This window comes from Capsicum annuum, chromosome 4 (genome assembly GCF_002878395.1).
Source record: "Capsicum annuum cultivar UCD-10X-F1 chromosome 4, UCD10Xv1.1, whole genome shotgun sequence".
NCBI classification, from domain to species: Eukaryota; Viridiplantae; Streptophyta; class Magnoliopsida; order Solanales; family Solanaceae; genus Capsicum; species Capsicum annuum.
In genome coordinates, this window is record NC_061114.1 from 92,160,916 (window position 1) to 92,233,004 (window position 72,089).

General features: G+C 36.1%; 1 protein-coding gene across 4 annotated transcripts; it reads left to right on the forward strand.

Moving 5' to 3' along the window:
- The first annotated feature begins 4,672 nt into the window (after positions 1-4,672).
- On the forward strand, positions 4,673-51,655 carry LOC107867827 (protein PSK SIMULATOR 1). 4 transcript variants are annotated; one of them, XM_016714271.2, is made up of 13 exons: positions 4,673-4,752; positions 8,573-8,991; positions 14,077-14,402; positions 14,498-14,590; positions 14,690-14,780; positions 22,363-22,456; positions 29,688-29,785; positions 29,970-30,039; positions 35,406-35,500; positions 49,394-49,510; positions 49,637-49,713; positions 50,499-50,543; positions 50,630-51,655. In XM_016714271.2, exons 2-13 carry the CDS (start codon positions 8,665-8,667, stop codon positions 51,138-51,140), a joined length of 1,944 nt encoding a protein of 647 aa, XP_016569757.1. In that variant the 5' UTR covers positions 4,673-4,752; positions 8,573-8,664; the 3' UTR covers positions 51,141-51,655. The 4 variants fall into 4 exon arrangements, with proteins under 4 accessions (XP_016569757.1, XP_016569756.1, XP_047267839.1 ...); XM_016714270.2 differs by lacking the exon at positions 4,673-4,752 and adding an exon at positions 4,757-4,775; XM_047411883.1 differs by lacking the exon at positions 4,673-4,752 and adding an exon at positions 7,881-8,204 and having other exon boundaries at positions 8,563-8,991.
- Positions 51,656-72,089: the final 20,434 nt, after the last annotated feature.

The window sequence follows — 72,089 nt, forward strand, 5'->3', positions numbered from 1 at the left end:
TTTGTACAGGTTGAGTTGTCGTTAGGAACTTTTATATATGTAGATGGAGCTTTGTTCATAGTTATCTACTTTAATTGGTCGACCTATGATGCCTACTTAGTACAAGTGGACCTTACTCACTCCTACTTTCTATATTCTTTTGGTGCAAATCCTAGTTCAAGTACGACCCACCAATTGTGAGTTCGTGCGGCTTAAGCATTTCAAAGTAAACATGAGCTCCCCATTTTGGAGTTTGTTTTCAGCTTCATCTAGTACCCTATGTCTTTATTTTTATTTTAGATACAAATATTATGTACTCATATTCTATTTCAAATTTAGAGTGTTCTTTACTCATGATACTAGATCTTTGAAGTGTTAAGTTATATTTATTTTAGATATTGAGTTTTATTTTAGATTTTTACCTTTGTTATCATATTTTGCTTATTATTTACCTTCTTTCAATAATTATTCTATTTTGATTTTAGGCTTACCTACAAAGATTTGGTCGAGGTAGGTGTCATCATGACCTTGAATTCTAAGTCATGACAAGAACTCATAATGTTCTTTATTTTACAATTACCACAATGATGACACTATTTTTCTATCTTTTTATGTTCATATTTATACTTTCAATCACTTGTCTTTTTTCAACTGTATTATGCACTACTATCACATTTACATGAGAGGATGAAGACAAATCAGTTGGAGGGGCTTCGCAACTTTTATCAAGAGCATATGAATTTTCTTAGTTATCACTATATCATCAATATATAACATTTGAACTTGAACTCAACTTTTTACGTATAAAGGCCTATTAAACAATAATTCAGTGAGACTTGAGCTCAACCCAATATTTTACCCACAAAAAAGCATGTTAACCCGTAATTCAGTCGGACTTCAACCCAACATCTTATCAACATGATGCATCGAGATTCTAACCACATATCTTACTTTTATAATACTAGATAGATTTGATGTACATAATATGGGCCCAACATTTTAAATTTGGTTGCAATTTAATGTTGTGTCTAATATTTAGGCATCTTACATATAAACGCCTTAAAACAGTTACAATAATTTACAAATACAAAAGCACAATTTCATCCTTTATAAAAGTGACAAACATAGAAAATTGTCTATAAATTAGAGCATATATATAAAACAGTTAATGTTTGGCATATGCTACAATACAACATATAAAGTGATAATTCCTTCTGTATAGTTGCTCAATAAAAGTTGCATCAATTGATGCCAAAACAATTCTAGATATATTAGCCCTCTTTTTTTTTTTGCTTCTTATCATTTGCAAGGTTGTCTCTTTGCTAGTATTGTTGAGCAGAAAATATAAATTCATGAATCATAAAAAATTTATAGAAACTAAATAAAAAATAAAATCTCTAATTAGTTTCATATATTAACAAATATGCACACACAAATGTATAAAAGCAGTTAATAGGAAAAGAATGCACCAAAAAATAAAATTTATAGTAGCTACTCTATTACTAGAGTGAAAGTGAGAAAAAAATAAAGTGTAGCAACAATTTATTCATAAAACAGTTAAGAGATAGCCTCAAATATTAACATTAGTCCTCCAATACTAACTTAGCAGGCAAATATATATAATTTGTAATCAAGAATGAACAAATCTAGATATTAAAAATTTCTTAAATGAAATGGATCCTATAAAGGAATCCTTGTCAATTGTCAAAATAAGTGCCTAAAATAGCGTGCTCTCTTCACTTCAGGCTTCAATAGTTCTATATATCAAAAACTTAGCTAAATCAATAAAAATACTTGATTAAAGAAGAGTGGATCGAGGCAATGACAAAGAGTTGTTAACTTCAAGACGTAACCTAAAATTTTTAGACTAAGTCTCATGAGATAATTATGTTAAATAAGAACAATTCATAACTATATTTTATATTAGCTTGATAACTCCACTATACACTAATAACTAGACTTCAACCCCAAGAAATTGGGGTAGGCTACATGAATCACTGATTATTTTACTCCAAATTAAACTCATCTTTATAACTTCAGTACTATTCATCATAGAAGTATCAGAAAATGGGTATACAATTTAAGCATATCACCATTGAATATATAATAGACATTAAAATTACTGTCTTCACTCTTTATTAAAAATTATAATCATAGTCATGCCATACGCTTAGAATAAAACATGAGATAAATAATAACACGCGAACAAGAAGAAGGAAAGAAGAATTTCATCTAATAGATAACACTACTATAGACATTGAGTCAAGAACTTGAATATAATTTTTTCTAAAACAATTGTAGGAATTCAAACTTTAAGACCTAAATCTTATATATGTTCAAAGCAATTTCAAGGTAGTTCTGTTCTATAGTAGGATTCTCCAAGTAAATTTATTCACAAGACAAAGTTACACAGAACTTCTTCAGCTTTATAGAAAAATAAACAATGAATTGTTCATGATCATATAAGTGGTCCAGCTTATGTATAAGATATGCTAAGATTACATAAAATCTGATTTTAATAGCCACAGTTGATAATACATAGATCATCTTGTTATCTACAGAAGAAGAAAAGTTAGCATCAGAATTAGAATGTTGAGCGTGTAATGAGTAATCAAAAGTTAAGAAATCCTACAAATTAAATAATTTTAGCAATTACCTTTTGTATGTTTGAGTGCAATTAGCTCCAGCAAATCTTGGATACATGCATCACTCCATGATAGTATTGAATTACAATTCATGATGTGTGAAAAGAAATGTGAACACCTTCTAAAGAAAACTACAATATCCTATAAAAAAAAACAAGTTGTGTTAGGTCCTTTGATCTATTCTAGAAATTGAAGCGCTTTTATTACCTGAAAAGAAAAGTTGAAGAGGTCCATTACAAAAAAAAATACGACTAAGAGAGCATTTGGATTGATTTTTAAGGGTGTGTTTGGTATGAAGGAAAAGTTTTCTTGGAAAACAAGTTGATTCTTACTTGTTTTCTTATGTTTGGTTGGTGGATGGAAAATATTTTATAGTATTTGGTTAGTGAATAAAATTTATTTTTTTCAAAAAATTCATTTTAGTGTTTAGCTAAAGCGCAAAAATAGATTTTAGAATCTTTTTTTAAAAAATAAATTAAAAAAAATTAAAGCTTTTTTGGGGAAGGGGTTGGTAGGCGGATGGGTGGGAGTGTCAGAATAGGTAGAAGGGGTGGGGTAAGAAAAAGTTTTGAATTTTTTTTGTTAAAAAAAAAAATTAAATTGAGGGATGGAGGGAGTTAGTAGGAGTTAGGGGGGAGGGTAGGGGAGTGAGGGGAAAGGGGGAAGGGGGAAGAAAAAAATTGAAAATCTTTTAAAATAAATTTAATTTTTTTTGAGGTTGTTGAAAGGGGGGGTGGGAGAGAGGGTTGGTAAGGGGGAGGGAGGGGAGGGGTGTGGAGTAAGAGAAAAGTTTGAATTTTTTAATAAAATGTAGATATTATTTTTGGAAGGGGGGTTGGTAGGGGTAGGGGATGGACTAAGAAAAAAATTTGAAATACTTTTTAAAATAATTGAATTTTGGGGATGGGGGTGAGGATAGGGGTAGGGATAGGGCGTGGGGTAGGGGTAGGGGGTGAGGTGGGGGTAGGGGATGGACTAAAAAAATTAAAGTATTTTTTAAAACAATTAAATTTTTGGGGTGAGGGTAGGGGTGGGGGTAGGGGGTAAGGGTAAGGGTGGGGTAGGAGTAGGGGTGGTGTTGGGGTGATAAGGTATTGGGGGCGGGACAAGGTAGATAATTTTGAGAGTTGCACGAATATTTTAACTTCAAAATGAGGTTGAAAGATATTTTTGAAAAATATTTTCCTTACTTTTTGAAGAGAAGTCATTTTTGTTAGATTTAAAGAAAATAACTTGATTTGGAAAATATTTTCCAAAACATATAAGCCAACCAAACATAAGAAAACTGAAAAACATTTTCTGGAAAATATTTTCCTTCATACCAAACATATCCTAAAAGGTGGATTATAAGATAAAATTAGAGTGCCAAAATTTTAAAAATGCTTTAAAGTTAATTAATCATAATTAGAAGTTTTTTAGCTTTCGATTATGAGAAAATAAAGTGCCAAATATGTTTCAAGTTATAATAAATATCTAATTATTTGAAATAGTTTTTCCATAGGAAAACACATAAATTTATAAGAAATATATTAATACTAAAGCATTTAAGGTAGAAGATTTATGCAGGTGAAGACGATAAAGTTAACATATCAAGGACAATATCAAACTTTTGTATTCAATTAGTAAAAGAGTATATTTGAACCTCTTTTATAACGTTAGAGATATTTATGAACACATAGTATAATAAAGAATAATATTAAATCTTTTTTAGTAATAAAGTGGTAAATATGACTCTTTTCTCATTAAATTATTGTGCAATGGTCAAACTATTCTAACTATATTTGTTTAATCATTATTTAGAGAATTTATTACAAATAAATCAAAATTAAAAAAGAAAAAAGATAAAATACAGTGGCGTATGAGACCTGTAATGAATTTTTTTCGTTTTGATTTTGAAGTTTGTTTGAGGTGGCATGAGAAAAAGTCGATCATATTTCTATTTTTAGGAAAAAACCAACGCTTTCCCACTTGTCACAAAGTGTGAGAAACAACGAAACTATCTTTACACTTGTTTCTCAACTTCAGTCTTTCCATTTGCTTTCCCACCGCTTCATTAAAATGCCTATTTAACCAAAACCCCTTTTTCTTCTTTTTCCTGTTGTAGCATAATCTCAAGCTTTCTTTTTTGGTACGTTACTTTTCTCTTGCTATGTAAGTCTTTTCTTTTTCCTGCATTGAATTGTTGTTTATGTTCTATGAATTGGATGTTTTGCTCTTTGATTGTTTGTGCTTTTACTACTTGATAACTTAAATTGAGATTTGCATATTTTCTTTAAATGTTCTTTATTGATTTTCTTTCGTTCTTACTGTAATTATGATTGTTGTTTATATTGGGGTATGACAGTAATTTCAAGTCGTTTGTTTTTACTTTTGTTATCATTATGACATTATCCATGTGTTTTACTTTCAATTTTATTTTGATTATTGCTTTTATGAATCCCTTACATTGCTTCTTTAATGAAGAATTAATTTAAAGTCGTTTACTCAATTGATTAAACTAAAATAGCCAGAAAATATATAATATGATCATAATCCATTATACATTATGTGTATGATCGTATATAATGAGTATATAATCTATATATATGGATTAAAAAATAAATTATTAATCAAACAATTCATACAAAGATTGTTCTTTAAATAAAAGGAAGAACAATAATAATCTTTTTGAAATAGGAGGGGGGGCAAGAATGATTCTTCTAAATACATTTTTTAAATTAACCAGCAAAATAGATTTAGTGCCCGTTTGGCCATGAATTTTTTTTTTCTGAAAAAATTTTTCGGAGTTAGAAATTGTGGTGTTTGGCCATGAAAATTTGAAAAATAATTTCGAAATTTTTTTCTGAAAAGGGAAAACAAGTTTTTGGTGTTTTCACAATTTTTCAACTCCAATTTTAACTTTTATTATTATTACATATAACCCCAATCTTTTAAATTTTTACATAAAACTTTCCTTATAGCATTACTTTTTCAATATTACGTATATAACAGTTTTAAAGAATAAGATAATTATAATTTCAAACTTAATGCTATCCTAATTAATATATATCTCTTCTACTCTCTCATCATTATTTTTCTCCGTTATTTTAATTTTTCCCTTATTTAAAACATTATTTTACTGTTAATTTATATTTATACCCATAAATATATAAAGTATTATATTTATAACAGAAATATACAAAGTATGTTATATATAAAGTTTATACCATGTATATACCATATATACACATATATAAATATACAAAGTATTAAGAAACATACTAAGTATATTTATAACATATATATACAAAGTATGTTATATATGAAGTTTATACCATGTATATATCATATACACACATATATAAATATACAAAGTATAAAGAAACATACTAAGCATATTTATTTATTTATTATGGTATATGATATAATCTATATCTATAATATATAATATATTAAAAGTATGAAGACCCTTAAAAAAGTGATTTGAACTTTTTACCCTTCATTAAAAATCTCTCGAATAGATAAAATAGTCTTTTTACCTATTTTCTTAAATTATTAAATAATTATCTTTAATATTTATAATTAAGGAAACCTAAAGTATATGTTAAAAGAAAAATACATAGAAAGAAAGCTATAACCAAGGAGTCCTAAAATACAAAAATATATATGGTTTTAATCCTAAAAATAAATTATTTCACGTGAATTTTTTTTTACTTTTCACAAGTTTGTCTCCTATTAGGTTTGTGTGACCAATTTCCCGTAATAATTATGGCTAAAGTACGACAATTACATACAAATATGAAAACTATTAATTAGATATTGCAAAATGTAACAATAACAAATAATTTAATACGAAAAAATTAATAGCGCCAATTATTTTATTATTAGTTATATGGTTAAAGTGCAAGAATAATTAACTAATATGGAAAATTAATAATTACATGTCTATTTTTAATATTAGAGGAATAATTAATTTTCTTTTGATTTCAGAATTCAAGATAGAATTCATTAGATCTAGGATTTGTTATAAAATTTATTTGTTGTGTATTCTTTCGAAGGAGGACATGCATGCCCTAATTTATCATTTTCGGCTTAGAGCAGGTTTAGTTTTTCTCTTTACTTTATTTGTAAAGAAATTTAATATCAAAATTTAATTTCGCATAATAATTTTTAGTTTTGAATGATATAAATAACTCACTGGCCCATTAAATATGTATTGGTGTTTGTGAGAAGGTAAAAGCTTAAATTGTTTTTTTTTTTTGGCTGAATTTAAGCTAATTGACCAGCAAATCAACTACTCAGGAAACAAAAAGTCTTAAACTGGTTCAGTAATAATATGATTGATTAATATTTAAGTGGAGCAGCTTAACGGCAGGATAGCTACATGACAATGATTAGTAATTACCGTTTTTACTTGCGTGAATCTTGATAAAAAGAACTAATTTATTTATTTATTTGGTAAAAAAACTAATTTTTTATTTTAAAGAAACAATAAATTGAAACACAACATGCAATAACGTATTTGGGATATGATAATTTTCTTCTATTGTTTAATTACATACAATATTTATTTTAATATAAATTGCTATAATTTAATAACTTTTTTTTTTATAAAACTTACTTAATCAAGGAAAAACACACGTGCAAAATACGTATACCAAGCAAGTATACCATAAATATGCAAAGTATGTTTTACATAGAAATAATTTATTCGCACATAGTAAAATCTTTCATGTATAAGAAAATTAAAGAAATAAATTAGCGGCGCCCTAAAATTTAATAACAACTCATCATTTCCTATTTTTTTGAAACGGGAAATAAATTAAATAAATTCCTAAAAAAATAAATTTATTTGAAAGATAATATTTGTTACCTAAAAAATAGAAAACAGTGATCTGTTAATATAACATCCATATTTAAAATTTTCAAATATGAGAAAACGACTATTAATGTAAATATTATATATGTCATAATTGAAATTCATTAAATTTGGCCATGTATATGTAATTTTTTTTAATAAAAGTGACTAATTGTGTTCTTTTTCCGTTAGTAAGTAAATTTTAGTTAGATGATTTTAATAGTTTGTAAAAGTTGGGGCATAAAATCATATTTTAAAAAAAAAAAAATTAAAAGTAAAAAGAAATTCAAAAAATACATGACCAAATACAACTCCAACTTCAACGGAGCTCCGAAAAATTTTAGTTTTAATGGTCAAACAGCTACTTAAAGAATTTTTTGCAAATATAAATAAAAATAATGTTTAAAAAAAAAAAAGATTAAACACGGTGGCGTGTGGGAACTGCAACGATTTTTTGTTTTGGTTTGAAATTTTTTGAGGTGGGAGAAGAATAAGTCGTCATATTTCTAATTTTAGCATAACGCCACCACAGTCCCACCTGTCACAAAGTGTGAGAGAAAGAAGAGACTAATGTTAACCACTTGCGTCACTGACCTCGGTCTTTCCGTTTACTTTCCCACCGCTTCATACGCACTCCCTCCTAAAATGCCCATTTAACTAAAATCCCTCTTTCTTCTTCTTCTTCTTCCTGTTGCAGCACAATCCCAAAGGCTTTCTCTTCTTCTTTTTTTTTTTTTTGCTGGGTAAGTTCTTTCTTGCATTCAATTTTAGTCCTGTGAACTGAATGTTTTTCCTATGTGATTGTTTGTGTTTTAATTGATAACTCACATTATTATATATATGGTGGTGTTTAAAGGGGAGCCTTATAGCAACAGGACAGCTGTCTCTGTGTAGCCTAAAGGTCACGGGTTTGAGTTGTGGAATCAGTCAAAAGTTGTTTTACTGTGGCCTGTAGGTCATGGGTTTGAGCCGTGGAATCAGCCACGGACTCCTTAGGGGTGCAGCCGTTCCATGGAACCTGCCTGAATGCGGGATGCTTAGTGCATTGGGCTTTTTTTTTTTGTTTGTTTATATGCTTAGTGTGTGCTAAATCTATTTTAGTATTCTGCAGTGGCAGGTTGCTGAGACAGCTTCACACTGTTTTGGTTCAGCTCTTGAGGGGAAGCTTGAGATTGAAATAGGTGGAAGGCCGTTATTCAGAAAATGGGTGGTCTTTGCTCTAGAAGAGCTACTGCTGAGCACACAACAGCTGGTGCCATTCCACATGTGAATGGTCTTCGTGAGTATGGTGCTGGAATAGTTTATCAGTCGCCTAGATTGCCCACACAGCTAAACAGTGATCCTATGCAATCCCCTGCTGTGGAAAGCACTGATAAGCAACTAACTGAACCAGCATTATCTTTTCTGGAGGTGAATGTGATTCCTCATGGGGTTCCTATGGATGATGTTGATGATGGAGTTCCAAGATTGTCCAGGGCTTTATCCAACACATCCAGATCAACAAAGTCAAAGCACGTTGCAATTGCGACGGTGAGTCTTCAGTCACATATGCTATGACCTTGTGCATTTATCTTTTTCCTTAATTGTTGCTAGTAATTATTTGAAAACTTTCAATATAGGAGTTTATAAAGATAAATGGACCCCATTGTGATAAGAAAATGTGAGGGGTGGATCCACTTATGCTTTGTAATTAGTCGAGGTGCGGGCAAGCTTGTCCGGACACCACGATCATCAAAATAAATAAATTTCAGCAACGTAATAAACCAAAGGTAACAACAAAAAGTGAAGGTGTGCTTTGGGGAATAACACTTGGCCGTGAAAAAGCATTTCAGTTTTGCCTTTCTTTTGTCTTGTTTCTTTTTCTTTTTTCTTCTGTCAGTTTTTTCCTTTCCTTCTAAAGCAAATTAAAATAAGATGTGCTAACTAATTAAAACTATTTTTTTTCAATTTCTCAAAAAATGTAATTAATTGAAAATGAGTTGAAAATTTAATATCAATGCTATATCTAAAAGAAATATTTACACGTTATATAATAGAACTATAATAGAAAATGTAAAATGGAGGATCAAAATTTTACTTTGCATACACATTTAAGTTGGAGCAAAAATTATTGTATTAAGCCTTTTTACAATGTATGTGATCAGATTGAAAGATTATGAACAAGAAATACAAAAGAAAATGACGACGTGCTGAATGGAAAAAAAAAAGCATTCAAAGCTACAGATTATGAGAAAAAAGAAAAATGCTACTTCATTTATTTGCTCTGTGTCAAAACTTTTAATCTTGATGTTTAAATGCTCTATTGTAATAATGAGTCCCACATCTTACATTCTGAACTTCATAATTGAAATATAAAACCATGATTCCTAATCTTTCCTTAACTGGTTCAAACTCTCTATTAAGCTGCCTTTACTCCAGAAATACAAATTTTGTAAACATCTTTCCTTAATTCTAGAAATGTGTGTTCTCTGCCCTTCAAAGCAGCTTCGTTCCTCTTTAGCCAAATTGTCCATAAGATACACAATGGAATAGTTCTCCATTTCTGCTTTATCTCTTTCCAACAAACCTTTCACTTTCTGAGGCATCACCCAATTAATACCAGTATATGACGAAGATTTATGAATAACTCCCATCATGCTCTAGAAATATTTAAAGTGGAGAGAAAGGTGCTCCACGTTTCCCTGATCTTGTGTCAGACACAAGAAGCATCTACTACATAGGTTGAAGCCTCTTTTCTTCGAATTATTTTGAGTTAAGCATGCTTCCGAAGTAGTAACCCATCCAAAACATGCAACTTTAATAGTCAATGAAAGATGCGTGAGTCATTAGCCTTAATGATCTAGAGAGCAATAGTCAGTCCTCCTTTACCATTGCCGATTGATCTAGAAAGCAATCGTGGGCAATATGGGTTTGGTAGGGATTGGGATTGTAAGACCCATTATTTATCCCTCAAGTATCCGTCTTTAATGGGTAATATGAATATTACCTATATTTCATCAGTTAAAAAAAATCAATTATCTGACCCATTTTTACTTGGGTGGGTTGGATGGATACTTGCTTTTTATCCATTTTGCAACAGTAAAACAAATTAAAGTGAGTTAAAAATTGGCATGTTCTTTGACCTAGTTTATTCTGTTTTAAATTTGAAAAACCAACAATATGGTTTGTTTCAATATTGTAAAAGGTTGAACTAAAATAAATTCTCTCTCGATATACATATGTGTGTCAGTGTGTATATATATATATTTATCAGTTTATAACTTCCTATGAACATGACTATTTATTCTGATAGAGAATTTTTTCAAATGTGATTTCTACATATTTTTACCCATAAAAAAGATGTATGGACATTTTCATGTTACTAGCTTTGAGTTTTGTATTCTTCTATATTGAACTTATCTAGGAGGAGTGATTTGCTTTGGTTTTAACCATTAAGGTACAGTAAGTATGAAAGCATATTTACTTTTACTTATATATATATATATATATATATACTAATAATAAAGGGGAATAAGCAGGCAGCTCTTCGACATGCCTGCTTCAATCGTAATTTTACTATATCATCCCTAATTAATTATTATAAGTCATTTAAGTATTAAAAATTAATAATATTTAATAAAAAGGCAAAATAAACATAAAATAATAAATTAACTCTTGATGTTTTGTTCCGCCTTCTTTAGTTGTTTCAATCGTAATATTACTATATCACCCCTAATTAATTATTATAAGTCATCTAAGTATTACAAAATTAATAATATTTAATAAAAAAAGATAAGTTAGACATAAAATGATAAATTAACTCTTGATATTTTAAATTAACTTGATGTCTTATATAAGACCCATTTTAATTTTTTCCACAAGTATATTTTGTAGTAATTTTGTTATATCTCTTCTAATTAATTGTTATAAGTCATTTAAGACATGTTTACTTCGATGTTTCAATCGTTATTTTATTATATCACCCCTAATTAATTTTTATGGTCATCTAAACATTAAAAAATTGATAATATTTCATTAAAAAAAAAGTAAAATAGACACAAAATGACATGTCAACATAAAACATTTAATTGCTTATCAAAATTATATTAGTGTCATATAAATTACGATAGTACAAAGGAAGAGATAAAGTAACATATATTATTTAAAAAATGAGAAGACATATAAATTGGAACGGAGAGAGTATTAATATTTTATTGAAAAATTATGCTAAGAGTATTATAAATCACATAATTAACAACTTGAAAATATAAAAGATATAAAATATTCGACTGACTCTCGATATTATACCAGCAAACAACAACAAACCCAGTGTATTCCCACATAGTGGGGTTTGGGGAGAGTAAGATGTACGCAGTCCATACCACTACCTCCGGAGAAGTAGCAAGGCTGTTTTCGATAGACCCCCGACTCAAGACAAAGAATATTAATCAAATCCGCAAAAAAGTACGTAACAAGAGGACAAGACATAAATACACCACCCACAAGGAATAGCAACCAAAGAATAGTACACCATCGCAATACAACATGCAACAAGGTAGCATACCAAGAATAATACACCCACCAAGCTACGCCCTACCCTACTGACCCAAACTGACACTAGCCTTCTATCCTAATACGCGACCTCCATAACTTCCTATCTAGGATAATGTCCTCAGTGAGCTGAGCTGTAACTGCTCCATGTCTCGCCTAATCACCTTTCTCCAGTATTTCTTTGGCTTTCTTTGGCCTATCCCTGCCCCGTCTGAAGCCATCCAAAGCTAGCAGCTCACACCTATGAACCGGTGCATCCGTGCCCCTTCTCATCACGTGTTCGAACCATCTCAATCGGACTTCCCGCATCTTATCCTCCACTGAAGCCACTCCAACCTTCTCCCGGATAGTCTCATTCTGAACTCTATCACCCCTAGTAAGCCCACACATCCAGCGCAACATCCGCATTTCTGCCACTTTCAAATTTTGAATGTGAGAATTCTTGACTGGCCAACAGTCCGCTCCATACAACATGGCCGGGCGGACTGCCACCTTGTTGAATTTGCCTTTAAGCTTGGGTGGCACCTTCTTATCACACAACACCCAGAGGCGAGCTTCCACTTCATCCATCCCACCCCAATATGGTGAGAGACATCCTCGTTGATCTCACCATCCCCTGAATCATGAACCCGAGATACTTGAAACTGTCTCTCTTACACACCACCTGGGAATCCTTCCTAACTACCACTTCGTCCTCCTGCCTCAAGCCATTAAACTTACATTCCAAATACTCGGTCTTGCTCCTACTCAATCTGAACCCTTTAGACTCAAGGGTTTGTCTTCACACCTCCCCGTGTCTCATCAATCAAAACAACATCATTTGCAAAAAGCATACACCAAGGCACCTCTCCTTGAATATGCCGCGTTAACACATCCCTGATGCAACCTTGACAGGGAAATGCTCTGAATTGCCTCCCGCCATCCTCACCTAGCTCTTAGCTCCATCGTACGTATCCTTGATTGCTCTGATATACGCTACCAGGGCCCCACTAACCTCCGAGCATCTCCAAAGAACCTCCCTAGGGACTTTGTCGTATGCCTTCTCCAAGTTGATAAACACCATGTGCAGGTCCTTCTTCCTTTCCCTATACTGTTCCACTAGTCTCCGCACCGGGTGAATTGCCTTCGTTGTCGAGCGTCCGGGCATAAATCCTAATTGGTTCTCCGAAATAGACACTATCCTCCTCAACCTCAACTCGACCACTCTCTCTCAAATCTTCATAGTGTGATTCAATAACTTAATACTCCTATAATTGTTGCAACTTTGAATGTCACCTTTATTCTTATATAGAGGGATCATAATACTCCATCTCCAAGCCTCGGGCATTTTCGCTGACTTGAAAATGCCGTTAAACAAATCAGTCAACCACCTTAAACCCGCCTCGCCAGAAAACTTTCAAAAATCCACGGGAATCTTATCAGGCCCCGTCGCCCTACCCCTTTGCATCCTACGAACAGCCTCTCAGACCTCCTCCACCTTAAAACGTCTACAGTAACTAAAATCACGACACTCCTCGGAGTGCTCCAGCTCCCCCAACACAATAGCTCTATCCCCTTCATCATTCAAGAGCCTATGAAAATAAGACCAAATTGAAATAGAAGAAAAAATATTATAAATCACAATAATTAAAAATTTAAATTATTTTAATAATTGATTATCTAAATTATATTTGTGTTACATAAATTGAAATAAAAAATAACATACACGGGCCCTTCCATGTCTAGTATGAATATATATGGTGATTGTTTGATTTAAGAATGTGAACACTGTCATATCTCAAGATGACATTTTTCACAGATGTTTGAATTGATAATAGGTTCGTCCATTTGTTGGATTCTTGTTAATCGTATATAGACATATGAGAAATTTTTCCTTTGACTCTGGGAGGTGAATTGAATTTGTATGTCGTGTGAGAAAAAGAAAAAAAAAACAAATACACCGACAAAATCGAAACAAAAATACAGTTCTATTTGGTTTGGTTTGGTTATACTGTATTTTTAAGGTCAAAATTGGATTAAACTGAACCATGAACACCATTAAATTTCGGCATTGCAACAGGAATTTATCTGTTTTTTTCTAGACAGGTTTCTGAAGTGAGTTCACTGTTGGGCAGAGCTGGTACGGTGGGGCTCGGTAAAGCTGTAGATGTGTTGGACACACTAGGTAGCAGCATGACAAATTTAAACCTGAGTAGCGGTTTCACGTCAAACATGGCAACCAAGGGAAATAAAATTTCAATTTTGGCATTTGAAGTTGCAAACACCATTGTCAAGGGTGCCAATCTTAAGCATTCTCTTTCAAAGGATAATGTACAACATTTGAAGGAGGTGGTTCTTCCTTCAGAAGGTGTGCAACTCTTGATAACAAAGGATATGGATGAACTGTTGAGAATTGCTGCAGCAGACAAGAGGTGCTAAAGAGTCTGAGATAGCTTATTGTCGTATAAGATACTACTTTCAAATTGTGTCTGCCAAAGTGTTTTTCTTATATTCTTTAATGTGGCAGGGATGAACTGAAAATATTCTCTGGTGAAGTGGTTCGTTTTGGAAATCGATGTAAAGATCCTCAATGGCACAACTTGGAACGTTACTTCGAAAAGTACCTGCTATAAGCTTTTATCTGTTATTGCTTGTTTGTCATCAGTACACCACCTCAATGAGTGATCACATCATTAATAGTACATCTCATTATATTTAGGCTGGAACCTGAACACACACCTCATAAAAACTTGAAAGAAGCAGCAGAGGCTGTAATGGTGCAGTTAATGGTCTTGGTTCAGCATACAGCTGTGAGTTTATCTCATTTTTTTTACGTCTTTAGATCTCCCATTCCATATATGTTCCATTATCTTTCCATCTTTTGGTTCTTTAGTTGGTTTCAAAGAATAGTTGAGACGAAATTAGGATCTTGTTTTGCCCATGATTGAAGAGGTCATGCAAATTTAAGACTGTTAGAAAAGCACACTAGTTATTGATGCTCAAGTAAAGTAGGCTACTCTGACCTATGTTGCTCGGACTCTTCAAAAATGTCTAAGGGGTGATGTTGGATTCTTCAAAAGTGTGTATTTTTGGAGACTATGACACGAGTGTGCCATCGTAAGTGATGAGTCCGCGCAACTTAGACTGTGACTACAAATGGAACTAAATGTAAGTAGTGCCGTCACTGCTGTGTCATCAGCTGTTCTCTGAAAATCGTAAGAAGACCGTGTGAAATCATGGAAGGTTATTTATTTTAGTTGCCTACAACATGGCAGAGTATCAAATTCTCACATTCATGGTGATTTTACTTGCCCTTTCTCTTTTGGGAAATGGAAGTGCATGAGTGGCACATGACTTCCAGCCAAATCTGTCAGAAATTTGACAAGGAGGGCTGTTGACTGAGTTTAGATAGTTCGACAATTGCAATAGTTGAAGGGTCTCTACAAGACTTAAGCTCAAAAACAAATTTAATCAATTCATATTCATTTATATTTTGACTTTGTATTTCTTGAGAAGTTGGCCACTAAGTAGTGGTTCGGCTCAAAAACAAATTGCAATATCTTTTTGATGCATTATTAATGGAACAATTTGCTTTATACGATATGACTATAGCGTCAACATATACAAGCAGATAGATCGGAATAATATGAATAGAATGTGGAGAGAAGACATAATGATCTGACTTGGCCATTCCGTCCCAACTCCTGGACTACAAGGCTGAAGCGTTTAAACCAAGCCCGAGAGAACGCATAAAGGAACCATCCAAATAACATGCTAGATTGGATGCCCCCCCTCTCCCTTTACTTGTAGTTAGGATCTCGATTAGCCTTGTCGATTGTTGTTCAGAGACTAAAGACCCTTCTATCCCCAAAAGATGATGAAATAGGAGCGTATTCTTACTTGATCAGTTGATTGATTTAAACACATTCTTGCTGATTGCCCTTTCCCCCCTCTAAACAACAAAATCGGGAGGTTGGTCCATATAAACATCTTTTTTCCTGATTTGGAGTTGTCGCTGCCGTATCTGAGGTTCATTCATGATAGATTTAGTGAGATAATTCCTTTCGTCCCTTCACCTCTGCACGGGGTTTTGTGATACATAGTAGTTTTTGGAATGAGTTCTTTTCCCTTTTCCCAGCAGCAATGTTCCCTATTGCACCTGAAGGTTATTATCTTAAATAAGAATTTGAAAAGCCGTAAAGGATCTTCGGGGTTAAAATCTTCTGGTCATACGAGAGTGTGACATTCCCTAGTAATTCACTAGATATCTATGTTGCACAGACTTTTCGGTTTTGCCGCCGAACTTGTCTCGACACGAGACTGACGTGGGTGCGGTGCCGTTTTAGATTTGGTAAAACGATTTCGGATACGTTGACCAAAATCAAGAATAAATTTAGGAAAAACATTGGATAATAGACCGGCGATTTAACTGGAAAAAGTCCAACCGGCGACTTCACCGGCGGCTGTAAAGTTGACAAACAAATCCAATTTTCAGTTGTTGGTGTCTTGGGGAAGAAAGAAGCGACCATACTTTTGGAACCCAGCCGAATCAGAGGATTAATTACAACTTGTTGATGTGCTTGAGAAGAAACAGAGATCTCACGTGTTGGGGAAGAAAGAAACTAGATCTGTGTTATAAAAGAATCATGTCGGTTGTGTCTTTATATTTTTTTAATTCTTTATAATATAAAAAGAATCAATAGATAATTATATATAGTAAAATAATATTTTAGTTAGAGAATAATTCCACACTAAACACACATCAAGTGACAACACGCTCACCAAAAAGTGGATTCTGATTGGTACGTGATATTACCCTAGCATTGAAAAAGTACTCCTCATTATACATAGTTATTTTTACGCCGAATCCCCACGCCCATATCCATACTCGGATTCGCACCTTGAATCTTAATATTTAAATTTTGACGAATCCGACTCTCAGATCCGCTCCCGTCTCGAATAATGCACCCAAGTCCGAGCAACTTAACTGTATATTGATGCAAATATTGATCCTACTTGACAATCAAAATAACCTGAGTACCTACTTTTTTTTCAAAAATTGGTAACTTGTATATTTCACTAAATCCACAGTAATTTGGGGGCATTGGTCCCTATTTGCAGCAAGAAAACTCACAAAACCTGCATCTATTCTACACAACGAAGTGGAGTCTAGTACATCCAGAATTTCTACAGTTTCTACTGATACCGAGTAGAATAGTTTACACCAAAAACAAAAAAAACAGAATACAATTCGTCTCTATCTGCTGAACTGCACTGCTCCTATTCTTAAAGCACCAAGAGTTCCTTTGTTTCCAAATTGTCCACCATATGCATGTTGGTATACAACAACAACAACAACAAACCCAGTGTATTCCCACTTAGTGGGGTCTGGGGGGGTAAGATGTACGCAGTTCATACCTCTACCTCTGATGAAGTAGAAAGGCTGTTTTCGAAAGACCCCCGGCTCAAGTCACGAGATATCACACAAACACATAGTACAGCACAGCAGCAGATGACATAACATAGATACGGCACCCATAGGGAATATAAAACAGAGTAAAGCAGGATTGCAGGAATATAAAGCAGAGGAAAGCACCCAGATTCGTAATAAACATGGAACACGGAACACGAAACACTGAATACAGAATCATAACAGGAATACACCCCCACCAATTAATTCCCTACACTAGCGACCCGAACTGGCCCTAATCCTCTGCCGTAATTCGCATCTTCCAGACCTTCCTAGTCTCTAGTCTCTAGTCTCTAATCCTCTGCCGTAATGCTCCATTTTTTTCTGTCTCTAGTCTCCTTCCCTGCTTCTTCCCAGCTTGCGAAAGTTGTTGCAATGTTTCCTGGCATTGTCCAAGTGATCCTTTTGAGTGCCAAAAAGATCCTCCATACTTGACTTGCCACTTTGCAATGGAGCAACAAATGTTTAACTGTCTCAGATGTTTCTCCACATATACAACATCTGGGGCACATTATTATTTCTCTTTTCATCAAGTTGTCTTGAGTAAGGACAACTTCTCTATTCAAGAGCCATATAAAACAAGAGACCTTTAAAGGGGTCTTTGGCTTCCAAGTATGTTTCTAGGGCCAATCTTTATTGGTGGCTGCTAATATTCAGATATTTGTAAGCTATGTTCACCCTGTAGTTCCTGTGCTGCTGTGACTATTCCACCATAGTTTGTCAACTCCTTGTAAGGCTCTCCAGGTCTCCAGAAAGGTGAAAAACGAGGTCACTATCACTTGGCATTCTTCTATAAGTGATATCCTAACCACTATTCTATGTTGATAAAGCACCATGTTGTAGATATCTTTAAACTTCTCTTTTAGGCTCTCAGTACCTAGCCAAACATCTGCCCAAAAGTTAGTTTTGTTCCCATAGCACTTGGTTTTGAGCAAAGGCCATAGGGCTCTGATGGACCTCCATAGACTTACTCCATAAGGGGTGTTTATCTCCTTAGTCATCCACATGTCCTCCTCCTCATATTTAGCATTGATGGCTCTTCTCCATAGCATTTGGTCATCCTTTGTGCATCTCCAAAGCCATTTAAGTTTTAAAGCCTTGCTTTGCATTTTTAGGTCCCTGATTCTCAGACCTTTCTTTCTGCTTCCCATAGCCTTCTATTTGACTAGATGAAAACCTTTCCTTTCTTTGTTCCCTTGCCACAAAAAAGATTCCCTGATGCTGTCAAGTCTTTTGATAACACTAACTGGTATAGGGAAGAGGGTCAATCATGTAGGAAGGTAGGGCATCTAACACTGAGTTGATGAGTGTGACTTTTCCTCCCAGTGACAAGTATTGAGACTCATCGAGATAGTTTCTTCTCAGACCTTTCTATAACATCATTCCAAATTTCCAAATTTCCAAATTTCCTTGGGACTTTGATTTTGCCGCTAAAGGCATGCCTAAATAAACAGTAGGCAAAACTCCCACTTCTCCCAGAAGGAACTCCATATCAGTAACATTATTTATAGTGTATATAGAACTCTTCCTCCGGTTAATGTGAAGTCCGACACGCTTTCAAATAGTACTAAAATCACCCTTAGATACTTTAATTGGTCAGCATTGGCATAACAAAAAATCAATGTGTCATCAGCGTACCAATGGTATGTTATTTCCATGTTGTTGTTTGCGCTTCTATCCATTTCAAAACCACTAATCCAGCCTATCCGCTTAGCATTTTTCACCATATTGTTCAGACCCTCCGTTGCCAAAATAAATAGGAAAGGGGATAGGGGGTTACCTTGTCTTAGTCCTCTCTGAGCTTTAAAAGAACCTGTTGGGGATCCATTAATAAGGACTGAAAAACACACTGTTGAGATATACCGCCTAATCTAGTTTATCCATTTACTTCCAAAACCCATCCTCTGAAGGATATCCAGAAGGAATCATGATGATACGCCTTTTTTTATGTCTAGCTTACACAAAATGCCAGGTTTGTTCTGTTTGATTCTAGAGTCCACCGCTTCATTTGCCACCAAAACTGTATCCATTATTTGTCTCCCCTTGATGAATGCCATTTGTTGAGAGTCTATCAGCTTCTCTATCACCTTTTTTAATCTCTTAGTCAGCACACCTTTGAAAATAGTTTGTAGACACTTCCTATTAGGCTGATGGGTCTGAAGTCTCTCAGTTCTTTAGCTCCTTTTTTCTTTGGTATAAGAGCTATGAAGGTGGACTTATAACTCTTCTCGAAAATCTCACGATCATGGAAATTCTTGAAGGCTTCCATTATGTCTATGCTTCATTATATCCCAACAATTTAAAATGAAATCCACGGTGAAACCATTAGGCCCAGGGGCCTTGTCTTTTGCACACCTCTTCAGGCATTGGAGAACCTCTTGTTCTTCAAAATTTGATTGCAGATAAAACAATTTCGCCTGCTTTGAGATGCTAGGGCAGTTAGCAAAATTGTAGACCGGTCTCCAACTCTTTGATTCTGTGTATGATTTCTGATAGAAGTTGATTATTTCCCCTAGGTTTTTTGTCTGGTCTTCAGTAACTTCCCCTTGGATCATCAATTGATCTATGTTGTTATATCTCTTGTGGGCATTAGCTATTTTGTGGAAATACTTGGTATTTATGTCTCCTTCTTTTAGCCACTGTGTTCTTGATCTTTGCCTCGAGGATATCTCTTGTACTCCATAAACAAATCTGCCTTCCTTACTTTTTCCTCATCACTCAGAGGTCTGTTTACCAGAATGTTTTCCCATTCTGCTAGTTGCGCCAGCAGACTTCTTTTCTGAGCTCTAAGGTTCCCTTGATAGCTTTTACCCCACTCTTTCAACTTTGATTTAGGAGCATTGAATTTGCAAGCCAGCCTATAGTCAGGTTTTCCTGAAGTTTGAAAAGAGTTCCACCAACTTCTTACTCTTGTCACTGAAACCTTCTGTCCTTAGCCACCACTTCTACACTTTGAAGTAGGACTTGTTATATGTCCATACTCCACACTGCAAAGCTATAGGATTATGATCTGAAACCATTCTCTGTAGTAGAATCTATTTGATATTGCTGAATTTGTCATCCCATTCCTCTGAAATAAGGATTCTATCAATCCTAGAAGCTGCCAGATGATTATCCCCTTTGAACCATGTGAAACTACCCCACTCCATATTAAGATCAATCAACTTCAAGTCTACTATAAGGTTTGAGAATTCCATCATGAATTTGGACCTTCTTCTGCAATTTCTTTTTTCGGTGGGGTACCTGCATGTGTTAAAATCTCCACATGCAGCCCATGCTCCCTCCATTAGACCCCTAGTAGCACTGATTTCAACCCATATCAGCCTTCTTTCAAAACCACAATTTGGGGCATACACCCCTGTTATGTGACATGAGAACTCTTGCAAAATTGCTTCAAACTTACATGTGATAGTGTAAGCACCGACTTCTAGCACCTCCCCTTTCCACGTTCTGCTGTCCCATATAAAAACAATTCTGCCCCTAGTACCGCTGGCTTCAAGTTGAGCATGTCTCACCCATCTGCCTCCCCATACTTGACTTATCATCTACTTTATCTCTCCCTCCGGTTTGGTTTCTTGGAGATAGATTGTATATAGATTATATCTGCCTCCACTCCAAAGCCAAACTCTTCACCAAATTTCTTTATACCTCCCATTAAGACCCTTAACATTCCATGAGACTAGTTTGAAGTTCGTGAGTTACCTGGTGAAAAACTCTTTCCCCTGTTACTAGGGAAGACTCAAGAACTTTTTAACTTTTCTATTTCTTTTACCCCAATCCAAAAGATCTCCCTGTATTCTCACCTTCTATGGCATTCTCCATATCAGGGGATAATGATGGCAAACTTGTTACAGCATCGTAGGATTCTAAAATATTTCCCTGACTGCTGATAAAGCATTTCATAATACTCCAGCAACAGTATTAAAGTTCTCTTACCTTCAAGTTCGCATCAGCATACTCCATGTGCTTGACGGAACTATGTTAATAGATTCTTGTGGATTTTTTTGGGGTCAATAATGGATGTTTAAAAAAGAAAAGAAAAAGAAGGCATCACAATGAATAGCCTGATGAAAGTATGTTAAAGTTTCTCCTGGATTTTGTTTCAGGGTTGGGTCAAAATGGATGCGACCACACAATTTGGCCTTACTAGTTTCACTTTTATACAATAGTCAAGTAGTTATTCCCTTTATTTCATTTTAAGTGGCATTATTTCCTTATTAGTCCATTAAAAATAATGACACCTTTTTATATTTGGGTAAAATTTAACTTCAAACTTCCAATCTTATCCTTATTGGCATGCTTTTATAGCTTCATGGCATGTTTTTATAGCTTCATGGCATGTTTAAGACCGCAAGTTCCAAAATTATCTTGTCTTTCTTAAACTCTACGTCTAGTCAAATTGTGCCACATAAATTGAAACAGAGAGTAACATGTAGATAAACAACTAGATAATTAAACTAATCATCACCATATTTTGATCTTGTATTTGTTTTACTAGAAATCTAGAATGAGATCTACGATGAATTGGCTCACTGGAGCAGTGAACTTTCCATTTAGTTGTTTACAAAGTGAAATCTTTATAGCGAGAATTGCACTTTTGGGTGCCGATAAAGAAAAGATCCCTTGGAAATATCTTGTGTTTGCATTTGTGTATTTGGTAAGAATTCAAGTCTAAAATTTGACAAACCTTTTTAAAAGCCGTACTTGTGGGAGATTGATTAGTATGGCTTCTATATAGCAGGCAAGCCAATACCGATACTAACACTAACCACACTAAGAGCTTTGTGGTTGTCAGAAAGAAAAGCCGAAATTTGCTTATTAGTTCACTTTCTGTAATTGAGTACAACAACTTGCATTCTGCTTTTTCCTAACAGGTTATCTGGCTCAGGCTCTAGTAAGGAGAATCGGTCTGCTTTTTGCAGGAACTGTACCATGAATTCCATGCATTGGACAGATTTGAACAAGATTATCGGCGTAAAGCTCAAGAAGAGGATACTTCAAATGCTACTCAGAGAGGTATTCCATAATAACCGTTATTTTCTGTTTGTGATTCTTTAAAGCAGCCTGGAGCTCAAATTTTCCATAGATGAAATTTGAACTTGCAATGTGTTCATCATATTATTATGGTTTACGAGCATGGCAATTTTTTCATGTTGTGATGCCTTGACAGATCATCAAAGCATTTGTCTTTATGGATTTCACTGATTATTGGAACAATTTTTAGTAAGTGTTCAGTTGGGGAAATCTTGAAGATCATGGGAAGAAAGGGGAAATTTAGGAGGAAATGGGAAGCAACTCTGGACTTGAATTTATAAGTCGTTTGAATACTCTCTCCCATAATTTCCCTTTAAAGTAGAGGCATATCTCATAAAGAATCAAAAGCAAATCTCACACTTTCTTTCATTCATCAACTATTGTACTGTAATTTGTATAGATTTAAGTAAATCTACTTGAGAGAGAATCATTTCAAAATAAGACAAACCGCGATCTTCTCAAAATAAATGAATAAATAAGACAAGCTGCCAGGCAAGATAAAGATAAATAACTGTATGTTGGTCAATTTGCAAATTTGGAGCCTTATATTGTATGTTTATTGACTTCAGGTCCATGACTGAGGACTCCTGCAAGAAGGTCTTATCTCTAAGTCTCCAAGAATTGGCTACCGAGATACTTTAATTTAAATGTTAATTATTGGCAGACTTATTTGCGTTTGATATTGCATATTTGCATAAGGCCAGGGGAACAAGTCGAATTTTCTTGTGGACTAGTCAAAAAATTATTTAGGACAAGTACAAATGGCAACTTTTCTTACTTTTATGCCTCGTCGTCTTGCCTTGATGTTGTGCATGGCAAATTGGTTGCACCCTACTCAGAAATGACTTCAAATTCACTTGGTTAAGAAGTTAAAATGTCACGCCCCAAAATTCACGTGACTGGTACCCAACACTCTTCCTGCACAGGGCGAACCAATCCTATATGATGTGACCCAATTATATGCGTTTGAATCCATAAACACAACAATTTTGAAATTCATGCATGAAGCATCAACTTCAGATTTAAAACCCTTTATGTAGACAGAAATGTAAATAGATAAAGGTGATAATATTAAAGTGATGATATTACACTCATGCATGCCATATGGTAACCGTAAATACAACCATCTGTTTATGCAACCTCTATGACAAGGAATGAACTTGCTAAATGAGATATCGGTGACTCAAAAGAATAATTCTAAGTAATCTCCACGAAAGTAAAGTGGAGCCTACACCCACGGGTGTAACATAGTGGTCAATGACGTAAGTTGAGCACCATGAGGTCTCAGGTTGAATTTCCAGCGGAGACAAAAACGCTAGGTGATTTCTTCCCATTTGTACTAGCCTTGATGGATAGAGTTACCTGGTACCTGTTGGTGGTGGGAGGTGGTAGGTATCTCGTGGAATTAGTCGAGGTGCGCACAAGTTGGCCTAGACACCACAGTTATTAAAAAGGAAAAGATAAGTAGAGCCTCACCAGAGTCACTATGGAAGTGAAGAAGTTCTAAACAAGCAGTTTGTTTTGAGCCACGTTAGTTTCTGAAATAAATAAGGGGATAGTGGCTGACAAGCCTAAGCTACACATGTATAGTATGTATCATAGACCGTTTCTCCAAGAAGTAGATCAAGTATTTTAACAAAGGATGTGCAATGAATGAACATCGGTATAAAGCGTAAAACATTTATATCAATTCATAAATACGACATTTAAATGAAAAGTCAAATGGAACACATTAAGTCAACATTAGCTTATAAGCTTCAAATCATGTATATTCAAGTTTATACATCTAAAGAGAATACTATATTAAGTCGATATATATTCTATAACACTAAGTGTATACCATAGCGGCAAGTATTATCATCCTAGTTGCTTAGGTATCTTATCGTATAGTGCCATACTGATGGTATTAAATTTGCCTACACTTGGGAGGACTTTAACCCTTACACCTCCGCCTTAGCTTTGGTATATGTTCCTAAATTAGCACATGTAGTTTCTTGATAATGAATAGAACCGTCTAAATAGCACTCTTGGTTGTCACAAGTAATCTTGATAAATTTTTATCTTAAAATAGATCGCATGGCCTTAGTAGCCTCAAAAGTCTATTGCATCAAATCGTGACGCTAATGGTGTATCCAAAACATTTGGCGATATACATGTAAAACATTTCGCACAACATGACAAATCATTTATCACATGCGAAATATCAACATACCAAAAGTGGTCCCACAAGTGAGGTCTGGGGATGTCAAAGGAGAAATAAACTCAAAGAACCCTCTTTTTAAGAAACGGGCAACTTTAAACTCAAAGATTCAAACAAAGTGCTATTTCAAACTATTTGGTTTTTAAAAAGTATAAATGTATGAGGTATCACAAAACATAAACCAAAATGGCATTGAAACATTTGAGGGTTCTTTTGTTGGGACACAAGTTATCCAGGGATTAGTTATCCAACTCTCAAGGTGGGATAAAAATTAACACTACAATCCCGGGATGAGTTATCCAACCAAACATGGGATAAGTTCATCCCAAAATTATTCTCGATTAGTTATCCCTTATCCCTTGTACCAAACGAGCCCTTAGTAATTAAAAGTAATGCTTCAATCCCAATCCGCTCGTCCCCAAAAGCTAAGATTCACTTTTAAAATCAATATTTAAATCATTCGAACTCATTTTGGAGAAAAAGTTCAAAGAGGTAATAAATCTCTGCATACCTCAATACAACAACATACACAGTGTCTACATACCTCAATACTCTTACCAAATTCAATTTCAACGTCGCAATGCTGCCAATGGTTCAATACCTACACAATGATATCCAATTTGTATCAAGAGTTCATTTAAACTCAACATAACTCATTTAGGGCTTAAACTTTGACTACCAAACCCAAAATGCTATTCAAGGTGCTTAGTCACCTTTTTAAATCCATCCTTGACATTCAATTGTCTATTGGAGTCACTTATAACCCAACAACATGTATTTAAATAGACAAGGTCACTACTCATTGTCTTCCCCAATAACCAACATTAGTGTCAACCTAAGGGTTTCATTTAATACATTTATCCTACCACTTTTGACACTTATAAATAGTATTTAAACACTTACTATATTCAATAAATAAGTTCCAAGCGGTAGAAATTATATTTTGGTAGTAAAAATTTAAACAATTTCCTTTTTGAGTTCTTGAATGATTGGATTACATTAGTGTTAATCTACTTTAGTTAGTATAAAATATGGTAACAATCTCACTTTGAATATCCCAAGTAAAGCCTTGGACGAGCCTCGCCCCTCTTGCTCTCCTAACACGTAGCCAAATATTGAAATTACAAAAAAACATTCACGATCGGTGGTATATATAAAGGCCGGGCCTCTCAGTGAGACTCGGGCGTGAGCCCATCACCGTGTCTTTTCCTTTGGCTATTAGGCCTTTTCCTGCACACATTTATCACGTGAAACTTGTTTGGACTCTCGGCCAAGCTTCTCCACTAGCATCAAGATTGTCACTATCATCAATATCGATCTTATCAAGAAGAAACCTTTATGCTTGTTATCCTAGAACTTTTTCAAAAATACCGTAATGAAAGGAACACATGAGTTTGTTGCTAGGTATTTGACCAAATAGGACCGTCCAGTTCCTATAGAACCTATCTCTAAAATATCCCATAGGAACTTGAGTAAGAAGTAGACCCTTTTATTTAGGGATTTTCTAGACTTTGAAAACGAGAACTCTTTTCCTTATTTGGTGTGCACTTGAGCCAGATGAAAGGAAACTTTCACATCCGATTTGGGGGATCCTATAGAATCCTATCCCAATTTTTCTTTTGCTAGAGTGTAATAACCTGTTTGGCCAAGCTTATTTCTCTCCAAAAGTGCTTATTTTCTTAGAAAGTGTTTATTATTTAAAAATGAAGTGTTTGACCAAACTTTTGAAAGAAAATAAGTGCTTTTGGGGAGTGGAAAAAATAGTTTTCCATAAGCTAAAAAATGTAGCTTCTCCTGAAAAGAACTTATGAAAAACACTTGAGAAAAATAAACTTAAAAACACTTTTAAAAAGCTTGGCCAAACACTAATTGCTGCGCAAAAGTGGTTTTTTGGATTTATTGGCCAAACACAAATTGCTTCTCACCAAAAATACTTTTTTGAAAAATACTTTTTTAAAATAAGTTGATTTTCGAAGTTTGGCCAAATGGACCATAACTACATTGCGGCCCGCCTCAATCTCCCTCCCAAGCCTTGTCATGGTTCTTCTAGCACGAGCCTATCTGAGAGTGGAACCTTGTTCCATTTCCCAACTTCAACACTCTTAGGCCCTTATGCTATTTTCATACACTTGTAAATATTTATATACTTTTCCACTGTATTATTCTTATCCATGGGTCTCTTATAAGACCTCCAAGTCAGTGTTATCAAAGCAAAAAACGCAAAAAAGCTTCAAGGTTTGCTGGGGTTTCAAGTGCAAAAAAAATGTGAACTTTAATTTAAAAAAGGCACAAATGGAGAAAGAATACAAATATATATGTTTAGCCTAAGACTATAATTACAAGTATGGATGTCAAATATATTCCCCAGACCCTACACTACACTGGGTATGTTGTTGATTGTCAAATATATGTACAAAGAAATTGAAAAAAATTAATATAAAGTGAAATATCAATTGTTTAGTGGCGCCTCTTTAGAAGAGGCTCATTGGCCGGGAAAAGTATGCCTTAGAACCTTAATGATGACACTGAAGCACTCATTAAGCTAGGTGAATCGCTCAGCACATTTTGAGTCGCGCTTCAAGGTTTATGAGTATTACAAAATTATTCGGGTTGCTACACAAAAGAGGCCTTAGTGAACATTTTCAAGTTTTCCTTTGGCAATAAGGAATGGTGTAGAATGGACTATAGGTGGTAGTTAGGCAGCGAGTTTTTAGAAGTTGCGATAACTGGTTAATTTGTTGTTTTCTGTTCAATGATAGAGCATAAGTTTAGGTGGTTACGAGCATGGAAAGCTCAACCAGGAGGGAGTTCATACTGATCCACTATGTTGATTGGACTCTCCAAAATGTTGTCTCACCCGTGTCGGAACCTCCAAAAATGCACTACTTTTGGAAGATTTGACACGCGTCGGCGGCATTTTTGAATAGTCCGAGCAACACAGCTGATCAATTCATTCTTCTGAAGTCTTCGGTTGTAGATGTTTAACATACTCCTTATTCTGTATACTTTCTAGTTTGGTGAACCATAGTTTTCTATCCCTTTTTTGAGTTCTTTTTACAATAAACTGATATGGTTTTAGGGTTTACATAAACTTCATGAGTTGAGAGTAGTTTTTGCAGCTCACTCACTTTCAAAATCTTTTCCTTTTTTGACCGCCCATTTAATAGTTAGGAACTGTTTTGTCTAGGTGATATAAGTACGGTTACTAGGACGAGAGCGTATTTCATTATTGCTTGTTCCTTTATATAAGAACAAGAGAGTCATTCAGAATTGCAACAACTATAGAGGCCTTAAGTTGTTGAGTCATACTATGAAGGTATGAAGGTTTGGGAAAGGGTGGTAGAGTTGAGGCTGAGAAGGATCGTGAATATCTCGGAATCAGTTCGGTTTCATGCCAGGTCACTCGACCACTGAGGCCATTCACCTTGTTAGGAGATTAGTGGAGCAGTTTCGGGAGAGGAAGAAGACTTGCACATGGTGTTTATTGATCTAGAGAAGGTATATGATAGAGTTCTGAGGGAGATTTTGTGGAGGTGCTTGAAGGCTCGAGGGGTGCCCATGGCGTACATTAGGCCGATCCAGGACATGTTTGATGGGGTGAAGACTCGTGTGAGGACGGTAGGTGGGGATTCAGAGCACTTTCCAGTTCTAATAGGGTTGCACCAGGGATCAACTCTTAGCCCGTTTTTATTTGCCTTGGTGATGGATGTTTTGACGCGACATATTCAAGGGAAGGTGCCTTGGTGTATGTTATTTGCGGATGATGTTGTACTGATTGACGAGACTCGAGGAGTTAATGATAAGTTGGAGATTTGGAGACAGACGCTTGTGTCTACAGGATTTTGGTTGAGCAGAACCAAGACGGAGTACTTAGAGTGTAAGTTTAGTAAGGTGTCGCAGGAGGATGGAACAGTGGTGAAGCTGGACTCGCAGGTCATTCAGAAGAGGGAGAGTTTCAAGTATCTGAGGTCTATGATTCAGGGAAATGACGAGATTGACGCGGATGTTACGCATCGTATTAGGGCGGGGTGGTTCGAATGGAGGCTCGCTTCGGGAGTCTTATGTGATAAGAAGGTGCCCCCGAAGCTTAAAGGTAAGTTCTACAGAGTGGCAGTCTGGCCGGCTATGTTGTATGGAGCGGAATGTTGGCCAGTTAAGAACTCTCACATCCAAAAGTTGAAGGTGGCGGAGATACGAATGTTGCGATGGATGTGTGGACGTACCAGGAAAGATAGGGTGAGGAATGAGATTATCCAGGAGAAGGTAGGAGTTGCTTCGGTGGAGGATAAAATGCGAGAAGTGAGGTTACATTGGTTCGGGCACGTGATGAGGAGGGGCTCGGATGCTCCAGTGCGGAGGTGTGAGACACTAGCTATGGATGGTTTTAGGCGGGGTAGAGGTAGACCGAAGAAAAATTGGAGGGAGGTGATTAGGCATGATATGGAGTAGTTATAACTTACGGAGGACATGACCCTTGATAAGAAGGTGTGAAGGACGCGGATTAGGGTAGAGGGTTAGGGGGTGGGAGTGTGTCGGTAATAATAAGGGAGCGTTCTTTTGTGTCTGTAGTTTTTTATTCGTGGTGCTATTTGATGCCTATGATTTCGATTAGATAGTTCTTATTTTTTATCTTGTGGTTGTAGTATTGTCATGTTGCCAGTGGTGTTAGTTTATTTTGCACTTATCTTTTGTGTTTGTTATACTGTTATCGGTTCTAAGTCGGGGGTCTGCCGGAAATAGCCTCTCTACTTCACCTGAGGTAGTGGTATGGTCTGCGTACACTCTACCCTCCCCAGACCCCACTATGTGGGAATACACTGGGTATATTGTTGTTGTTGTTGTTGATAACTACCTGAGAAAATGATTAAAAACATATTTTGATTATGGCTGGTTAATTTATGGGTTAGATCAAGAATGATGTTCGGTTTTATAGAAACTAGCATCTGTTAATCTTTTCTCCGCGCTGATCTTGTGTGTTTATTCATCTTGTTCTTTTTCTTTTCATTTGTGTAGGAGATAGCCTTGCAATTTTAAGGGCAGAGTTGAAAAGTCAAAGGAAACATGTCAAAAGTTTGAAAAAGAAATCCCTCTGGTCCAAGATTTTGGAAGAGGTAGCAAGTCAGTGTTGATTTATGATCTCTTTAATTCTTGAATTTAAATAATGGTAATTTGATTACCATTTCTTAATGGACCCGTTAATGATACATATTCTTAGCATGAGATGGCTAGAGTGTTCTAGATATATTAATCAAATTTCTTTGAATATTATACAAATTGTTTTACTCGTGACTGAAGGTGATAGAGAAGCTTGTGGACATCGTGCATTTCCTTCATTTGGAGATCCATGCTGCATTTGGCTGTGCTGGTAATGCATTTGACCTTCAATTCAACTTCTCTTATGGTGCTTTTTACTTTCATGTTGGGGCTGGTTGGAGGAGTGATCGCTCTTATTTTGATGTTTCTGTTACTTTCTTAACTAATGCTTGTATTCAAGTATTTTGTCTGTATCTTCAGAGATTTTTTTCGGATTATTATGTTAAATTGTTAAAAGCATGACAAAACTTCTCCATAATTTTATTTTTTTAGTAAGTTAAATTATTTTGTTAATGTCAGGGAATCACCATATACAAGTAGTATACCAATAAGTATAGAAACCTAGGTCAAGAAATGGTTCTCTACAAGTATCACCCATTCAGCTTTACAACCAAGGGCCACATGGGTGCCCAAAATTTTTAAAAAAAAACTATAGACATGAGGCTATCCTCCCAAATACAGAATCATTCTCTGCCCCTTCAAACAGCTCTTATATTCCTCTCCCGTCACAGTATTCATGTATGAGCTAGTTGAGCTATATCCCATACTTTGATCTTCTACTCCTTCTATACATAGCCTTTTTTTAACTATTCTCTGCATGACCGTTGTATATTGAGCCAATTCTGAATCTCCGACCACAAGCATGTAGCTACTAGACAATGTAATAATAGGTAGACCACACCCCGTTGAACATCTACCCATATAGCATTGGCTGACATTGTATGTTCTCCTCTTCCTTAGATTCCTAGCAGTTAATATTGCTTCTCTAGAAGACGACCACACAAAGAAATACATTTTACTATATGCCTTCGGTAGCCAAATAGAAAGATGTGGGAAATCCACTTCAGTCCTTACTATATGACTACAAACTGTCATCCCCCCTCGTCTCCCTTCTCAACCATGAGATGACATATTATGTTTGTATAGTAATTCTACTACGTGAGAAAGAAAGAGAGGTTGAGAGAAAATGCTGCTTGATTATTCCCTCAAGCTACCGAGTTTAAATAGTGAATGTACATGTATTAAAAGAGGAAATAGTATTGTGTCTGATCCTAATTGATACACAGTATTATTTACAATATTCTCTAACACTCCCTCTCAAGCTGGTGCATACAAGTTCTATGTTTCAAGCTTGTTACAAATGTAACTAATCTGAGAGATCGAAATACTTGGTGAATATATCTGCAAGTTGATCATTTGATTTCACGAACTTTGTATCGATGTCTTCTGAGAGTATCTCTTCTTTGATGAAATGATAATCGATCTCGATGTGTTTACTCCTCTCATCGGATGTCGGATTTGATGTAATATGAAGTGCATTTTTATTATCACACACAAGTTCCATCAGACTGATTTCTCTAGACTTTAGTTCTCTAAGCAACTGTTTGATCCAAATTAGTTCGCAGGCTGCCACAACTATTTCTTGATGTTCTGCTTGTGCACTAAATCTAGCGATCACATTCTATTTCTTGCTTTTCCAAGACACCAAACTACCTTTGACCAGAATACAATATCCAGACATAGACAGTCCAGTCTATTAGAAGGTAATCCTACCCAATTAGCATTGGTGTCCAACAATTTGCTCATGGCCTCGATCCTCAAAAAATAGTTCTTCGCCTGGAGCTAATTTTGTATGTTAAAGAATTCCCCATGACTTTCACATGGAGAGTCCATACACTGACTTGCAACACTCACATGAAAGATAGCGCCAGGTCGAGTCACAGTGAGGTAGTTCAACTTACCAAGCAGACACCTATACTTGTAGGATGACCATACTTGTAGGATCACCATGGGAGTACCACTGTCTTGGTAGAAGGTTAACATTTGAGTGCATATGAGTGATGATAGGTCTACAACACGTCATTCCTGTCTCCTCAAGAATATCTAGTTCCATTGTAAAATGGTGACAACACTCCTTATCGAAAAAAAAAAGATATAGAATAAGTGACCTTTTATTTTTGTTGCATCCACCAAATTCTTCCTCTGTTGCCTTAAAAACCACCCAATATCCCATCCTCACTTCGGAACCCAATAATATTGAAATCTCCCAAACAACCAACCCAATAATATTGAAATCTCCCAAACAACCACTGGATCTTTTGCTCGGCCATTAAGGTGTCCCATCTCCTCCCCAAACCTTGTCTTTTATCCCCCCCAACACCCACACATCCAACCAAAAAAAACCTGTTTTTATCTGCTCCCCTTGTTTCTAATTCGCATTGCTATCGTGCACTTGCCTTTCCTTAGCTCCATACCTCCAATTTTCTTTCATCGGTCTCTTGCTCTAGTCAATTCTCACCATTGCCTCTTTTATGACTTTTTGTTTCTTCAAAGCACACTATGTATGCCCTCATACCCTAAATCCTGCCTTGAGGATAACCCTTTTATTCGGATCATTCATCGTACGCATTCTAAGATAGGATGTTGACATCCATGGACAATTTTTCCTTCCCCCGTCCACCCTTCCAGCCTTCTTCATTTACCCCCTTTTCTACTTCTAAATCTTTTTTCATACGTCAAATTTTACCCCTTTATTCTTGGGCTTCCCCGCTTTCCTTCCCCTTACCTCCCTTCCACTCCTTCTATCTACCTTTCGTGCCTCATTAGCATCTCTGTTAGGATCATTTAATAGTTGTTGGATCTATTCTCTTTCCCTTCGAAGGACACTCCTAAGAATTCAGAAAACATAAACACCTTTTCCCTACCCATTTACATAATCTTCTTTCGCTTTCACAGAGTGCTAAAGCAAAGGCATTTTCCTTTAGAGGAATGACAGTATCCACAGGTTTGAAAACCATACATGCCGGCGCCGGCAAGCATGCTGGACTAGTCCTGTGGCCTTGGGCCTCTGAAAACTTCATTACAGACCCCACCTGAGCTTGAGGTTTCCTCCTCTCCATCCCCCTCTCTATAGGATAGCTTTCTCCTATCCCACACCATCCTCTCCTCCCCTCCCCTCCCCCTGGGCCCTGCCTCCCCAAAACCAAAAAACTCCTCCCGATTAGCATCAACCACGTTCGGGCAAAATTTGAGAAACATCCAGATCCCAAAACACATCCCCCCATCCGACATACAAATTGTGTTTCCCTCCTTTTTGCACTAAGATCTTGACTCTTGACATATCACTCAAAATAGATCTCCTACCTCTCCAAACAGACCATAAGTGTATTGGGACTCCAACAATGTTAATTGCCACTATCCCATCCCTGGCCCTACCTTCGACACAACCCACGCCTTCCGACCACCTGTCCAGTATCAGAAACTCTACTTCACCATCTTTGCCCCTCCTTAAGAACGCTCAATGTTCCCATTTCAGATGCAAATCTGAAGAGAAACGTCGCATCCCTTAGCTATGGCACCTTCAGCCCATCGTCCATGCTCCATGCTGTTAGAATATGAGTAGGAACAAGAATAGCATATAGAATCCTACTTGGAAAAGGATTATAATGTAGTGTCCTGTTAGGAAAAAGATTGGAATGTAGTGTATAAATAGAGCCTCACTGTAATAATGTAGTTATAACAATTCAATGATATGCTTCTTTTATATTTCTCACATGGTATTAGAGCCTCGACGATCTCGGTAGACAATCAAATAGCTTCTGCTGTCAGTGGGCGGCTATAATCCATATATGCCGCCCGTCTAGCCAATGATTATGTTAGCAAAGTTGGGTAACCGTGGATCTTTCTGGTGACTATTTTCTCATATCAGATTTGCATATCATCATCCATTTATCCAGACACTACTTTCTCATATTTAATTTGCGTAGTACTATGCATCTTTTCGGACTACTTTCTTATATTTGAGTTGCATAGCATTGTGCATCTTTTCGATGACTCCTCAGATTTGATTTGCGTAGTTCTTTGTATCTTTATAGTGACTCCTCAGATCTGATTTGCATAGGGTCATGCCATCATTCCAACCCTACCCATATAATTTCTCTTTTTCAGTATGGTTGTGTCGTCATTCCGACCCTACCCATATAATTCCTCTTTTTCAGTAGAGTCGTGTCGTCATTCCGACCCTACCCATATAATTCCTCTTTTTCAGTAGGGTCGTATCGACATTTTGACCCTACCCATATAATTCTATTTCTAAGTATGGTCGGGCTGTCATTTCGACCCTACCCATATAATTCTTTTTCTCAGTAGGGTTGTGCCATCATTTCAACTCTACCCATTATAATTTTTTTCTCAAATTATGACCAGTTTTCATCTATCAAATCTAATAATCCGGTGCGTGAGCATGTTCCGGCCAGTTCCTCGGTGACTTTTTGGTTCAAGATCTACTCATCTCTTGAATTTGAGATACCAGTTTTCGGCAATTTTCTAGCGATAGATCGACTTTCCGGCGATGTATACTACTTTTCGAATCACTTTTTCAGATTGTTCATTTTCAATTGTGGCCTTCCAGACGTCTAGAGCGGTCTTTATCAGTTTTCTTCCAGATATCTTCACTGATCCTCGCATTAATTACATCCATAACAAGCTTGGTATATATGCCTTCTATGCACCAGCTTGAGGGGATGTTACAAAATGAGTAGGAACAAGAATAGCATATAGAATCCTACTTGGAAAAGGATTATAATGTAGTGTCCTGTTAGGAAAAGGATTAGAATGTAGTGTCTATAAATAGAGCCTCAATGTAATAATGTAGTTACAACAATTCAATAATATTCTTCTCTTATATTTAGTTGTCTACCCATCTTGCAGCTTTCCCTACCAAACATGTATTCAGGAAGTCGTCTTCTTCTGTCTATGTTCAAAACATTCTGAATCCTAGGTTCTTTCCCAGCTTCGGCTCTCAGACAGCTTCCTTCCATGTCCAGACTTGGCCAAAGAAAGACATTCTTGAAAGACTGATTTCTGAGTTCTGTGCTTCTTATATGTTTTCTTAAAAGAACCTGTGTCTTGCCACAATTTGATTTTATCATTCATAGATTTGACTTGGCATGCTTGGTGGAAAGGTATCTGTTACTAGTTGTTACCCATGAAGTTGTCTGTTGAAAATAAATGGTTTCCTGCTGTTGAAGCATGCCTAGTGGTCGGGAGATTCCTTGATCTTGGATGAATTTTTGAGTAATCTGCTACTAGTTATTTTAATAACAGAAATGGAGTTTGTAGATTATGCTTATTGCTCAATACTTGTCTATGATATTACAGTTACTCTGATTTTACAACTAATTAGCTGTTCCATTGGTCCCTTTTGAAATGGCATGTTTGGATTCATTTGGGGGAACAGTAACTCATGGGAGTCTCTTGTGAACTTCTTTCGTAGGATCATAATCATCTTAATCTTCTGTTTTTGATTTTGCACTTGAGTAAAGTTGTTTGTAATCTTGACTAGACTGCACATGGTTTAGTGACTAGATTGGAAAGTTTGTGGTATCGTGATTACCATAGTGTTGCTGATCCTTGCAGATGGAGAGAGACCTATGAAAAACAACCACCAGGGGTTGGGATCTGCTGGTCTTGCATTGCACTATGCGAATATCATCACTCAGATTGATACACTTGTAAGCATCTCATTCTGCTTGTCTGAAAAATCACACTATTATCTTCAGTACTCTTGCTCTAAATATTTTGCCCTTGCTTTCATCCTTCCATCTAAGCTCTCATTTAATCTTCATCTTTGATATATGCTCTAAATTGTTCCCCACATCTTCACTCCCCCAAAAAAATCCATATCAAAAGTTTTGAAACAACTGTTAGGAAGAATGCTCCCAGGCACGTTTTCCGAGAATCCTCTCTTTCCTACTTCCTAGGGGAGAGAGCAACGCCTGTCCTGTAGTCTTCTACGCCGGAAATAGCCCTTTCTTTCTTTTCCTCCTTAGGTAACACACTCTGCTATCTCTTATCCTTTTTCTTTCTTTTATTGCTTTTAGTTCTCATGGGGGAAGATAGGATTTACTACCATGCTGGTTTTAAATCGTTTGAAATTTCTAAAACCGCATCGAAGTCTGAGACTTGGTTTGAATGGACTAAGCGCTGCAGAAATTTGATGAGAAAAGTATCTTTAAGCCTTAAAATTACGAAATGGTTAGTTCATGTATTTAATGATGCATCAAAGGAGCAGAGAATGTCAAAAAAGAGATGGAAAACAAGAGACATTTTTGCTGAACACGAGACCTTAAATACAATGAACACGGTAGGTACATAAGCTTTATTGTAGTACAAGGGGGGAATAGATCGGTAATTATATCTCCAGAAATTGCATTAAATGCTGGTTGGGCAGCAATAGCTCAGAAGATCGAAAAATTTATTGCGACCCCAACCAGAAAGAGTCCATCTACATTCAATCATCATCATCATCATCAAAAGTCCTTTGTAGAGTCTATCAGAAGCATTAAATAGTCATCGGCAGCAATAAAAGGAGCGACACCTCAAATATCCAACTCAAGAATCAAAGTTGCTGGAGTGTCAGAGGTTTCATAAGAAGACGATGTACTTGGCAAATGCATCGTGGGTAAATTCATGTCAGCAAGCCATGAAATCCCAACTCTTAACCATGTAAGAAGGTGGGTGAGTAGTGTATGGAACACAACACATGGAACCAACGTGTATGTAATGAATGACTCTCAATTCCTCTTCGAACTTCCCACTAGGAAGGAAACAGAACATATCTTGAAAGGAGAATTGGAGGTGGAAGAGGTCCATTCTGAGTTTGGAATGGTGGACTCCAACTGTAGGATGTTGGCCGGAAGAGGAATCAAGAACCTGGGTATGGATTGGCATATATGGATTACCTCTGAGCCTCTAGTCACAGCCCATTTTCCGACAGATAGGAGATGCATGTGGTGGATGGATTGAAACGTAGGAAGAAACAATACTAAAAAATCATCTGTGCTGGGCACAAATCAAAGTCAAGGGTGACGGGAAAGCAGTACCCAGGGATATTGAAATGGAAAGCGATGGCTACATCTTCAATATGCCCATTTGGTGTGAGATCCCGACGACTGTGAAAAAGAGGAAGATGGCCGGAGAACAATCGTTAAACCCTTTGGATAATAACCACGGTCAAACCCTTTTATCCACTGACATATCTGCAAAAGAGGAGGTATATGGGCACGTGGGCTCCTCGGTTGAAGCCAACAATTTTAAAAAATCTGCACGTGATAGGAATGTGAGGATTTTGCCAGCTATTAAACTCTCCACTCCTTGTGAAAGAGGAAATCTGGGCCCAAAGGAAAATTGGGCCTTGACCTAATTCAGATCACAAAAACTATTGGTATCAAGCCTAATCCACCACAATATGACCCAATGTTAACTGAGGCTCAAATCTGTCAAATTCTGGGGAATTCCATGCAAGCAGTGATAGTAAAAAAACAAGAGAAAAGGAGAAGCAGCGACGCGTTTGAAATGGAAACATGAGATTTGGTGAGAGAGATTGATAGCGCAGATGAAGATTTAGCCCAACAATTCACCTCTTTACCAATTTCTAACATGCAACCTATAGAGATATGTGAAGAAGCTCCTCTTCTGATAGAAGATGCACATTCCTGGAATGTTCAAAAACATCAGTAGAATTTGTAAACAGTTTGAGGTAAATTATAGAGATTGTGAAAGAGACTCAAGAATTATTCTAAAAAATTGACATGCTAAGATCGAACAAAAATTCCCCTCAAGTTCCAAAAAGCTGTGGAACTACCAGGTGGAAAGGTATTCAAGAACTTAAAGGTTTAGTTTTTGATATGAAGTTCAAGAGCAATGGAAGCAGACCCAAAAGGAGATTGGCGATTGAAGGTGGATCATGAAGTTGAATATCATCTCATGGAAAGTGAAGGGTATCAATGATGGGGGAAGAGAACTATCTTAAAGAGTTTGATCCATGAATGGGGAGCTGACATCTATTGTCGACAAGAAACGAAAGTTGGAGGGAGATATAGCTACGTACGTTAAAGAAATCTGGGCTAACAGGTGGGTCAAATATGAGAATCTACAAGCAAATGGTACTAGAGGTGGAATCTTAATCATGTGGGATAGTAAAATATGGGAGGGGGAACTCATATTTGTGTGTGGGGGGGGGGGGGGGGGGGGGGGGTTACTCTCTCTGTCTTGTAGTTTCAAGGCAGTAAATCAGAATTTCAAGTGGTGTTTGACTGGTGTCTACGGGCCAAATTTCAGAAGAGAAAGATTAGAATTGTAGGAAGAGATTAGTGGAGTCAAGGGTCTTTGCGAAGATTTATGAGTGACTTGCGGAGACTTCAACACAACTAGGTTCATTTCTGAAAAAAAAGAACGCAACCACCTTGTCCAGAAGTATGGAAGATTTCTCAAAGTTCATTGAAGATTCAGAATTGGTGGATCCTTCTCTAAATGGTGGAACCTTCACTTAGGCTAGAGGTGGCACTCAAGATTCTTTTTCAAGGATAGATAGATTCCTCTTCACCCCTCATTGGGATGAGGAATTTACAAGCATAAACCAATCAATTCTCCCTAAGGTTATCTCATATCACTGGCCTCTATCTTTGAAATGTGGGAATTAGAGCAACTCAAAATCCTACTTCAAGTTTGAAAATTGGTGGTTGAGAGTAGATGGCTTCAAAGATCAGGTGAAGATATGGTGGGACTCTTTCATAGTGGTAGGCAAACTTGACTTTGTACTAGCAATGAAACAGAAGGCTTTGAAGTCTAAGCTCAAGGAATGGAATTTGGTTACTAATGGCAATCTAAGGATGGAAAAACTTAACATTCATAACCAGATTCAGCCCTAGACAAGATACAACAGATAAGCAGTCTAGATAGTGCTGAAACTGCATTTAAAGCCGACTTGAACACTAAGTTTGAAGAGCTGGCCACAAGGGAGGAAATACACTAGAGACAAAGGTCAAGGTCAAGAGTACAATGGTTGAAATAAGGGGACAAAAACACAGTTTTTCTAGAGATCAGCAAATGCCCATAAAAAGTACAACGACATTGATCATCTAGTAGCGGGAGTAGTTGAAACAAAAGAGCCAAGGGTTATCAAAGTAGAAATAATCAAGTTTTATGTGCAACTTTACTCAGAATCAGAAAATTAGGGACCAGAATTCAATCAAATTGCAGGCCATATGATATCTGATCAAGAAAAGGACTAGGACAAGATACAGCGAGTCTTTGAAGAACAAGAGGTATTTGAGTGTATAAAGATTTGTTCTGTGGACAAAGCTCCGGAGCCAGATGGTTTTAATATGGGTTTCTACATTCACTGCTAGGACATAGTCAAAGGAGATATGATGTTGGCAATCCACCATTTCCACAATCAGGAGTTCTTTGAAAAAAACTTCTATGCCACATACATAGCATTGATCCCCAAAAGAAGTAATGCAAAGGAGCTGAGAGATTACAGACCTATTAGTTTGATGGAAGTGTATATAAAATCATATCCAAGCTTCTCACAGAAAGGTTAGTTGAAGACAGTAATGCACAAACTGGTGGACTCACATCAGGTGGCTTTCATCAAGGGTAGGCAAATCATGGATGTTGCACTGATTGCTAATGAATGTTTGGGCTCTAGAATGAAACGTGGTAAAGCTGATATTCTATGTAAGTTAGACATAGAAAAAGCTTTTGATCATGTGAACTGGAATTTTCTGCTTAACATGCTGAAGAGAATGGATTTTGGCAATAAATTGGTGAAATGGATTCGATTTTCAGTTCTGATCAATGGTGCACCTGAAGGCTTTTTCACTTCAAGTAGGGGATTACAGCAAGGTGATCCCCTCTCACCTTTCCTTTTCCTAATTGTCATGGAGGGTCTAAACAACATTGCTCACAGCTCATCGGAACAATTGGCTCAGGGGTTTTAAAGTGAGTAACAAACAAGGGGACAATCTTGAAACACCCATTTGTTATACGCAGACGATGCAATTATCCTTTGCAATGTAGAGGCTGAGCGGATGAAGATTTTGAGGGCTATTTTAACTTTCTTTGAAGGGGTTTCTGGGTTACATGTAAACTAGAGGAGGAAGAGTCATGTTTCCAGTTAATGAACCTCAAAACTTTCAGCTTTGTGTGGATATACTAGGAGAAGTAGGCACACTGCCCACAACATATCTTGGTATGACCTTGGGGGCATATTATTGATCTATTGACATCTGAAATGGAGTGCTTGAAAATTGTGAGGAAAACCTCACTAGATGGAAGAGTCAGTACCTATCTTTAGGTGGCAGACTTGTACTCATTAGTAGTGTTCTAGATGCACTCCCCACTTACATGATGTCACTCTTTCCTATATCAGCACAGGTTGAAAAAAGGCTAAAAGGCTGGACACATTGAGAAACAACTTCTTATGGCAAGACAACAAAGAGAAAAGGGTATACATCTAGTCAAATGGAAAATATTAACAATCAGCAAGAAACCAAGAGGGTTGCGCATAAGGAACTTAAGAAAGCAAAACCAAAGCCTCCTTATGAAATAGCTCTGGAGATACACACAAATGAAGATCAAGCACTGTGGATGAAAGTGATTAAGGAAAAATATGGAGAAGAAGATGCCTGGAAAACCAAAGTTGTAAGCACTATGTATGGGGTTAGTGTGTGGAAGACCATCAGTGGAACATTTTCAGCATCAACATCAACTATAAGATAGAGAATGAGAAAAAAATCTCTTTTTGGGAAAATAATTGGTTAGGCAATGCCCCTTTAAAGCAGTTGCAGTCCTGAAGTTTACACGCTAAACCAGCAACAAAGGGCAAAAGTTAGTGAGGTATGGAATAATCAAGGATGGAACCTCACTTTCAAAAAATATTTGAATGATTGGGAATTGGACAGATTCATTGAATTTTTCAATAGTCTCAACCAATTCAATGGAGTGTCATTGGATCACGATAGATTAAGTCGATTGGGACACAAAACAAGAGTTTATTCAGTAAGGTCAGCATATCATTGGAGAAATTGCAGCAACACACAAATATAATGGCCCTGGAGACAACAATGGAAGGCAAACATACTATACAAAGTAGTGTGCTTTGCATGGTTGGTGGTAAAGAAAGCTTGTTTCACATAAGACAGGCTGCAACGAAGGGGAATACACTTATGCTCTATTTGCCTTCTATGTGGAGATTATGCAAAAACAAATAGCCATCTTTTTTTGCATGGTAGGGTGACCTCTTAGTTGTGGGTCATCTTTCTAGCTAAGTTGGATTGAGTTGGGCAATGCCCACCAATACACTGGATGTGCTAAATAGCTGGAGCAGGAGAGTAGGATCTAAAGCCCAAAGGATCTCGAAAATAATTCTAGGATGCATTTGGTGGACTATCTGGAAAGATAGGAACTCAAGAGGTTTTGAAAACAAAAGCAACTCCATCCAGACAATAAAGCATAATTGTATTCAACTCTTACATTTTTGGTGTTTCGGAATGTTCATTACAAATACAGGGACGCAGAGTCCCTATAGAATGTTATTTTATTTTCTTTTTGCTTACCAAGCCTAGATGTAGCTTGTAACTATAATCGATATGGTTTTGTTGGAATCAATACAAATCTTACCTTATCAAAAAAAAATAAATGTACCTCAAAAACTCTCAAGAAATATGGACTGGAACTCATCAATTCACCATTGAATTTATGAATTTCAAATCTTTGCTTGAGGCTGAAATTGGTATCCGGTAAGCTCTAATATTTGCGGACATACTAATGTGCAATTGAGCCTTTTTAGTCAATTCATTTTCAAATTGGAAGGGGAGCCTTGGAGTGACTGGTAAAGTTGTTGCTATGTGCCCAGGAGGTTACGGGTTCAAGCCTTGGAAACAGCCTCTGGCAGAAATACAAGGTAAGGCTGCGTACAATACACCCTTGTGGTGGGGCCCTTCACCGGACACCGCGCATAGCGGTCGGTAGCTTTAGTGCACCGGGCTGCCCTTTTTATTCATTTTTAGATTGCCTTTTTAACTTTTACGTGAACTCCTTTTGTTTGTCACCTAGTTTCTCTTCATCTTTATTCTGTTGTAACACTTTGGGTACATGTTGAAGTTGCATTTATTTCACTTGCTCGAGCCTCATTTTGATTCCTTCAATGACAAGGCTAGTTCCTTGATAGTCATGTACTTCTTTCTGTTCTTGTCGACATCACTAGAGAGATTTTAGTTTTATAGTGAATGATCTTGTCGAACAAACCACAAAGTTTAATTTCATTTTAAATTTTGTAGTCTTAGGTGGCCATAGGATCCACACCTCTTCCATAACTTAGGTACGACTTGAACAACATTCAAGGACGAATCTTTTCTATTAACCACATCGAGCATGAATTGAACATTATCGAAGTAACATGTTGAGATTCAAGGACGAGAATCCCATTAACGTGGAATGACATTTTTGGTTCTCTCATTAAGAGTATGATTTTACATTTTTCTAACTAGACAAACGCGATACTTGTACTTTCTTGAGATTAAATTAATATAAGGCATGGTGTGAGAATTAATGTCATAAAAGTCTTTACAATTTGTTAATAATTCCAAATGCAAGAATAGAAAGTTATGTTACTTGTAGGAATTAATGAAATATTTTTAAATAGAATAGCATATAATATATATCTATATATAGAGATATATACAAAGGGTTTTCCACCCTTAAAAGTCTAAATCTAAAGTTAAATGGTCTATATTCATTCTCAAAGAAAGAGAAGCTAAATGGTCAATATTTGGACAAGTCAATCTAAAATGCTTTAGTGGCTAAGTAGTGGAGCTTATATGAAATCTATACCTAATAAACTTAGCATATTAGAAATTACTTGCCTTTATTTTCTAGTCCTATTAGATATTTATTAGTTAGTTACTTTATTACATAATAAAAATGGAACTTGAAGTATAGTGCATATATAGAAAATAAAAATGTATCAAACACATATGAGTTTGGTAATAAAATTGCAATTACTATAACTAGTTCAACATCTAATATTTAGTAATGCCAACACGAATTAAACTTCCTGAAGTTGAGATACAAAGAATCAACGACTTCACGTTTGGATCACTTTGCAAGTAATTGTTTTGCTTTTGGATAATTGTGGTGTCCAGCAAGCTTGCGTGCACCTCGACTAATTTTATAGGGTACCTACTACCTCCCATTAGCACAGGGTATAGATGGGAAGAAATCGTCACGTGTTTTTGTCTTCCCTGGGATTTCAACCTAAGACCTCATGGTTCTCATCCTACTTCACTGACCACTAGGCCACACTATTCACTTTGTGAGTGATTGTTTGAAGCACATAACTTCGCCTATGGAGTGATAACCCCAGCTTTGCATCTGTCACGGCCCAAGTCCATGGCACGTATTGTTTGCTTTGGGCGTACGGAGGTCTTTCGGGCTACCTAAATCGAGCCTCTAAAGCGCGTGTCGCATGTAAACTTGATCTAGGTTCAACCAGCCAGAGGTTTGTCCCACCGTACAAACTCTTACATCATATTTGTCACAACCTAAGTCCATGGCATGTATTTTCGCTTTGGTCATAGGCCCGCATGTATTTATATTAGGGCTATGCCACATCGAGCCTCAAAAGTGCGCATACCATGTAAACTTGAGCTATGCCTTATAAAGCTTTTCATTTCCTCTCCCATTTTGGGAGTCGCCTAAGGTGTTATGTGCACCTCATCTTTAGAAGCTTGCTAGTCCTGCTAGACCTACCCTTATAGCGCCCACCCCGCACCCCTCCTCCGGGGTCACAACATTGCTTTATTGCTTAATTGGCATGATGGCTTCTAAATAACATTGGACATGCCTTAAGTTGATCAATTTGTTCAACTGGCCCAGTCTTCACCATGTAACCTAGCGGCAACCAAGTGGAGTTCTTACCTACCAATGGTACTAACTTCCATATTCATTGGACTGGAAGATGCACATTTTATGATCTATTCTCACCCTCTATTAGCTAATGCATAATTGGTAGCCCGTAGAATAGGAAAAAAAGGATATTGATGAGAGAAATGTATACTAGTTTGAGACAACAGATAATAACTCAAGAAGTTATAAAGGGGGTGAAGGTTCTGGGAGGTGATGATACATTTTTGGACAACAATAATGAGATCATCTGTAAGAGGCACAATTTGCTCCTGAACGGCTGTGGTGAGACAACCGAATCATCTACTACAACAACAACAACAACAAACCCAGTGTATTCCCACTTGGTGGGGTCTGGGGGGGGGGGGTAAGATGTACGCAGTCCATACCTCTACCTCTGATGAAGTAGAAAGGCTGTTTCCGAAAGACCCCCGGCTCAAGTCACGAGATATCACACAAACACATAGTACAGCACAGAAGCAGATGACATAACATAGATACGGCACCCATAAGGAATATAAAACAGAGTAAAGCAGGAATGCAGGAATATAAAGCAGAGGAAAGCACACAGATTCGTAATAAACATGAAACACGGAACACGAAACACTGAATACGGAATCATAACCGGAATACACCCCCACCAATCAATTCCCTACACTAGCGACCCGAACTGGCCCTAATCCTCTGCCGTAATTCGCATCTTCCAGACCTTCCTATCTAGGGTCATGTCCTCGGTGAGCTGTAACTGTTCCATGTCCCGCCTAATCACCTCACCCCAGTACTTCTTCGGTCTACCCCTTCCCCGTCTAAAACCATCCAACGCTAGCCTCTCACACCTACGGACCGGGGCATCCATGCCCCTCCTCTTCACGTGTCCGAACCATCTCAATCGTGCTTCCCGCATCTTACACTCCACTGAAGTCACACCAACCTTTTCCCGGATAGTCTCATTCCGAACTCTATCCCCTCGGGTCAGTCCACACATCCAGCGCAACATCCGCATTTCTGCCACCTTCATTTTTTGGATGTGGGAGTTCTTAACTGGCCAACACTCCGCTCCATACAGCAAGGCCGGACGGACTACCACCCTATAGAATTTGCCTTTAAGCTTGGGCGGCATCTTCTTATCACACAGCACCCCCGATGCGAGTTTCCACTTCATCCATCCCGCCCCAATACGATGCGAGACATCCTCGTCAATCTCACCGTTACTCTGGATCACGGACCCGAGATACTTGAACTTATCCCTCTTCCCTACCTCCTGTGCTTCTAGCGTCACTCCTACCTCATTCTCCCGCCTCACGTCATTAAACTTACATTCCACATACTCTGTCTTGGTTCTGCTCACCCTGAACCCTTTAGACTCCAGAGTTTGCCTCCACAACTCTAATTTGTCATTCACACCCCCTCTAGTCTCATCTATCAGGACTACATCGTCTGCAAAAAGCATACACCACGGCACCTCCCCTTGGATACGCCGCGTCAACACATCCATTACTAACGCAAACAAAAAGGGACTAAGAGTAGATCCCTGATGCAATCCTGTCAGGACAGTGAAATGCTCTGAGTCTCCTCCCGCCGTCCTCACCTGGGTTTTCGCTCCCTCATACATATCCTTAATTACTCTGATATATGCCTGCGGTACTCCACTCACCTCCAAGCATCTCCAAAGCACTTCCCTGGGGACTTTGTCGTACGCCTTTTCCAGGTCGATGAACACCATGTGCAGATCCTTCTTCCTCTCCCTATACTGCTCCACCAACCTCCGTACCAGGTGGATTGCCTCCGTCGTCGAGCGGCCGGGCATAAATCCGAACTGGTTTTCCGAAATAGACACTATCCGTCTCAGCCTCACCTCGACCACTCTCTCCCATATCTTCATAGAGTGACTCAGTAACTTAATCCCCCTATAGTTATTGCAACACTGAATGTCCCCCTTATTCTTATAGAGGGGGATCATGGTACTCCACCTCCACGCCTCGGGCATCTTTGCCGTCCTGAAAATTTCATTGAACAATGCAGTCAACCACCTTACACCAGCCTCTCCAACGAACTTCCAAAACTCCACCGGTATCTCATCCGGCCCCGTCGCCCTACCCCTTAGCATCCTGCGGACTGCCTGTCTAACCTCGTCTACCTTAAAACGTCTACAATAGCTAAAATCCCGACACTCCCCTGAGTGCTCCAGTTCCCCTAACACAATAGCTCTGTCCCCCTCGTCATTCAAGAGCCTATGAAAGTACGACTGCCATCTCTTCTTTATGTGACCGTCCTCCACCAACACTCTACCGTCCTCCCCCTTAATGCACCTCACCTGATCGAGGTCACGACCCTTCCTCTCCCTAGCCTTAGCGAGTCGGAACAACTTTTTCTCCCCTCCTTTCCCCTGTAACCCTGCATACAAGCTCTCAAAAGCGGCCGTCTTAGCTGCCGTGACCGCTGACTTCGCCTCCTTCCTCGCTAGCTTGTACTCTTTCCTGTTTACCCGCTTCTCTTCTTCGTCCTTGCTTTCCACCAACTTAGCATACGCCTCTTTCTTGGTCACCACTTTCTTCCCCACCTCTTCATTCCACCACCAATCCCCCCGATGATGTCCGGCCCGGCCCCTAGAAACACCCAACACCTCCCTTGCATTCTCCCTGATGCACGTTGCCGCCCTGTCCCACATATTATCCACGTCCCCCCTACACTCCCACACCCCCATTCCCGCCAACCTCTCCCCTATCTCCCACGCATTCACTGGCGTCAAGCCGCCCCACTTAATTCTCGGTCTACACTCCTTACTCCTCCTCTTTCTATTCTTCTTTATACCCAAATCCATAACCAAGAGCCTATGTTGGGTCGAAAGATTCTCACTCGGGATGACTTTACAGTCTTTACACAACGCCCTATCCCCTTTCCTAAGCAACAAAAAGTCAATCTGGGTCCTGGCTATCGCGCTCCGAAAAGTGATCAGGTGCTCGTCCTTCTTCGGGAAGCCCGAGTTCACCACCACCAGCCCAAACGCCCTCGCAAACTCCAATAGGGTCGCACCCTCTTCATTTCTCTCCCCAAAACCAAAACCACCATGCACATCCCTAAAGCCTCCCGGTAGCGCCCCGATGTGCCCGTTGAAATCCCCCGCTACAACAATCTTCTCCGAACTGGGCACGCCTCTCACCACCTCCTCCAAAGCCTCCCAGAACCGCATCTTCTCCTCCCCCTCCGATCCCACATGCGGCGCATAGGCACTACACACGTTCAGGGTAAACCCCCGAATGACCAACTTAATAGTCATCAACCTATCGTTGATCCTCTTCACCTCCACTACCTGACCTCTAAGCTCTTCATCTACCAAGATGCCAACTCCATTCCTACGCCTGTCGCTCCCAGAGTACCACAGCTTGTAACCGTCCACATCCCTAGCCTTAGACCCTACCCACTGTGTACTATAAACGAAGACCTCACTAATAACTACAGGAAGGATGTACGACACATAGAATACTCAAATTGCAGAGAGAGAAAATACGGGAGGTGCTTAAAGAACATAATATTAGACAGTAAATATGTACAAAGAGTTGCAATGAGCTTATCTCTTCCTGAAGTCCTTCAAAGTATTTACTCTAAAAGCTTGTTGAACTTTATAGAAAAGCTTTTTACGATTCTAACAGGACAAACAGGGGGAAAAAAAGATATTGGCGAGACAAATGTACTAGTTTGAGACAGCATATGACATCTCTAGAAGTTATAAAGGGGGTGAAGGTTCCGACAGGTTATAATACATTGTTGAACAACATAATGAGATCATCTGTAAGAGGCACGATTAGCACCTGAACGACTGGTGAGACAACTGAGTCATCTACCATAATATCACTAAGACCTAAATAATAACTACAGGAAGGATGTTCGACACATAGAATACTCAAATTGCAGAGATAAGAAAAAAAAGGAAGATGCTTAAAGAACATTATATTAGACACACAACATGTACAAAATATTGACATGAGCTTATCTCTTCCTGAAGTTTTTCTTCAAAGTATGTACTAAAAACTTGTGGATGTTTAGACGAAAGTTTTTTGGGATACTAACAGAACAAAGAATTTGGTTTTGTGGATCTGATGAAGGCATATAGCTGATTAGCTGACAACAAGAGCCAGTTTTATCTAAAACTGAAGAGGAACACTACAGTGACGGAGTAATGTATGGGTGGTCCAACACTCCAACTAGGTGACCGTTCTTGCACTTAACTGTCCACTTCTGCCGTGGGGTGTAAGGAGAAGATGAGTGATGGAGTATTCTTGGGAAGATTGAATCTTTGAACTGACTCATAAAGATACTCTTTGGTATGTTCACTTTGTCCGATACAAATGGGGATTCCTATCAGATTGTCATTTTGGCACAACATCTTGTAAGTAAAACAGCTTAGAAGAAATTCTCATTGGGAATATTCAAGTGCAGTTGGAGTAACTGTCCTTCAATGTGACAGTAATGGAAGATGAGACTGGAACTAACAGGCTTGGTCAGATATAATCGTGGTGGACAAGTTCTAAAGAGGATAATCTACTATTGTCTTTTTTTTTGGGAAAGAATTACACTTCTGTTTTCCAAATTGATATGAGACGGAAACTAGTGATGTTATGGAGGGAATCAGAAATTATTTGTCCAAGTTAAGAGAAATGATGATGACCAAGTCAAGCATAGAAAAGAAGATGAGATTCACCAGTAGTAGATGCACTGAAGTGAGCCATCTTGGAAACAGTAAATGTCTCTTGACTCGCGCCCTCCATGCAATTGTTTGTCCTGTAACATGATCCTACAAGGAATTACGTCCTCTGACAATAATAAAGCTAAATGCACATTCAGGAACCTATAGGACATAGTTAAGACCTATGAGTCAGAGGTGGAGTAATGAGAACTTGACCATAGTTTTGGTGCCATTAGTGAGGGTAATTATGGGTGAGAACAGAATATCGAATATAAGAGAACAAATATCTATTGCTCGTCACGTCGCCCAGGGGCGGACCTACGTTCTATTTTGGGGTGCTCCGGCACCTACTAAACTTAACGCGGAATACGTATAATTACATAGAAAATATATGAAAATAGGTATAAAATATATAAAAGCACCCACTCTAACAAAAAGTTGGTTGGGTGCATTGGCATTTGAGTTGATCTGAAGGTGCTTCATTGGAAGAAGGTCCTGGGTTCGAACCTCATTGAGGTGATTTTCTTTTTAAAATTTTTTAAGCACCTACTATCCTTAAATCTAAATCCTAGGTCCGCCACTGACGTCGCCTGAGATTCTTAGATCAAGAATCCATGCCCAAGAGACGAAGAATGTTCGAGGCATGTCATTGAGCTGCGGGTATGTGTGAAAGAGACAGAAGAGTCCTAAGCCGTGTTATATTTCAAGAATCCGCCGTGTTTGGCACTAGATTTACAGTTGACTGAAGTACTAAACTCCTGAAGGTGTTTTCTGATTTTTGCTTTCCATTGCCATTTGTGACCAGAAAGAAGAGAGAATTGGTCTTCAAATGGCGTTTTCAATTAATTGCCACATTGACCTATTAGCTTGTCAAACATGTGGAGATTATTGTTACATAATTATCTTTTGTTATGTCATTGTCAATCACATTTCCTATTGGTATTGCTAGATAAAGTATCTTTGATATGATCAGGTTACTCGATCAGCTTCGGTGCCCCCAAGTACAAGAGATGCTCTATACCATGGGTTGCCACCAAGCATAAAGTCAGCTTTACGTTTCAAGTTACTGTCATTCTCACTCAAGGAAGAGGTACTTATATTTATATGATCATGTCATGTCCAATGTCAAGGATCGACTATTTTATATATTGCTTATGATGAGTCTACAAGTTTCTTCCTTCGAGGTGATTGAATTATAGTCATTTCCTTTGTGCAGTTAACAGTGCCACAAATCAAAGGTGAAATGGAGAAAACATTGCAGTGGCTTGTTCCCATGGCAGCCAATACTACCAAGTAAAACTACTTTCTGTGGAAAAATTTCTTCATTGGCTACAGTTGCATGATTTTTACCATGTTCTAGTTCCAAATAGGACTTTTGTGTTGCATAATTCTTTTTAGGGTTCTAATTGTGTGGGATATTTTTAGGAGGTAATCTTCCTTTTTTGACAGATTTTCCCCGGATTGATATAAAACTACATGAAACTGCATCTCATACCAATCAAGCCTATTTAAAGGAAAAGAGAGGAATGAATAAAATTAGCTTACTTTGTATTTGGCTTAAAATAAAGATGTTATCCTTTGACTGTTTGTAATTTGTATCCTAATATGTATATCTTTTCAGTACCAGGGTTGGTTTGACTTTCTAAATAATGGTCGGCTAAGGTCTTTCCGTCCTTTTCCATCCTTTCTGGTATGGTAAAAGGAAGTGGGTAGTTCAGTTATTATCCTCCTCTTCTTTGATCTCTTTCACCAAAGTCATCCTAATCCCTAGAATATTTCATAGTTATCATGTCCATCCACTTTAAAGAAAGAAAAAATACAATGCAGCATAGAGGATTATTTCAAGGAAAAATAAAAGCGTCATTTGTTTTCTTGTTTATGTTGCTTTGGAAGTCTAATAGAGACAGAAGTTGAAACTTCTGAAACTTCACATTGTTGGGGACTAAGCGCATCCCTTAAATTCAGAACACATTAAACCAAAAATTGATTGTGCATACATTATAATATTTTTTGGTTCAATCGTTTCTCTGTGTACTCAATAGTGTTACTTTTTTTTTTTTTTCAAAAAATCTTTTCAGAGCCCATCATGGCTTTGGATGGGTTGGAGAATGGGCAAATACAGGGTGAGCTCAAATCACTGTGGACTTGGTTTTTAATCCATCTGGATCTTCCTTTGGCTTGTCTAATTAAATTCCTTTTTCATCTGTAGGTCCGACATAAACAGGAAACCTGAGAGCCCAGTTGATCTTCGGATTGAGACACTGTATCATGCAGATAAGGAGAAAACAGAAGCATATATTCTTGAATTAGTGGTGTGGCTCCATCATCTTGTCAGTCAGTCAAGACGTGCTGCTAATGGTGGAGTAAAATCTCCAGTAAAATCTCCAATCCGTTCCCCTAATCAAAAGATGATTAAGTTGTCTAATCACAGATCAAGCTCTTCGTCATCCCCATTAACGGTTGAAGACCAAGAAATGCTTTGTGATGTAAGCAAGAGAAAACTAACTCCAGGGATTAGCAAGTCCCAAGAATTTGCAAAAACAGGGCTGAGCAAGTACCACAGGCTGAGTAAGAGCAGTAGCCATTCACCTGTAAATGAAACCAGAAAGGATCCCTTCCCTATCAAGAGACCGTCTTCTGTTCCAGTGGTTGACTTTGACACTGACCGGATGAAAGCTTTGGATGTCATTGACCGAGTGGACAAAATTAGAGGTGTATAATTGTACAATATGCAGCTGCATTGCCAAATAAGTATATCTTGTGCATAGTAGTATGGTTATTTACCGCATTAGCAAACTGTAAATACAGCATCTTTTAGTTAGCTGGCATCGGCTATATACTAATGGCCTAGCGAGGGTAATGCGTCAACTTATCATCTTCATATGCTTCCCTTGTATTATATTATGTCCTATTTGTGTTTGGGAATTGGATTATTGCGTAGAAGATGAAAGGGGGAATTGGATTATCTGTAAATGCAATATTTTTCCAGTAAATCCAGGGTTCAGCGGTAAGTGGAAGTGATTTTTCTGTCATTGTTTTTTATCAGAGGAAAAGGGAGTTTCGGGACCAGAATAGCCATGATGGTGAGAAGGTTGATGGGACGTAGAAGTAGAGTTGAGCCCCTTTTTTCCTTTTTAGTGGAGAGAGGGTCTTAGAGTGCTATTATCTTATGTACAGAATGTTTAAAATAATTTGAAGTTATGTTTTTCTCCTTATCAATCTTTATTATACATTATCAAATGGAGCATGACATGAAAGTATGTGTTGTTATTACTTTACTCTCTCTCATTGCGGTTGGTTTGTATATAAGGAGATATAGATTTGTATGGGATATGGTTTCGTGTCACGTCCATACATCCTCTTTTCTTTTTTCTTTTTTTGGTATTTTCATGTAAAGATAATGTCACATACATACTTATCAACATAATTTCACTTATATAAAGGTGTGAATAATACTTAAACCTCCATTGTAGCAAACATGTCGTTGCCTAAACAGTCGATGCAGGTTTGATCACTCATTGGGAATTGTGGATCATTTTGCACAGATAGTCACTTTTGGGGCTGCTCTTTGAAATGTGGCCACAAACTAAAATTAGTGCAACTTTAGTCATAGTCAAAATCCATACCAGTGGTCTGAAGTTCGACTCTAGCAATCGAAATTCAAGCGGAATACTTCTAAAGAAGAAATAGTATGATGCAATTTGTGGTGCCGATAGTGGTTAAATTTGTAAATATTTTTGTAACTGTGTCTAAATTATTAATAAATTGCCCTATCCCTATCAATGGCAAAGTAATTGGGATAGACTTAACAAACAGCCAACTTTTAGCCACGTAATTGAAAATAGTCAATTATCATGGCCTCATGGAATTTCAAATTCCATAAGTAGGACATTGTCTTGAGATTTTAATTCTGAAATCTCAAACTCTAGGACAATGGCTAATTTATATAACTGAAAGTGGCTAACTGGTGTAAAAATAATTGTAGAAGCAATCTCAGGATTGACATGGTATAATAAAAAGTTATAATGAGAAAAATGATTAATTTATTGACGAATTAACCTAAATAGCATTCCACCCAATCACTTAAGCTAAAAATAATATATATATATAGCTACAATATTATATATTATATTATATATAATATATATATATATAATATATTAAAAGTGTGAAAACCTTAGAAAAGTTATTTGAACTTTTTATCCTTCACTAAAAGACGAACTTTTTATCCTTCACTAAAAGACTCTTCTTTAGACAAAACTGTCTTTTCACTATTTTGTAAAATTTATTAGTTACTTATTTTTTATTATATTAACTAAACTTCCTAAAATATATGAGACTTCTAAAATATATGGTAGGAGAATTAATTAATATTTTTCTTTATACTAGACTTCCTAAAATATATGAGACTCCTAAAATATATGGTAGGAAAATTAATTAATATTTTCCTTTCTACTGTTCAATTAGAAAAATACTCCTAAATAGTAGTCTATAAAGGAAATACTTCTATAAATATTGAGATGTAGTTAAACTAGAGAACAAACTGATTTGTCTATTGCGAGAATTCGGTTGGCTTTGAAGATTTGTTTGTGTTTAATTGTATGGTTAAGTTTAATTATATTTTTTGATATCTTTATTATCTTATTATTTTATTTTAATTTACAAATGCTATATAAATGAGAGTCGACTTTGAAAATTTTTTTTAGGTAAGGATATATTAGGTTTAATTGTATTATCGTAATGTCTATATTAGTTTGTTATTTTGTGGTAGTTTACAATTTGTAGATGAATCTCGATTGACTTTGAGAAATTTTTGTATGTAAATTTTAAATTTAATTGTATTGTTTTGATATCACTTTTATCGTATTATTTTGTTGCTTTACCAGGGATAGATAAATGTTGGTCGGCTTTGAGGAATTTTTTTATGTAAAGGTTAGGTTTAGTTGTATTATTTTGATGTGTCTATTATCGTATTATTTTGTTATTGTTTACAGATGGTAGATGAGTGTCAGACGACCTTGAGAAAATTTTTGTGTGTTAAGATTACATTTAATTGTATTATTTTGATGTCTCTATAATTGTATTATTTTGTTACAATTTACAGATGGTAGATGAATGTCGATCGACTTTTAAAAATTATTTTTGGTAGAGGTTAGGTTTAATAAATAAATTTAATTATTATATTTATTTTTATTATTTAAACAAATATCCTATTTAATGTAATATTTAAACTCATTAAAATTAAGTACACTCGTAAGATGCGTACGCCTAAACTAGTATATATAATATGTATATAATCATGTATAATTAAAAGATAATTTCTATATATATATACCTACTACAAAAACTAAAGTGACTTTGAACAGCTGTTTGCGTAAAAGTTTCTTTATTTTCTTCGTAAGAATCAGTTTCTTTTTCCCTTTGTAGTAACCTGCTGATATCAAGTGTCAATGAATATTCTCTCTCCTCAAGAATATTAAAAAGGCGTTAAAAGGCTAGTAAATATTTTAAGTTATCCTATTGAGTATATTAGCACGTCGAAAGTGTAAGCTTGGGTTCTTCTAATGAAAAGATTATTTTTTAAAAAAAAAGGGTTATCATGTTTCCTTGCCGCCCGCTCATGTGTATGGCTATCAAATAAATAAACTAACAATAAAATTCTTCATAATGATGACGATAATGATATCCTAACTACCTCCTTCCTTTTAAATTACATAAATAAATGATCAATACAAGATGTTTAAGAATAATTTTAACATTTTCTTTGGAAGTAGAATATCATATTTGGAAGAGGAAAAAATGATAGTAGAAGTATAAAGTTGACTTGGGGAGTAAAGAGCTAATCAAGAAGTGACAATTTGCTATCTAAATCTAATTACACAGCCAAAAAAAAGTATCCAATTCCAAGTTCATGAATCTGATTATCTTTCTTTAAATTTTGTGGATTATGTGGTAAGAGAGAATCACGTAATGAATTTAATTAGATGTTGAAAAGTTTTGGAATTGGTATTCAAGATGATCAAACTACATATTATGGGGATTATTGTAACGTGTTCGGTTAGTATAATAGTATTATATTGCGTGGTCTCATTAATATGCTTTTTTTTTTTTTTTGCCTTTTGATACCATTTACACATTTTTATTTAGTCACTAGTAAATCTACTCGCGCTTCGCGCCCTTAAAAAAGACGATGGTTGGTAGGTTTCGAACAAAATTATAAGTTACTATTTTGAATTAAAAGAAATTATGAACTTCCAACAAATAAATTCATTAAATCTTAATCATTAAATAAAAGAGAAAAAAATGTAAAATTAATAAACAATCTTTCGAACTCTTATCGATATCTCCCACAAGCCGATGCCACTATTCAATAGCTTTCATCTTATTCTTCGAGACAAATAACAAAAATAAATATAATAAGCACCGAAAATGTAATATGAAATTTTAAAGACTAATGTGATTATTTGTACAAAGTTTTACTATATTTATAGAACTGTAATATGAAAATACTAAATATATATCATGAATATGATTATTAATTATTTAATAGGCTATGATAATAAAAAAAATGTGGGAGTAATGAAAATAACGATTATTAAGTTTCACATTATAGAAATTAAAAAAAAAATTAAATTTCTTAACATTGCATATTTAATATAATTAAGAGAGTTAAAAGAGTTTTTTTTTTAACTTTGTTTAATATAGAACACAATGAAAACAAATAGAGAAAAATTCAAAAATAAATTGTATTTCTTGTCCTTTTCATGTATTTATTTTTTTATATTTTGACATTTCTTAGTAAAAATTTTGACTCTGTCATTATCTCTCACACACACAAACACACACACATACACATATTGACACCTTGTCTTCTTCATGTAATTATTTTTGTACATTTTAATATTTCTTAATAAAAATTTTGACTCCGTCATTATCTCACATACATATATTCAATGAACAAATAAAAAATTAGTGAAATACACTCTTTCAAGTATAAGATGAAAATACAAAACTAAAACAAATACGAAAGAATAGCCCAAAAGCAAAAACTTATTTTCGAATATCATAATTGCAGAAAATCAAACGTGAAGTAGAACATACATATAATCACATAGAATTATAATAGCTCAAAGTGATAAAAAGCAAATGAAAATTATCATAAAAAATAAATAAAAAATTATGTCAAAGAAATAAACACAAAGTATCTTATTTTTAGTTTGATGCTTAAATTGTCTTCTTCAAATCCTTTACAATGTCTCCTGAACAATTCAAATCAAGATACATGCTCAAGAAGAAGAATTATTTCTTTTGATTTTAAGATCCAATAGACTAAAAAGGAGTAAAATTGTGGGAGAGTTAAAACTTGATCTTTAAATTTATACTCAACATTATTACTATATGTTAAATCTTGGAATCTGAAAAGACTATAATGCAATCAAAAAGGCATGTAGACAACTTAATGATTCATTATTTCGATTCAATTATGCAACTTTAATGACCAACTATAATGTAAATATCCTTTCAACTTTAATGACCACTACAATTAGTTTTTGATGATTTTAGTTATAAAAATAAAAGAATTAAAAAAATCACAGTATGGATGGTGACTTTAGAAGCATGTCATATCATTATTTTCATATTATTCCTTTATATATAAATATAGATCTTAATAATAACTATGAAATAAGTAATTAATTTATAATTTTTTCTAATCTTTCCACTCTTTGTATAATTGTATAGTTTGTTATTTTAATTTTTTTTAGCAAAAAAATATTTTGAGACTGATTTGCATAAAATTATTTGTAAAAATTAAGGTCTTAAGATTGCCCATTCTACAAAAATTCTCATCCTTGAAACTAATTTGCATAAAATTCTTGTAAATATTCTAATGTGTGATTTAAATAAATAACAATGTTATTTAAATAAGACAATGATCGATTTAAATAAACTATTGTCACATATCTTTATAATCTCAATGTGGGACTTTCCAGCGTGAATTCGAATTTAGATAGGCTTAAATACGAATATCAAATGCGAAAAAAAGATACCTTTATAATCAAAGAATTCTTGACAAATCCGCGTAAAAATTCAAATTATATGATGTAGTAGCAACAACATAAAATCTTAGTTGTTGTGTGACCGTCTATATATCATTAAACTTTTAGAAATTTAAAATAGAGAGATGAACTAAAAAGTAAAAACCAAAAATGAAATTACATTATAACACACTTAAAATCATACCCAATTTCAAAATGGTGTAGAATATGGAGAAATTGTGATGATTTTGGATTCAATAGTTGGTTTCACTTATATACAAAAATAATATAGATGGGAGGGAAGATCAAAAGTGTGAAGTTAAAATTAATTAATGATATTTCACAATTAACATGACCTAATAAAAAGAAGAGTTACAATCATTTATTACTATATTAGTGAATGCTAATTATCTTAAAATTAAATGAAATAGCTAATTGATAAATAAGTTTTAAAGGTAGAAAAAATCAAAAAAATTGTAAAAAAAAGATAAATAAAAATACTTGCTTTGAGACATGCCACATAAGCAAGGCCTTATATATATATATCTATATATATATGTGTGTGTGTGTGTGTGTGTGTGTATTCACTGCTTAGGCCACGCCAATGCCTATGCTGTGACTCCGCCTTGATCATGCCAGTGCCCATGTCTGTGTCCATGTTTTGATTTTGTACGAAAATGGTAACTGTCGCTCAATTAAACGAAGATATTACATGAGTTCGAAACTTCATTGGAATTACTGACGAACTCGAACAAATTGAAGGCTTGGTGGATTCGTTTACTCAGATTAATGCCTTAAAGGAAGGACTGGCACTAATGTGTGCCGAGTTTGATGAATAGTCTACAAAATTTCTGAACACAAGCGAAGCCTTGATGTTGCTGGTGCAGGACCAAGGCAAAGTGATGGCAGATCTGCAGGCAGAGATGATGGTGTTATGATGTGTAGTGGCTGTGTCTGGACAACCTCATGAAGGCAGTTCCAAAGTCAAAATTCCTGAACACAAACCTTTTGTTGGTGCTAGATGTGCCAAGGAATTAGAAAACTTCCTTCGGGATATGAAGTAATATTTCTCTACAGCCCGAATTCCTGCGAAGGACAAGTTGAACATCACCACGATGTACTTAACGGGTGATACGAAATCATGGTGGAGGATTCGGAATGCGGATGATGAAAGTGCTGGATGTCCCAAAATTGATACTTGGAAAAAGTTGAAGAATGAAATGAGGGACCAATTTCTTTCTAGCAATGCTTCTTGGATTGCTAGAGACAAGTTAAAAAGGTTAAGACAACATGGAACAATTCGTGAATATATCAAGGAATTTACTTCTTTGATGTTGGACATCCAAAACATGTCTGATGAAGACAAGTTACATAACTTCATCTCAGGGATGCAAGCATGGGCCCAAAATGAACTACGGAGGCAGAATGTGAAAGACTTACCTAGTGCAATTGCTGTCGCTGAATTGTTGGTGGATTTTTGCTCAACTTGTTATGATTTTGACTTCCCACTTCTTCAAAGTTAAAGAAAAAGGCTGAGAAAAAAGGGGAAGTGAAGAAGGATAGACAAAATGATAAAGGTGACAAGGGCAAGGCCCCAATGAATGCTGAAAACTCCAAGAACAAGGAGAAAGATGGAAATACGAGGGGTTGTTGAACTTGTGGGGGACCACATTTGGCCAAGATCTGTCCTAATCGTGAAAGAGTGAATACTATGCTTGCTGGAAATGTGAATCAATGTGGGGGTGACGAAGTTATTGCTGCGTTAGCGAATTCTTTGTGTTTGTCACTTAATCATATCAGTTTGTTAAATGTTGTAGGTGAATCCTCAAAGTCTTTCAACCCCCATGCTACCTTAATACACATAGAGATAAAAGTTGATGGCAATTGTATGATGTCAACGGTAGATACCGGAGCCACTTATACTTTTGTGGATGCCAAAGTTGCTGCAAAATATGGAATGAAGTTGAAGAAAAGTCCATCATTTGTCCAGACGGTGAGTTCCAAGTCACAATCCATCGTAGGCATGGCTTATGATGTGCAGAAAGTGATTGGAAGTTGGACGGGGAAGCATAACTTGATGGCTATGCCATTGGGTGATTTCGAAGTCATTCTAGGGATAGATTTTCTTATAAAGTTTCGTTTTGTTCCTTTTTCTCACTTAGATGGAGAGATGATCGGAGACAAAGCCAATCCAAGTTTTATCAAGGCTTCTCATCTTTATGGAGAAGTAAAGAAAGTGAAAAATAAGGGCCCTATAATTTTTGCTATTTCGTTTGAGAAAGGATTGAAGAAAGGTGCTGAAACTTTTCTTGCTGCCATGATTAAAGTAAAACCAGATGTAATAGTGGAGGTACCAGATTGTGTTGCTGATTTACTAAGGCAATATACTGATGTGATGCCTCCTGAATTGCCTAAAGAGTTGCCACCAAGGAGGGACATTGATCATAAAATAGAGTTGCTGCCAGGTTCAGTTGCTCCTGCACAAGCTCCTTATCGAATGGCCCCTAAAGAGTTGGCTGAATTGCGAAAAATTTAAATGAACTATTGGATGTGGTTTTGATTCAACCATCGAAAGTTCTTTATGGTGCTCTTATTTTATTTCAAAAGAAACAGGATGGTTCAATGAGGATGTGTGTGGACTATCGGGCATTGAATAATGTGATTGTGAAGAACAAATATCCTGTCCCACTGGTTTAAGATCTCATGGATAGGCTAACAAAGGGTATGCTGGTTCACTAAACTTGATCTACGATCAGGGTATTGGCAGGTTCTAATAGCAGAGGGTGATGAATCCAAGACCACGTGCGTGACGAGGTATGGCTCTTACGAGTTTCTGGTTATGCCATTTAGGTTGACGAATGCCCTGGCAACTTTCTGTAACTTGATGAATGATGTGTTGTTTGATTACCTAGATGACTTTGTTGTGCTATATCTAGACGACATAGTCATTTATAGTTGTTCTCTTGATGAGCATTTGGAACATTTAAAGTTAGTATTGTCTCGATTGCGGGAGTACAAACTTTATGTCAAGATTGAAAAATGCGAGTTTGCTAAATAGGAAGTGAAGTTCCTTGGGTATTTAGTTAGTCAAAACCAACTAAGGATGGATCCGAAGAAGGTGCAAGCGATTGTCGAATGGCAGGCGCCTCGTGGGGTCAAAGAATTAAGATCATTCTTGGGGCTGGCTAATTATTATCGCAAATTCATTGTTGGTTACTCTAAGAAAGCTGCGGCGTTGATAGATTTGCTAAAGAAAGATGTCAAGTGGGTGTGGTCTGAGAAGTGCAATACAGCATTTCAGATGTTGAAGGATGTTATTGCTTCAGAGCCCATTTTGAAGCTGCCAGACTTTAAGTTGCCATTTAAAGTACACACTAATGCGTCTAATAGGGCTGTTGAAGGCGTGTTTGTGCAGGAAGGCCATCCTTTGGCCTTTGAAAGTTGAAAATTAAGTGATGCTGAGCAAAGATATTTGACCCATGAAAAGGAGATAGTTTCAGTAGTGCATTGTTTACATACTTGGAGGGTGTATTTGTTGGGTACTCAATTTGTGGTGCGGACCGACAATGTTGCGAACACGTTCTTTAAGATGCAGAAGAAGCTGAGTCCAAAGAAGGCTCGATGGCAAGAATTCCTGGATGAGTATGACTTTACGTGGGAGCAAGAACCAGGGAAGCACAACCAGGTTGCGGATGCACTAAGTCGGAAAGAGGTATTTGCTGCAGTATATTTTATTTCTAGACTTGAATCTGATTTTTTAGATAGAATTAAGTTATGTGCTGTAAATGACCCACTCTATGTCAAGTGGATGGGTCACGTGAAAGATGGGATCATTCGGAGGTATTGGATCGAGGACGATCTCCTTTACTTTAAAGGGGGGAGAATCGTGGTACCTCAAGTAGTGGCCTGCGTAAAGACATGATGAAAGAGGCGCATGACACTCCTTGGCCTGGTCATCCTGGTGTTGAACCGATGCTAGCCCTGCTATCCCATGTATATTTTTTGCCAAAGATGAAAGATGACATTGACGCGTCATGAAGACTTGTGATGTGTGTCAAAGAGACAAGATTGAACATATGAAAGAGGCAGGTCTATTGCAGCCTCTACCTATTCCTGAGGGGCCATGGATTTTTATCTCGATGGACTTCATTTCTGGGTTTCCTAAGGTGAATGGCAATGCATCCATAATGGTAGTGGCGAACAGGTTCTCAAAGTATGCTATTTTTGTTGCAGCTCCAATCACTTGCTCGTCAAAAGTTGCTGCAGCGTTATTCTATAAGAACTTGGTTAAATATTTTTGTTTGCCAAGTGATATCATTAGTGATAGAGATGCGTGGTTCACTGGTCGATTCTGGCTTTCATTGTTTAGCACGATGGGGACTGATCTAAAGTTTTCCACAGTAAATCATCCTCAAACTGATTGCCAAACTGAGAGGATAAATCACTTGCTAGAAGAATACTTAAGGCACTATGTGACATCATGCCAACGGAATTGGGCAGACTTGTTGGATACAACGCAGTTCTGCTACAATCTGCATAAGTCGTCGGCAATAGAAAAGGGCCCGTTTGAACTTGTCTTAGGCATGCAGCCCATGAAACCATTGGAGGTGGTGACGTTGAAGGTTGAACACAAGTGTCCTGCTGCATATAGATATGCAAAATACAAGCATGAGATACTTGTTGAAGCACAAGACAGCTTGAGGAAGGCCCAGAAACGCATAAAGAAGTACGCTGATCAGCATAGATGTGTGGTAGAGTTCAGCGTAGGAGACAAAGTACTTCTAAAGCTCACTCCAAAAATATGGAAATAGATTATGAGCAAGCAGAGGCATAGGGGACTGATCCCAAGGTATGACCGCCCATTCGATGCTATTGAAAGGGTTGGAGAAGTTTTTTATCAGTTGGACTTTTCGGAAAGGTTAAATATTAACCCTACCTTTCATGTCAGTTTTCTGAAAAGGTACAATGAAGATGTTGAAGACCCAGGCCGGAACAAAAACAAAAAGGTTCCTCATTTGGTTGTGAAAGAGTATAAATCCAAAATGGAGAAGATACTTGATCACCGGATCATGGGGAACAGCAAAAAGTGTACCAACACAGAATTTTTGATTCAATGGAAAGGTTCAAGTGAAGAAGACGCTGTTTGGGAGAAGGCTCAGAACTTGTGGTAGTTCGACAAGCAAATTGAGGACTACCTCAAAACAACCTCGACGAGGGCGTAGAGTTCATCTGGTGAGGGTGCTTTTTTAGACCCCCAATCTAAGACATGATGGCTAACACGACCATGTCAAGGAGCATATTGGCCTTGACATGTGCCAAGACAAGCAATGTGAGGACCAAGGATGCTGGAGTGATGGCAAGGCTGCCTTGGGCACACGAGGCACAACTAGCGCATGGCACCTAAGTGCGCATGCGTGCACGCAGCAACATGAGCATGGCATGGCACAAGCATGGACACAAACATGGGCACTGGCATGATCAAGGCATATAAATATATATATATATATATATATATATATATATATATATATATATATTGATTTGTGTAACTAAAACAGATATTGAAGGGGTATCTATTTTAATTAACAAATTTCAGAAATAGTATTACTTTGTGTTGGGATTTAGGTCTTTGTCGGGGAAACTACAGGAATAGCGCCAAAATAAGATGTCTTTCAAATTTTGACCGCAAATAAAAAAGCTTCATAAAAATAGCCTTAATTTATTAAGTGATATATTTTCAGACAAAATTACTTCTGACCAATGAAGTAAATTACATAAATGATCCTCATAATTGATAACAACTCCATACTTATTCATCTTTCAACTTTTTTTTTTCCTCTTTTTAATTTTACTTTAATTTTTATTTTTCTTTTATCTTTTTATTTTTCTCAACCCTTACTTTTTTTTTTCTCACAACTTCTTTGTTTTTATTTTTTATTTTTCTTTCATTTTTTATTTTTTCTTTCCCTTTTTTGTTCTTTTTATTTTTCCTCAACCCTACTTTTTTTTCTTTACTCCTCTCAACGTCTATTTTTATAAAAAAAAAGTTTTTTTTATTTTTTCTTTCTTTTTTTAAAAAAATTTCTCATCTTTTATTTTTATTTTATTTTTTATTTTCATTTTTATCAACCCTTACTTTTTTTCCCGTTCTCTCTCAAATTCTACATTTTCTTTGATTTTTACTTTTTAAATATTTTTCTTCTTTTATCGATATTTTTATTATATTTGTTCTTTTCTTCAATTTCTTCTAATCAAGTTACATCTCATGAGCAAGATTTGACACTATCACATTATAAAAGTAAGACTTATGACTTTCAAATAACAAGCTACGTTTCATGAATAAGAGTTGACACTACCACATTGTAAAGGCAAGGCTTATTACTTTCAAACAACAATTTATGTTACATGGGCAAGAGTTGACACTACCACATTGTGTTTTGATTTATGAGATGATCTATAGCTCTTACCTTAGAGGCAAGACTTAGCTCAAGGACTTTCAAACAACAAATTATGCCCCACGGACAAGAGTTGACACTACCACATTATGTTTTCATTCATAAGATCTTCTACAACTACTGTCTTAGAGGCAAGACTTAGTTCAAGGAATTTCAAACTAAAAATTATGCCTCACGGGCAAGAGTTGATACTACCACATTATGTCTTCATTTATGAGATGTTTTATAACTCTTACCTTAGAGGCAAGACTTAGCTTAAAGACTTGCAAACTACAAATTACGCTTCATGGGCAAGAGTTGACCCTAGCACGTTTTGTCTCCATTTATGAGATGTTCTAAAACTCTTACCTTAGAGGCAAGACTTAAATCAAGGACTTTCAAACAACAAATTATTCCCCACGGGCAAGAATTGACACTACCACGTTATGTCTTTATTTATGAAATATTCTATAACTCTCGCCGTAGAGGCACAACTTATCCCAAGAATTTTCAAGCAAGTTACGTATATTGGGCAAGAGTCAACACTAACACATTGTGTTTTTTACTTATGAAATGCTCTATAACTCTTGTTTTAGAGGTAAAACTCAACCTAAGAGCCATCAAACAACAAGTTGTGCCCCATGGGCAAGATTTGACACCACCACATTGTGTATTGATTTATGAGATGTTTTATAACTCTTTCCTTAGAGGCAAGACTTAAAGGACTTTCACGTAACAAATTGTGGCCCATAGGCAAGAGTTGACATTACCACATTGTGTTTTGATTTATGAGATATTCTATAACTCTTGCCTTAGAGGCAAGACTTAACTCAAGGAATTTCACTCAACAAGTTAACCCCTATGGATAAGAGTTGATACTATCACATTATGTTTTGATTTATGAGATGTTCCATTACTCTTGCCTTAGAGGCAAGACTTAGCCCAAGGGCTTTTAAACAACAAGTTACGATCCACGGGCAAGATTTGATACTACCACATTGTGTCTTGATTTATGAGATGTTTTATAAATCAGAGACTTTTAAACAACAAGTTATGCCCCATAGGTAAGAGTTGACACCGCCAATTATTTTTTGATTTGTAAGATGTCCTATAACTCTTTCCTTAGAGGCATGAATTAGTCCAAGGACTTTCAAACAACAAGTTATTCCCCATGGGCAAGAATTAACACAACCACATCATGTCTTGATTTTATGAGATATTCTATAACTCTTGCCTTAGAGGCAAGACTTAGCCGACAAGTTACGCCCCATGGAGAAGAGTTGACACTATCATATTGTGTCTTGATTTATGTGATGCTCTATTAGTCTTTCCTCTAAGACAAAACTTAGCCCAAGAACCTCTCAAAAGAATAAGTTACGCCCAATGGACAAGTGTTGACACTACCACATTATTTTTTGATTTATGAGATGTTTTATAACTCTTGTCTTAGAAGCAAGACTTAACTCAAGGATTTTCAAACAACAGTTATGCTCCACAAGCAAGACTTGACACTACCATATTGTGCCTTAATTTTTGAATTATTCAATAATTTATGTCTTAGAAGTAAAACTTATCACAAAGAACTTCCTAACAATAATTCATGCCCTTAGATTTTCTTTGATGTAAAAAAAAAGTCCCTTTGTAGATTATCTAATTTTTTATTTATTAGCAAAATATAATAAAAGCTGAGAAAAAAGAAAAAAGAGATCAAACAAAATAGAGAAATAAAAAAAATTGAGAAAAAAAAGACGAAAAAAAGATAAAGATTAAGAAAAAAGCAAAGAACTAAAAAATTTGAGAAAAACAAAAATGAGAAGAAAAATGTAAAATAAAGTTTGAGAAAAATGAGGAGAAAAAAAAAAAGAAATGATAAAAACCAAAAATCAAAGAAAAATAAAGGTTCAGACAAATGAATTAAAAATAGAAAAAAAAATAAATGAAGAAATATATAATGTTTGAGATAAAAGAGAAAAAAATAAAGGTTGCGACAAATGAATTAAAATATGAAAATAAAATTAAAGGAAAAAAAAGTGAAAATAATAAAAATAAAAATGGAATTTGAGAGACAATGAGTATGAAAAATTTAAAAATATTTGAGGTGTAGAAGGGTAAAATTGTACTTATAATATATTTAAAAGGGAAGGAAGGCTAGTCTTTAAAGAGTTTTCCTATTGGGGTCAAAAATTCAAAGTCACGCACTATTGGAGCTATACCATATAATTTTCTAATCTTTATCCCTTTTATATGGATAAATAAAGCTCAATATGGACCAATCCACTTTTCCCATAAGCTCATTACCATGGGGAACGTATATAGATTTTTTTAGGGCTTGTTTCACCATCCAAAAAGAGAGTTTTCAGCAGTCAAAAGTGAGAAAATAGAGCAGATTTTTGTTCAAAAATTCCAGCCATAGCAGTCGACTTCAAATTATGATTTCTATTTTTTTTCTAGTCTGATTGAGCTGATTTTTGGACAGCTTATTTCTCTCATCTCAATATTTGATTAGAAATTGACGGAGTTGAATGTGATAACATGTATCTCCTGTTTTTTATTCCTAAAATACAGTTGTATTTTGGTTCTTTCGCTCATTTATTTCTCTAATTTTTGGTATTGTGGTTTATGCGTTGTTGTTCATTGTTTGGCACTTGTTTGGTGGACATTTTTGAGAATAATATTGTATCTCTTGGTGATAATAGTGGAGGTTTTGGTCCCGTGGTTTTTTACTCTTCACATTGAAGAGTTTTCCACATAAATTTGGTGTTTCGTTATTCTTGTCTTATCGTATTTATGTGATTGATATATTTGATGTCTATTCTTTATTTTTCTTGAGTTTTTTTATTTCTTCTTGGTTCAAGTTGAATGAAAAAATTTAGACTTGGGTATGCTTCCGCTGCTATCCTATCGGGCATTTTGACTGTGTCCTCACCGTTCCCAACAAAGTGGTATCAGAGCGTTGATTATTATTAATCATCCATTTGAATGATAGAGGAAAATATGAGCAAGATGGTGTATTTTAATGGTAGTAATTATCATACTTGAAAAGGCAAAATGAAAGATCTTCTTTTTGTCAAGAAAATGCATTTGTCTGTGTTTGCGTCTATTAAACCTCAGACCATGACAGATGAGGATTGAGAATTTGACCACCCACAAATTTGTGGCTATATTAAACAATGGGTTAAAGATAATGTTAGAAACCTTATTTTGAATGAGACACATACTCGAAATTTGTGGGACAAGCTCGAGACACTTTATACTTCAAAGAATGGCAATAACAAGTTGTTCCTGCTTAAGAAATTGATGAATATCAGGTATAAAGAGCGCAGTCCTATTTTTGTTCATATAAATAATTTTTAGGGTGTCCTTAACTAGTTGTCCGGAATGGGTGTAAAGTTCAATGAAGAAATTCAGGGGCTTTGACTTCTTAATACTCTATCTGACTCTTGGGAAACTCTTTAAGTTTTTTTGACTAATTCTGCTTTCGGTGGTATTATAACTATAAAATATGCTAAGAGTGGTGTCTTAAATTAAGAGATGAGAAGAAGATTGCAGGCCTCATCCTCTTTATCTTCACACTTTGATGTTTTGGTTACTGAAGAGAGGGACAGAAACAAGTCCAGAGGTTTGAATGAGAAAGATAAAAGTAGAAGCATGTCGAAGTCCAAATTAAAGAATGTTACATGTGACTATTGCAACAAAAAGGGACACATCATTAAATATTATTACAAGCATAGGAGAGATATGAGACAACAAAATAAAGAAGGCTACAATAAAAATTGTGTTGTTGTTGTTGCTAATGATGATCTTCATGTTGCTTGTTGTAAGAATGCCATTAATCTCGTTCGTGATGAGTCTAGCTATTTTGTGGATTCTGGAGCTACTTCTCATGTAACCTCAAAGAAGGATTATTTTCTTCCTATATTCCAGGTAATTTTGGGATGTTGAAAATGGGCAATAATAATGAAGTTAAAGTACTTGTCATTGTCATTGTTTGTTTGAAAAATAACAATGGTTCCAAATTAGTTCTCAATAATGTCAAGCATGCTCCAGATGTCCGCTTGAATATGATTTTTGTAGGGAACCTTGATGATGAGGGTTATGTTAACACCCTTGGTGCTGGCCAGTGGAAGCTTACTAGAAGTTCATTGATTGTGTATCGATAACAAGTTGTCTAACTTGTATGTATTTCAGGGCTCCACTTCTAGAGGACCAGTAAACTTGGTGGAGAATAATACTTCATCAAAATTATGGCACAGAATGTTGAATCATATGAGTGAGAAGGGGATTGATAGTTTTGCTAAGAAAAAATTGCTTTCTGAAGTCAAACATGCAAAGTTGAAAAAGTGTGTTCATTGCTTAGTCAATAAACAGAAAATAGTTTCTTTTCAGAGTCATCCGCCTTCAAGAAAGCTTGATTTACTGGAATTGGTACATTAGGATTTGTGCGGTCCTTTTAAAGTAAGGTCTTATGGTGGTGCACTTTACTTTCAGACTTTTATTGATGATCATTCTCACAAACTCTGGATATTCTCTTTGAAGTCTAAGGATCAAGTACTTGATGTGTTCAAGGGTTTTCAGACCTTGGTTGAGAGACAGACATAGGGATGGCAATGGTGCGGTGCGGTGCGGGTTTTTTCTAAACCCGCAAGTTTTAAAACTGCACCGCACCGCATCACCTTTAAACCCGCATAAACCTGCCTCACATTCATACCCGCGCATAACCGCACCGCCCCATGTTTTTATTTTTTCTATTTTTTTAAAAAAAAAATTTACTCCATTGAAAATCATAATATTTTCAAATCTACAATTAGGAAATAATAACTAATTACTATTATATCACTTTTCTCTAAAAATTTATCAAAAAGTATAACGTGTACAAGTAATGATCAAATATCATATTTTTATTAAAATGAATAGAGATGTTAAAAAAGCTACTGTAAAATTATTTATTTGTAGTGTTATACATATCGTTTTAAGTATCATAAAATTTTAAGTAAAGAATACATATAATTTTAGGTATATTCACGAGAACAATACTAATTTTTTCGCAAACCGCACCGCACGCACCATTTAAAAAAAAATTACTTTAACCCGCCACATACCCGCCCCGCACCGCATAACTTAAAACTTGTACCACCCCGCATATCTTAAAATCCGAACCACACCACACCCGCACCACTCCATTACTATTCCTAAACAGGCAGGGAAGAAGTTGAAATGCATACACTCAGATACTGGTAGTAAGTATATCGGTCCTTTTGATAAATATTACAGAGAGTAGGATATCAGCATCAGAAAACTCCTTCAAAGATTCCTCAGGTTAAATAGTTTAGCAGAGAGGATAACCAGAACTCTAGTTGAGAGGGTTAGATGTATGCTTTCAAATTCTAAGCTTTCAGATTTCTTTTGGTCAGAGGCACTTGATACTGCTGCTTATGTTATCGATTTATCTCCTACTATTGCTTTGGATGGAGATGTCCCTGACAGAGTTTGGTCTGGTAGGAATATTTCTTATGATCATCTTAGAGTCTTTAGGAGTAAAGCTTTTGTGCATGTTCCTAAGGATGAAAGATAAAAGTTGAACGTTAAAACTAGACAGTATATCTTCATTGGTTATGGTAAAAATGAATTTAACTATCGTTTCTATGATCCAGTTGAGAAGAAACTTGTTAGAAGTTATGATGTTGTGTTCTTTGAAGACCAAACAATTGAAGATTTTGATAAAGCTAGAAAGGTTGATTCTCAGAATAGTGAGAGCCTAGTTGATGTTAATCCAGTTCCTTTGACTATTTCTCCTGAAGAAAATCTTCATGATGATGAAAATCAAGTTGATAATGAAGATGATGATAATGTTCAGAATGACCAGCATGATGTTGTTGATGCTCTAGTGCAAGTTAATAAGGTTGATCAACAACCAGTTGTTGATGTTCTAGAGAGTTCTCTCAGATAATTTACTAGAGAGAGAATACCTTTATCTTGTTATTCTTCCAATGAGTATGTACTCTTGAGTGATGGGGAAGAACCCAAGAGTCTTGATGAGGCCATGAAAAGTGAAAAAAAATAAAAACGATTTGATGCTATGGAAGATGAGATTAAATCTTTGCATGATAATCATACTTTTGATTTGGTTATGCTGCCTAAAGACTAAAAATCTAAACAGGTGGGGTACAAGGCTAGATTAGTTATAAAGGGATTTAAGCAAAAAAGGGGAGTTGATTTTGATAAGATATTCTCTCCAGTTGTAAAGATGTCATCCATTCATGTGGTTCTAGGTTTAGCTATAAGTCTAGATTTAGAGGTTGAGCAAATGGATGTTAAAATTGCTTTTCACCATGGTGACTTAGATGAAGAAATTTATATGGAGCAACCCAAAGGTTTTGAAGTCAAGATAAAAAAGAATTATATTTGGAAATTAAAGAAGAGCTTGTATTATTTGAAACAAGCTCCCAGACAGTGGTACAGAAAGTTTGGTTCCTTTATGAGTCAATAGGGCTTTAAGAAGGCTACTTCAGATCACTGTGTTTTTGTGTAAAAATTGTCTGATGCTAACTTTATTATTGTGTTGCTTTATGTTGATGACATCCTTGTTGTTGGTCATAATGCTTGCAGGTTTCAAAAGTTGAAGGAAGAGTTGAGTAAGTCTTTTTTTATGAAAGACTTAGGATTAGCAAGATAGATTCTTGACATGCAGATTGTCCGTAACAAAAAGGTCAAGAAGTTGTGGTTATCACATGAGAAGTACACTCAGAAAGTACTTCGAAGTTTTAATATGGATAAGACTAAGATTGTCAGTACATTGTTAGCTATGCACTTTAAATTGAGCACGAAGCAGTTTTCTTCCAGTGATGATGGGAAGGAATAGATGAAGAAAATTCCTTATGCTTCTGTCGTTGGTAGTTTGATGTATACAATGGTTTGTACAAGATCGAATATTTCTCATGGTGTTGGTATTGTTAGCCATTTTCTTTCTAATTTGAGAAAAGAATATTGAAATGTTGTGAAGTGGATTATGACATATCTTTGTGACACTTCTAGTCTGAGTTTGTATTTTGGTAGAGGGAAGCCTATTATTTGTGGTTATACTGATTCAAATATGGTTGGTGATGTTAATACTCGCAAGTCTACTTCAAGGTATTTGGTTACTTTTGTAAGGGGAGCTGTTTCTTGGCATTCTAGAATGTAAAATATGTTGTTCCATGTACTACAGAAGGTGAGCTTATTGCCACCATTAAAGCTTGTAAAGAATTGCTTTGGATGAAGAGATTCTTGGGGGAACTTGGTTGTGCTCAAGAGAGGTATGTGTTGTATTGTGATAGTCAAACTATTATACATCTTGGCAAGCTTCTACATTTAATGGTCGGTCTAAATACATTGATGTGAGATATCATTGGAGTCGAGATGTGATGGATTCTAAGTTGCTTGAACTTGAGAAGATTCATACGAAAGATAATGGTTCTGACATGATGACTAAATCTTTATCAGGAGAAAGGTTTGAAGATAGTTGCATGATCAACGGGATAGCAGTGTCCTCCACGTAGTCGGGAGGGGGAGAATTGTTGGGATATGGGTCTTTGTCCCTTCCTATGAGGATAAATAAAGTCCAATATAAACTAACCTACTTTTATCCATAGGCCCATTACTATGGGGCATATATAGAGATATTTTTAGGTCTTGTTTCACCATCCACAAAGAGAGTTTTTAGTAGCCAAAAGAGTGAAAATAGAGCAGATTTTCGTCTAAAAATTTCAGCCACAACAGTCAATTTCAAATTGCGATTTTCGCTTTGTTTCTTGTTTGATTGAGCTTATCTTTGGACAACTTGTTCCTCTCATCTCAATATTGGATTAGGAATGACGGAGTTGGATTTGGTGGCCTGTAGCTCCTATTTTTCATCTCTAAACAGCAGCTGCATATGCATTTTGGTCTTTTCGCTCCTTTATTTCTCTAGCTTTTGGTGTTGTGGTTTATGCGTTGTTGCTCATTGTTTGACACTTATTTGGTGGCCATTTTGGAGAACAATATTGTAACTCTTAGTGATTATAGTGGAGATTTTAGCCCGTATTTTACCCTTCACATCGAATGATTTTTCACATAAATTTGGTATCTCGTTATTCTTATCTTATCGGATTTGTTTGATTGATATATTTGTTCATTCTTTGTTTTGCTTGGGTTTGTTTGTTTCCTCTTGGTTCAAGTTGAAAGAGAAAGTTTAGACTTGGGTATTCTTCCGCTGCTATTCCGTCGGACATTTTGACTGTGCCCTCGCCTTTTCCAACACTTTGAGCTCTAGTTATCGATCATACTAATAGTTTAACTAATTATTAAATATAAAAATCGTTCAATAAATCAATTCGCTCGATATCAATTGTATTTGTATCAGAGTCAACAAATACAGAATGTATTGATACAGTGGTATAAAACAAATTAATACAACTCCAAATAAACAACATAAAGCGAAAAATATAAAATTCAAACTCTAGCTATATATTATAATTTCTTTTTAAAACTTTCATTATGCAGGCGTATGTTTTCTCAAATACTTTTTCCTTTCTTAAATTTCAATTTTTCACAGGTTTAAAATACATTGATTTTTATTAAGAGTTGTGCATCTTTAAAATTTAACAATTATTAACTTGTTAGAATATGTCGTCATTCTTCACTCAAATTTTAACTTTATTCTCTTATTTTTATTTTTAAAGAAGAACTCTTTCAACCGATATAGCTCTCAAAATAAACAAAATTTTCCATGAAATAACAATCTAAGATTACTACGATAAGCTCAAGAATGATTCTAAGACTCCAAAGATAAGCTCATGAATCATTGGAGTCTTAAGAATTTTTAGAGAAGTTTCTTAAGAAGCAAAAAAAAGAATTTTATTCTATTTCTTTATAAAATTATCTTATAATCATCTTTTTGAAAAAAAAAAAAAAAAAAGAAGAAGAAGAAGATCTTTTTAGAGTGTCGAGGTATCCAGAATAGAAGAAAAGAGAAGGGTTTAGTAATATCGAATCTCACACCTTTAAAATGTAATTAGTCAACAGTTAATCCACTGAATTGATTACTTTTCAATATTCTTTCACTAATAACTACTTGCCCGACCTTTTCAACTTATAAATAACTGGTCTTTTTTGTTGAGTGTATATTACAATTCACAGTCTAAAGCACCACTTGAATTGCACTTTTATCACTTATCAGAATAGT

Bases quoted from the DNA above. Each gene is read 5' to 3' on its own strand.
- LOC107867827 (XM_016714271.2), top strand. From the start codon at position 8,665: ATGGGTGGTCTTTGCTCTAGAAGAGCTACTGCTGAGCACACAACAGCT. The intron at 29,786-29,969 runs GTAGCAAGTCAG...TCGTGACTGAAG, and splicing joins GGTCCAAGATTTTGGAAGAG to GTGATAGAGAAGCTTGTGGA. The intron at 49,511-49,636 runs GTACTTATATTT...TCCTTTGTGCAG, and splicing joins CATTCTCACTCAAGGAAGAG to TTAACAGTGCCACAAATCAA.